The sequence below is a fragment of the Hippopotamus amphibius genome, chromosome 1, assembly GCF_030028045.1.
Source record: "Hippopotamus amphibius kiboko isolate mHipAmp2 chromosome 1, mHipAmp2.hap2, whole genome shotgun sequence".
NCBI classification, from domain to species: Eukaryota; Metazoa; Chordata; class Mammalia; order Artiodactyla; family Hippopotamidae; genus Hippopotamus; species Hippopotamus amphibius.
In genome coordinates, this window is record NC_080186.1 from 196128060 (window position 1) to 196200148 (window position 72089).

Sequence of the window (72089 nt, forward strand, 5' to 3'; positions counted from 1 at the left end):
TTTAAAAAGGATACATGCACCCCTATGTTCATGGCAGCACTAGCCACAATAGCCACAACATGAAAACAACCTAAATGCCCATTGACAGATGAATGGATAAAGAAGATGTGGTACATATATACAGTGGAATATTGCTCAGCCATAAAAATATGAAATAATGCCATTTGCAGCAACATGAATGGACCTAGAGATTACCACACTTAGTGAAGTAAGTCAGAAAGGACAAATACCATATGATATTACTTATATGTGAAATCTAAAATGTGATACAAGTGAAACTATCTACAGAAACAGACATAGATTTAGAGAAGAGACTTATCTTTGCCAAGGGGGAGGGTGAGGGATGGATTGGGAATTTGTGATTAGCAGATGCAAAATATTATATATAGAATGGATAAGCAACAAGGTCCTACTGTATAGCACAGGGAACTATATTCAGTATCCTATGATAAACCATAATGGAAAAGAATATAAAAAAGAATATATGTGTGTGTGTGTATATCTATATTTTATATATATATATTAAACTAAATCACTTTATTGTGTATGGCAGAAGTTAGCACAAGATTAAAAAAAAAGGAATAAGATTTTATCATTCTTTAACTGAGCTAGCAAGGAAAATTATGGAAATGTGTGTTTTCCAAAGAGTAAAATCAGAGCATATAAAATTTTCTTTTTAAAAGTATCTATCCATTTGTTCATCCATTATCCATCAGCCCATCTATCCAATAAATATTTGCTGAAATCTACCACGTCCCAGATACAGTTCTAGGTACAGAAATAAAATGAACCTCTGTTTGTATAGGAACATTACATTTTCTATAAATAAATGTTGATTGATTAGAGTAGACTTCTGTTCCTTTTAATGTATAGAATGCTATCTGACACACGGGGATATTGGACATTCTGGATTTGATTTATCCATATTGGGTTTACCTTCTCTTTCTTCTCTCTCTGTTACACTTTTTATCCTTTTCATCTGCCTTCTGTTTGTATACCTCTAACTTACCTCCAGTTACACTGATTTATTTTATTATTTATCAATATTTTTTTTTGCTTTAAGCAATTATATTTCTCTTGCCACACAAAATTTTCCTTTTTTCAAAATTTTTTCATTGTAATTTGAAATCATTTTATTGAAAGAGTAAATACTCCCATTAAAGTGCTTCTATTTTAAATCATGTAGGGAAGTATAATGAATACATTTTTTAAAAATTCTCCTTTTATATTTTTTTCACTATTTTTGCCTTCACTGCAGTGCATTTGCTCTATTTCCCTAGATCTCTATTTTTCAGTTGTTCATTCTCTTTATTTGTTAGTTGACTTTAATTTGTTTAAATTGCGTACTTATATATCATAATATATACTGTCTGGCATTAGAAGCTAGTATGGGCTCTTGACATCAAATATTTTTTTCACAATTTGATTTCCCTGCTAAGTCATGCTCACTTTTGCACTCCAAGCAGTGGCCAGTGGTGGGTTTTTGGGCACCTTTTGTAGGTCAGTATAAAGTTGCCTCACCTTAAGTAGGAGCAAAAAGAATGGCCTTAAAGAGAGGCTACTCTTCAGCTCAGCTGGAGGCTTCAGGGTTTGATAGGCAGGTAGAGCCTTCAATAATCCTCTTCTAATGGTAGAAAGGTGGTTAATAACTTTAAAACTTCTGGTAAGTATCTTTCCAAGCACATTAATTGGAATAGAAGGCAATAAGTCTCCTTAGAATGAGGAAGTGGATGTAGAGATTTGAGGCCTGGCAACAGAGCATATTCCTTCATAACTCTTTCATCAGCACCTTTTGAATTTCTTGGTGGGGCTGATACTTTCGTTTCCCATTGGCCACTCTTAGAAAAGTTGGAGTAAAGAGACATTTATATGCTTAGGTCACCTTCTCTGTCCTTTTTTTACTGTAGTTGCTAATTTCCAGAGTTCTTTCTCACATAAAAAAGGAAAAAACTTCAATAAAATACTGTACATTTTTAGCTATAAAAAATAAGGGTATAGAAATAGATTGGTAAAAAGCATTTGTCTAGAGGAGCACATTTCTTAACAATATTTTATTTTTAAGCATGGAGAGGGATTTTTCTCCAGTTTATATACTGGTGTCAGATAGGTATGTGTTTCAGAACACTGAACTCATGTGTCTTTGCAGTTGGCCTTTAAGGTGAGCCCATTAAGTATGAGATGAAATTCATTAACCATTTTCAGTGCCATATTTCCCTGCTGAGAATGTTCCAGCCATGGATGGCTTTATACCATATGGCATTTGATTGTTTTATTTGAGAATCAGAAGATTGTTCTACAAAGAAAACATTTAAAATAATTTATTTTGGAGCCTCTATGCCCATTAGATCCATAAGACTTAATATTGCTCCTCAGTGTACATGTACATCATTAATAAACATTAATAATATTTTTAATAGGTGACTACTAGGTATATATAAGAAAGGTATGAAAGCTAAATTTATTATTCAAAAACTATATGCTGGGACTTCCTAGATGGTGCAGTGGTTAAGCATCTGCCTGCCAATGCAGGGGACATGAGTTTGATCCCTGCCCCAGGAAGATCCCACATACCACGGAGCAGCTAAGCCCGTGTGCCACAACTACTGAGCCTGTGCTCTAGAGCCTGCGAGCCACAACTGTTGAGCCTACATGCCACAACTACTGAAGCCTGTGTGTCTAGAGCCCATGCTCCACAAGAGAAGCCACAGCAATGAGAAGCCCATGCACCACAACAAAGAGTTGCCCCCACTCCCCGCAACTAGAGAAAGCCCATGCACAGCAACAAAGACCCAATGCAGCCAAGAAAGAAAGAAAGAAAGAGAGAGAGAGAGAGAGAGAGAGAGAGAGAGAAAGAAAGAAAGAAAGAAAGAAAGAAAAGAAAAAATTTATATGCTATATCTTGCTTTATTTTGTGGAATTTGTGAGAGGAGACCTTAAAGGATAATATAAGACTTTATAAATCATGTAATTCTGATTTCAAATAAAATAATCCATGTTATTTTAAACATTGTTTTTATTCTAATAAAAAAATGCATCCATTTTTCAGTATTATTCAACGTTTTGTTGATTATCTTCTTTGGGATGCTTATTTAGCCCTCCATAATTTAGGTGTATGAAAGAAGCATCAATAACTTTTATTGATTAGGCTGAAGCGTAGTACTTGATATTTCAGCTGTAAAAAATTATTGTTAGAGAATTCCATTTTGCTTGCCATTTTTTTTGTATCTTTGCATTAATTCCTGCATAGCACTTTTTACCCATCTTAACACATTGTATGATGCTTAATGTCAGTTGATAACTTACATTGTAAATATATGGTCTCTACTTGCAGATGTGTCTACATGGAGCCAAAATATTTTAATTTAAAATCCAGAAGCTAGAGAAGATGTTAATAGATGTCCCAAATCACTGGTAGGTGAGAACCACATTCAAAATGACAGATGAAAATACTATTTAAGTGAAAAATAAAAGAGGATAGAATCAATTTATCTAGATACCCCTCTCTATATTGAAAAGTAGTTTATATTCCAACAAAGTATTAATGCCAGGATTTGTCCGTGCCTCAAGCCCTAAACTTGGTAGTCTAGTCTAGTTTGCTTGGTAAGGTAATAGTCAACTCTGAAAGTGACTTTTGTACTAAATTAAGCAGATAAGCATTGTGGCAAAATCAGTTTCCTTTTCTTTTGGATGTACAGCTAGCCAACATTTGTTAACTTCCTTTGTGGTTAGGTATGACCATTTGACTGCATTTTTGTGAATGCAATGTGAATTAAAATTTAGTACAATAGATGGATTTTACTATCTAACAAAAAAAGTCTCTTGTATTAAAGTAGGGTTACTGCTATAACAGTTAGCCCTCCCCAAAGCAATAACAATTTAATGTCACTTCAAAAACCTCCCAAGTGAATTTTTTCCCTCTTTTCCAACTTGGTCAAGTTGGACAAGTCCCTGGGGGATGATGGAGCTCCTAGTTGAAAAGCATAGGAATCTCTAAATTACCTCATGGTAAAGAACCACTGGATGATTTATAACACCTTTTTTGGACTATTATATGAATGAATAATCTGTTTTGTTTGAGACATTGTACATTTTGAGGTATTATGATAATTCAGCCTATTCAGATGACCATATCATCTTTTTGACTAAGGAGAGATACTCTTACAAATTCAACTTTCTGGTTGTTATAGTCTGCTTCTTATAATCCTAGTTTTTTACCAGCTTCTGGCCTTGTAAGAGGACTCTGTGAAACATTTTTATCTGTTTTCTGATTACTTTCCTGGTTCTTAAATGACTGTCTCACTGTATGTCTTGCCTGCACTGTATGTCTTACTGTATGTCTTATGGTAGCTGATTAGTGGTCTGCTTATACTTTGATCGCTGTGCATCTCTTGACTTTTTAGCTGGGGTCTAATTCTGAGCTCCATAGTAAATACAGATCTCTGGGACTCTCTTCTGTCTAGCCAGCTCTTATGCATGGACTCTACCTAGCCTCACAGTCTGGTTTTCCCAATTTGTCTTGGATTAAAAGTTGATGTATCTTTGTATACAAAGTCCTGTTGGAAGACTTGCAACACCAGCAGGAAAGTCTGGCTAAGTTTCTGTTAGAATGTAACTCTGGCCAAACAAAGGTGTAGAGAGGGACTCAACATAGCATTCTACTTACTATTAAGAGGGTAAGCATCAAGTCAGATTGCCTGGCTTTCAATCCAGGATTTATTACTTGCTAGTTGTAAATTATATCAATAAATTGTAAGTGACTAAGGATAGTTTCTAGACTTACTTATTACCATAACTTTGATAAATATCTGAGTTTTATTATCTATAAAATGTTGTCTTTTCCAGGAAGGATCTCCTTCTTATCTTGTTACCAGAAAATTATTTCTAGGAAACTGCTTTAGGTACTCAAGAAACTTTATTGAAAAAGTTCAATGGAAATGCAGGGTTTCCTCCAACTCAGTATTCTTAAATATATTTAATTTGAGTCGTTCTGATGATTTTTAATATTATCTCCCTTTTTAAGAGTAGTGTTTACCAGCTCCTCTAATATCTTAATCGTTAAATGTTTGGATAGAATAATGACATAGTAATGAGAAAGTAATACAAGAAGAATTGGAAATGCACTTTTCTATTTATCATTCTCAGAGTGTTACGTATTTCCTTTGGAGTGTTCCTGAATGTTTAAATAAAAGAATGTGTCTAAAACATCTTAGGAAATTGACTGGCATGTAATGGGTACCTGTTAGAAAGTAGGCTAACTTTAAGAACAAAAAAGAAAAATAAAACAAAAGCCAAACAAACACACATAAATAAACAAAAAACTCCATAAATGGTTTGAAAGTAATAGAAATGTATTCTTAATGCATGTAGCAGTGCTGGGCTTGTGAACAGGCTGGCAGAGTGGCCCTCCCTCGGGTAATCCTGCATGATTAATATTGGCATTCTGGATCACCCTAAAAATTATCTCTATTCTAGCTACTGAGAAAGACAAAAGATCATGAAAGAGCTTCCAAAGGAGGTTTTTATGGTCCAGTCCTGGAACAGGTGTGTATTACTTCTCACATTCCACTGGCTAGCAGTCACATGGCCTCAAGGGAAGCCTTGGAAATGTACTCTAACTTTTTGTAGGAAGAAGAGAAGCTCCTGGACTTTGGAGAGTAGCTAACAATCTCTACCACAAAAATCTTGTCATCTCCAGTTCACTTTCTACTGATTTCTGCTCCACAGAAAATTGATCCAGTTAATTTGCATTTACAGACCTTAGATTTGTCCCAAAGTTCACAACATGTGAATATAATAATCAAAGGTAGAATTATTTAAGCAAATTAATATGGCAAATAATAATGGTCTCCACCTGTTTAAGAACCTATCAACATATAGTTTTTTAATTATGGTAATCATAAATTATTAGAGATATTTTAAGCAAATCTTCCATTTTTATTTTTTAACTATTTCCAATCATTGTGGACAATTTAAAATTATACAATACTTTCTAAAAATTAAAAAAATCTGTTTATAATTTTGATGAGAGATTCTTCTGCTTTTTTTAAGCAGTGTTACTAAAAAATGCATGTCTAGGTGGCATTTCAATTTAGTGGAGAAAAATTAGTAAAAGTTGCTGACACAAGTGGTTAGTGATCTGTAAGAAAGGAGTTTGACCGTTAAGTCAGACACGTTCAAAAATAAAGTTTGATGGATTAAAGACTTAAGCTAAAAAAAGAAAAAACTTAGAGGAAACACTTGGAGGGAAGTTATATCTATGTTAAAATAAAAATTAAAAAAAAATGAATCTATGAAAAAATGTTTTTATAGAAAAATATACTAATAAGGTAAAGTAAAAGATAGATTGATGGACAAAGTACTGCAACTCTAGGTCAGATAAGTAGTTTATATTTATGACATACCAATCTTTAAAACTAATGAAACAAAAACAGACTATGAATTATTTGATGGAAAGAAGACAAACTCAGAAAGGCATTCAAAGAACAGCAAATACAAATGACCAATAATCATAAAATCATATACAACAATAATAGGGAAATCCATTGTAAAGTAACACATCTCTTTTTTCACTTGTGTTTCTAAAATTTAATTGTGAAAATACTTAGAGACATAGTATTTTAATACATTGTGGATAGAAATGTGAATAGGTACAGATATTTTGGAATATTATCAGACATTATTAAATCAAAAGATGCTTATGCTCTGGCTTAGAAGTCATTCTTATAAGATTCTATCCTTTGCAAATTAAGCTACTAGTATGTAATATTGCAGGAACAGACATATTTCTTATGACGTAGTTTCTCGTGCAAAGAAACTGGAAACAGTCTGAACCAGGGTAATTGAATATGATGTGCCAAGCCATAGAATACTTTTTAGTCAAAGAAATGAGTTAGAGCTGTCTCATATTTTCTCAGAAGGATTGCAATGATGTATGTTTTAGGTGTGAAAACAGGGATGCAGAGAATTGTGCATAAAATAAACTTTTTTTTGTAAAATAGCAGCAGTACATTTCTACTTAATGCATAGTCCAACATGTACATATTTACATTTTTATGCACTTACTTTGGATATTGTGGGCAGAGTGAACCTGTAAGCAGCAAGATAAGTTAGCAGCAAAGTACAAGATAAAAAATTAAATTCATGTCAAAATCTGTTGTATTAATTTTCTGCTGCTGCACAACAAATTGCTACAAACTTATGTCCTAGAATACCAGCTTTCTATTATCTCACAGATCTGTGGTTCAGTAATTTGGGTATGGGTTAGTGAGGTACTTTGCCTAACTAGAGTCTCACCAGACTGCAATCAAGTTTTTGCCTGGTGCTATGCTGCCTTCTGGTGCTTAAGGTCCTTTTTGAAGGCCGTGATGTGGCTATTGACACAATTCAGTTCCTCAAGGTTACAACACTTAGGTTTCTTTCTCTTTTTTAAGCTGGGGTCTCTCCCAGGTCCTAGCTGTTGCCCATATTTCTTTGCCATGTGGCCTCATAGGCAGGTTATAACATAGTGACAGTTTGATCCTTCTTTGGGACCAGTAGGACAGAGATTCTCTGAAGCTGCACTTTCCTTCAAAGAGTTTACCTTATTAGATTAGCCCCACCCAAATTATCTTGCTTTTCCTTCACTGGAAGTCAACTGATTAGTATCCTAATTGCAGAAGTGATATCCAATAGTATTAACTGGTGTTGCTTACAGTCTAGGGGTGAGGATTATAGAAGATGTGTATACCAGGGGGCAGGAATTGTGAGCGCTATCATCTTATTCTGCCTACTGCAACTGCCCACAACAAAAAAACAAGTTTAAATTATATGACCCAACTTTTATAGCGGTGTATATATATGCATATATAGTTTAAAAAAAATACATGGAAGCCTAGGGCCATAAAATTGATTTGAGGTAGTGAGATTTTTCTTGTTTTTCAGTTAATTGGTAATTTTCCCCTATGCTTTTTTACATAATCTGAACTTTTATCTTGCTTTACAATGAGCATGTGTTATTTGTATAATCAGAAATAAGGTAGTTATTTTTATTATTAAAGATGGAAGATAGCTCACATTTGGGTTATGCACAAGTGTTTTAGGAAGGCACCTAATGAGTATAAATTGGAATATTTGAGCAGCATCCTTTAGTAAGTTGCATAATCATATGCTTATGTTTCACTTGTTATTAATTCAGAAGAAATTAAAAGTTGAATCAAATTCAGTCCTGCTATTTAATCATAGTAGTCTTCTTCCATATCTAAAATTCTGATCCTTACTCTTCATTAATAATTAATACATTGAATGAATTCTTGGTTTGTTTTGATATTCTTTGACAGAATGGTGTTTAATGTATTATTTCTCCAAAATTGTGACCATGTAGTTATTTTTGAACAGATGGCAATTTAAACATAGGTACATATAGTATTCTGGTTATACAATTCACTATTTATTTGCATGTTGATTAAATTCTAGTTTGCAGTGTATTTAACTTTTATCACTGAAAAGACATGTATTTATAAAAGTTGGCCCTGTTAATGCATTTTAATAACATAAGTATTTTTTAGGGTGCCATGTACAAAGAATGAATTTAAAGATTAAAATAATTTTTTTCTGAGATGGAAGTGATTCATCTTCCTGAAGTAGTCAGATATATGGTTGTATTTAGGTGGAAAATTATTCGTGCTTGAGAGTATACATATATGTGTGTGGGGGTGTTCCTATAGATCAATTTTTTAAAAAATCTGATTTAATGTGTGTATTTCAGGTGAAAATTTGACTTCTTCTCTTGTATTATTTTCAACCTGCATTTAAATTTTTATTTTCTTATATGGTTATAGAAGTAAAATAACTGGAGTAATGGGAGGATTTGTGGGACATTGTTTTTTATCTACTCAATAGCCATTCTTCACTCTTTTTGTAATAGAACCACAAGTTTTGCTTTGGGGAGATATCTCCCTCATGGGAGGTCCTTTGGGGGGACTATATATCAAAATGACTAGTTATCCACCTGTCAAGGGATGCAAGAGACCAACCTGCCACCCTGGTTAGTCTTAGCAACTTTACCCTGAATATTCACTGCAGGGTAACACAAAATCTGAAGACCATTAGAACTCATTCTCCCTAAGATGACCCTTTGGGGCATTCATTGTCCACTACTTATTGCTTCTCTAGTTTATGTATTTATGATAACCCTGACTCTATCTCTTCCTTCAGTGACCCAATATCTGTAACTCCATTTTTGCCTATATTTTGTAGTTTGCTTGTTATTAATAAAGACTCTTATCTGACAGAGGAAGTTATGCAGAAGATAGTTTGGGTTCAAATAAAACATGTCAACTTGGAAATACTTGTATACTTCTGAGCCAAAAGTGATGTGGGGATTGGGACTTCCTAGGTGGCGCACTGGTCAAGAATCCACCTACCAATGCAGGGGACACAGGTTCGATCTCTGCTCCAGGAGGATCCCACATGCCACAGAGCAACTAAGCCTGTAGGCCACAACTATTGAGCCCGCTTGCCACAACTACTGAAGCCTACACACCTAGAGCCCGTGCTCTGCAACAAGAGAAGCGCACCACAATGAAGAGTAGCCCCTGCTTGCCGCAACTAGAGAAAGCCCATGTGCAGCATCAAAGACCCAGTGCAGCCAATAAATAAATAACTTTATTTTTTTTAAAATGTGATCCAGAATTGATTACATTTGTCATACTCTAAGTGTGCCCCAGTCCTAGATGAGCCTTGGTATAAAGTTTTGTTTCCCAAAGGCTTGTGCACATTAACTCATTTTAGTCATTTGTTTCATTATTAGGTGTAGGGATTACGGGATAATACTAGGACTCCTCTGGTCAAAAGATTTGCAATTAGAACTGTACGTACCCTCATTTTATTGTATTAGTGTTTTTGTTAATATTTTTTTACTGTGCTTCAAGATATTTAGTAATCGTTCAGTAGCATGGAAATCTTTAAATAAGTCCCCTAACGATGTTTCAAATACCTTGTGTTGTCTTTTACATCTCATATCGTTCCTTAGATGTAGCACTTAGTAAAAATCAGGTTGCCTCATTTTATTTTAGAATACTGGAAAGTTTAAGTTTACTTTTAGGAAAAAAAATTCAAATCTAACAGAGTATTTCAAATTTTCTCAAGATGCATGTCAGTGGACATAATTATTTCAAGCAATTATTCACACAATATACTTCAAGCAATTTTACAATCAAGTCACATACATCAGTAATATTATTTAAATAAGAATTAAGCCATGTGTACTTCCCTGGTGGCACAGTGGTTAAGAATTCGCCTGCCAGTGCAGGGGACATGGATTCAATCCTTGGTCATGGAAGATACCACATGCCACAGAGCAACTAAGCCTGTGCACCGCAACTGCTGAGCCTGTGCTTTAGAGCCTGTGAGCCATGACTATTGAGCCCACGTGCCACAGCTAGTGAAGCCTGCATGCCTAGAGCCTGAGCTCTGCAACAAGAGAAGCCACCGCAGTGAGAAGCCCACTCACCGCAATGAAGAGGAGTCCCCGCTCTCTGCAACTAGAGAAAGCCCACAGGTAACAACGAAGACCCAACGCAGCCAATAAATAAATAAATTTATTTAAGAAAAACAATTAAACCATGAAGACAAGCTCTTTTGAAAATTAAGTCCTCAGTAACTCTCTACTTAGTCATTGTTTTAGCCAGACTTTAATATAAAAAGGAATATGAACATTTCTGCTTATTGTCCAGTAAGATATAGATACTAACAATACAGTGTTAACTTTATATGTGTGAAAGAAAGATGAAACAAGTACGTGCTGTCATAGAAATTTCAGAGTAACCTATTTTTATAATACTCTATCTTTTCCATTAGTTATTTTCTTTTAGAGCTTCTCATAAGTCTTTGGATCAGTTGATTAAAGAAAGGTCTTGAAGTGGAGATTGCTGAGATCCAATTCAAACTCAGACTTTTATTGATATGCTTAATCTTGATTTAAGGTCCTATTCTAATATGTAGAACATTCCTGCATGCATCATTCTGAGAAAAATCTCAAGAATTTATCAATCAAAAAGTAATAAATAAGAAAATTTGGGTGGAAAAGGGAAAATAAATGCATATATCAATGCACTTTAAAAAATATATTTGTTTGTTTTGAAAGGCATAATAACTCCATTTTATACTCTCCATTTCCTTCACCATCCAGTTATATCTTACTTCAGAGGATAATCAAGAAGCAGGAAGTTGAAGGAAGAACAAAGGAGCATTAGCAAAAATGGTTTAACTTATTTTAAAAATACATTTAAATGTGTGTTCCTAATCTTCAGCTGTAAAATGAGCAGGAATAGTCTATGTAATGGAAATCAATAGCTAACATGTACATTTAAAAAAAAATACAAGAATACTATCATATTCAGAAAGATATTCACTCACATAGTCTTTTTCCATGAGTCTGTCCTTAAACCTCCTAGAATGGCAATATTTTTAGAAAATCAGGGCACAGAACAAGAAATGAAAAACAAATACTAAGTAAATACAGGTGATAAAAAGGTGTGTTTTGGGAACTCATGGTAATGACATCCTCATTTTGGGTAACTGACTTTTATTAGTGGGTTTAATATTTAGAAAGTTATATTATTTGGAATTCCAGGATAATAAATAATAACAATGTGACGTAACTATTCTATCTATCTTCTAAGTTATTCATAATATGCAAAATCTGGTCCAGTAATTAATGTGTAAACTAAATATTTACAGCTATATGAGAGAAAACAGCCTTTTATTTTCTCTATGCTATTCAGAAAAGAGGTGCTATTTCAGATAAGTTTAAAGCATTTTCACATGCGTACTTTACTGTTTCCTTATCCAAACTTAAAAAAGCAAAACCAGAATTATTTAAGTGAGATTTTCAGAATCATTAGATAATTTGATACCACGATTTCCAGTTTTCAAGATATAACCTGTTTATGTTAGTAATAATTTTTACTGATAAATATTTAGAATGTTCTTTTTGAATCTGACCCTTGTCTCAAAAGGGCCAAAAACTACACTAACTCAGAAAGGCAAGGTTATTTTATGTAGTTTTATATAGCTTCATGGCTTTTTAATGATATGACAAAGCATCTCTCTGCCAACCTGAACTTGCAGCAGGGAAAGGTGATTAGGGCTGCCACCAGAGAAGTCTTTCAGTCCTAAAGCCTCAGCATGGAGAATCCTCCTTTCATGCCTTGCATATCTTTCTGAAGGACACAGGTATTACACTACAGCATACATGGAAGCCACCAGTGTAAAGGGAGTAAATATTGGTTAGAACCTGGAGCAAAAATCTAATTCTGAATGAGAACAATGATAGAGAAACCTGACAAAGGAGTCCCTCATGTGGCTATATAAGGTCCTTTATTACAATATTTTAGTCCCCATCAGTGTGCAATGTGATGATCTAGATTAATCTCATATTAATCTCTTTGGGAGTATGGGTTAAACTAAATTATATAAAAGCTTTGAGAGTCCTTTAATCTTTTCTACAATTTATAACTTTAAAATTTTGCTATCTGTCACAAACTGCATAACATAGCAGTGATTAAGTGGTATGAGTTTCTCATGGGTATAGGAACAAGTATCTAGAGTAGTGCCCAATAATTATTTGTGAATTTGCATTACTTTTCACATAGTCAACACTAAGTGATATCAAGCTTATTACATGCTGTAATAATAATATCATAAATCTGTAATAACTTTATTTTTCATGAAATTTTCATTCTAATAAGAATAACTATCCCTAGTAATCCTCACAAATGTCAAGTTATCAAACTTTAAATAAAGACTTAGAGAGAATATGGCAGTGATTCATTATTTATATGCCAGTGCAGTTTTTATTTGTGGGTGTGTTTCAGGGAGAATACCAGGAGGAGTAACTCTGATGACTATCTTGGTAATTGTGTTTCCAATCTTGTTTCATATATCTCTGTGATATATGAAGCAAGATTAAAATGTAAGCTATAAAATTGAAAACCAAAAGAATATATAGAAGGAAATAAGATATGATAACCATATTGCTATCTCTCTTTGAGAAGTGTTTTTTGGAATCTTTGCATCTCTGAGAATAGGTTTTAAATTTGTTTATGATGCTTTGTAATTAGCATAATCCCCCAGAGAAGAGAATCTGTCTCAAGCAGAGTTCAAAGCAATGCTTTGATACCAGTGATTCTCTCACCCCTTGCTTTATACGCCTTTAGTGAAGAGTCACCTGGCTACTGTCATCTTGCGAAATGGAAGCACAATCTGTTTGCTTTGTCACATAAACCATCCTTGAAATTCGGTCAGGCTTCATTTTGCTGCCTCTGCCTCATTTGGGCTGAGATGTGGAGGAATATAAAACTAAAAACTTAGCTTGAGGCACAGACAGAATGGGTTTGTTTTGTAAGGGATTAGAAATTGCTTTAGGATAGATGGATTTTACACAGATAGGAAATAAATGTCCTCTGAGAAGAACCTGCTGGTAGAGGGAATGAGTGTAAAGTATAAGGAGAATGCTGGGAGAAGGGACAAGCACACAGAGAATGAAAATGACAAAGAAGTGTATATGAAATGCCATTAAAAAGGAATATTATGAAAGTGTGCTTACAAAACCAAAAAGCAAATGCACTACTAGCCATCTGAAGCAAAATATTGCTCATATATCTGGCCAGAACTGCAATAGGAAATACATTTGAGAAAGGCAGTTATTGAGTACATATACAAAACAAGGCAGTAAAAAATGTAAGGTTTGGAATCACATGCACTTTGTTACAAGTGTGAGATTGTGAGAGTAACTTAAATTTGACAGAAAAATGAATAACTGGAGTATCAATATAACAAAATATAAGCTATTTTGGAAATAGAGGGGCAGTGAAAAAATAGAACTCAGGGAAACACATATTCTTCCTGTAGCTGTTACTTTCATAGAAGAAAGTATATTATACTTAGATTTTATAGTCAATTGATTGCCTTACTGAATACAAACCGAAGTTAAATTATATTAGTATTCTTGGTCAAGGTTAGACAGTAAAAAGAACCAATGCCCTAGGTATGCTTTTAATAGTGCTGCATTTTTAGTGCTTCCTAAATGCACCCTGTAATTTCTCTTTTCCTGTGACTGTAAATATTTCTTTCCCTCCCTCCCTTTCTTTTCTTTTCCTTCCTTCCTTCCTTCCTTCCTTCCTTCCTACTTTCCCTCTTTCTTTTTCCCTTTATATTTCTTTTTCCCTTTCTTTTTCTCTTTCTTCCTTTCTTCCTCCCTTCTTCCCTTCCTTCCTCTCTCTCCCTCTCTCTTTCTTGCCATTTTCCTGTGACCAGTTTCCACACTGTGTAACATCACAATCAGTGCTGCTTTTCCATGATACTCAGCTGTCTATCCGTCTATCGTCTATCCATGTATTTATCTATCTATCGATTTTCTAATTCTGTTACTGAACTCAGGTTTAGCTGCTCACCACTCAAAAGCCAATAATCAAGAGGCAAGTGTCAGTGGAAAGGAAAGATACTTTAATCAGAAAAGCTGGCAATCTGGGGAGAAGGTGTTCCGAGACCAACTCTGAAGATTCTGCTCAGCCATGACAGTTTTTAAAGGATAAAAAGGCCAGGAGTGGGAGAGAATCTCAGTGAATCATCTAGGCAGGAATTGGGTTCTGCATCATTCTCTATTGCGTGCAGACTGCCCGACTCTCTCTGCAGATGTTACCTTGCCCACATAATCTGCCTGGGGGATTGCTAAGTGAGCTCTTGGGGGTGGAGAGCTAGTCATTATTTAACTACTTAATTCTTTAATCTTTTTTTTTTAATTCTGCAATTTTACTACTTTTAATCTAGGAGAAGAATCAACAGGTTAGGCAAGGCATGGTATGCATTCAGGAGAGCATAAGTCAGGAGTTACTTTAAATTGCCTAGCGATTTCATTCCTATAATTAGTTTTTTTCAAGGTTAGAGGGGGACAGAAATGGGCAAGCAGGAAAGGGGCAAAAGAGCTGCTCTCAATTCTGCCTATCGTTTTTCCAATTCATTTTCTAGCACAAATTTTCTAACATCTATACATACATAGATGTTTAGTATTTTGAAATTTTATCTGTTCTAGGGCAGGCTGAGAGCCTTCTAAGCTCTTTTCTGTAAACAATTTAAGGACAAGATTTCTGAAGTTTCTGGGTTACCTGAAGTTACCTTGTGAATGAGACCCTGCTCAAAGTTTCCACTTTCTTTGTAATGTTTGTCCGCAAAATGGATCAGCTTGCTTCTAGAACCATCAGATAGATATGCTGATTTCCCAGTCACACTACACTCTCTGATTTCCTGATAACAGATCTTTATCATCCACAGAAACTTGTATTGAGTGCTTTCTTTGAGTAAGAAAGTGAAAACCTGTGTGTGTGTGCATGTGTGTAATTTCTATTTTTAGTCTAACGTGATGAAATCTTGGCTACAGACTCTAATCCCCCATTTTTAGTTGTCTGAATGAGACAAGTAACTTTACACCTCTGGGGTTCTGGTTTCCTCACATGTAAAATAGAACATATAAGAAAAACTGCCTTGAATTGTTGTTTTTAATAAAATAATAAATGTTTCACACAGTACCTGACATGTAAGAACTACTCAGTGAAAGTCAGCTATTATTATAAGGTGATGATATGCATATGTAAAATTATAGAGATATATAGTAAAATTATAAAGTGGTTCATACTAAAATTTCAGAATTCCACCTGACACAGGAGTGAGGGAGATAATGAGATGGTTTGCATACATTGGAGGAAGGCTGTCTAGACAAGGTAGATGGAATTGATAACCGTAGGGGCAGAATGTGGAAGAAGTACAAGCTGGACAGTGCCACAGAAACCAATTTTAACATACTGTGATTGTAGAGGAATGAGTATGTAGAGTGCTTTGGTTTTGTAGCTTACTTGATTGCTTGAGATAAGTTTTGAGTACAATAATTGTATGTATCCTAACAATCTTGAATTTTTATTTGGGACCAGTTGGGATATCTTTTAGCATATTTAATAATGTGCTTTGCCCTGAAAGACAGGTGAAACAATGCTCCAGTTGTTGAAACAATCAGTTTTTTCTTTTCTTTAATAATTTGCAGTCTGATGCGATCTCCCCAAACAGGCTATGTTTCTTTATAATATTGACCACCACCCAAATTAAGGAAAAGGTCACATTTACGCTTTTTCTTACCATTATTTTTTTTTCGGTCTTCTTGAAACTCTCCCAAGACATGTCCTGGGGTTTTATTGAAATTTGTTATGTTGTGAAAGATGATCTTTGTCACCAGTGAGAATCAAAAACAAAATGCTGAGTGTTGGCAAAGTCTTGGATATTTATAATCTCCTCAGAGATGATAGACACTGATGAAAAAAAAAAAAATGTAAGCAACATTTTAGTAACTACTGTGAGATTTCCTGCTTCTTTAGTTTTATGAAAAAAGCTTTTTCAGAGCAATAGTTATAGCATATACCACGTACCCCTTCTCTAAACTCCAGATTTAAAAACTTGAGAAGTTTGTTTCTTTGTGGTTTGCACTTTTGTGTTAGGTTAGTTGCAAAAGCCTTAAAGTTGAAAGCAAATTGAGAAGTATTGATTCAGCCTAGGTTTAGAGACAGTATTTATTAGAAAAATAAAATCATATGATTGTATTGTACATCTCTTTTATAAAGGAGTAATTACTTTCTTTGAATCAATGCACTTTCTAAAACAGGTTTGAAATAACTCTTAATACAGACTTCACAGACCCTTTTTCTCAAAATGAAGACACACTGTTTTACACTGAATAGATTACTAATGTGTAAGTAGAGTATTTAAAATATTTTTAGCATTTTGTATTTTATCTTTAAAATGAAAGTGCTTTCTAGAATGTGTGGCAACCAGTTGCACCAATTTGCCTTCTCGGACTGGGCTTTTAGTGCTCAAACCAGACAGTCCTAAGCAAACTTGGATGGTTGGTTATCCTAAGTGTATCACACAGAAAAATAGGTAGTATATAAAAAAAATAAACATCTCCTATGTGGCCTGCATCTGTCATGTAATCACATTTCAAATTCAACCAACAGAAATTAGTTCAGATTTTTAGAAAGGATTCAATATATTCTGTTTATCTTCACAAATATATTTGTATAAAGAACAACTACTTTTGGAGTATCTATGGTCATATTCAAATGAAATATACATGCACTAAAAAACTCACCATTTAATATTAATGATAATATTCATAAAGTTCTTGCTATTTTAATTGAGATCATAACTGAACTTTAAGTCAAATTAAAAAGGAAAACAACTGTGATATGAAACTGAGCAGGTGGCGGTCACAGATAATAAAGGAAGAAAGAAGTAATAATAAAAAACAGAGAGTTAAAATCTATCCTTTTTTCTGTTTATCTCTACACTCCTATTTAATTTCTAGAGTCCATTAAATTTTAAGATAGCAATTTAGGAAACCCCAATACAATCAGATGCTAATCTAGGATAATTTGTTTCAGCAGGAATATTGATTGAACCATACAATATTTGTAGTCAAATACTTTACATTATTTATGAACATTAGCTAGTAAGTATTTTATATATTGCTTCAACTGTATTAACAGGAAAAAACAACACTAACAACAGTAAACAGATGCTTAGGAAGTTCTCTGGAAGCCATTTGGGACAAACTTTTTTTTATATATAAAGACTTTAAATCTCCCCTTGACATCAATTAAATATTCAGATTTTGCTCCTTTTCTTTGCTTTCCATCCCAGCAAGGCTTTGTATATGTATAGTTCATGTTTTCAGTCTCTACCTTCTCATATATCATATCATTCCTATGTATATACTTATTCATATTTTTAGCAATGACTTTCTTCCCAGTATGCTTAAAATATATACCAAAATGTCCATTAACATCTTAAATTTTTTACTTTGCTGTCAAGGTATCTCAAGCATAATGAGGCAATATATATTATTTTGATTCCAATCTGTGCCTCTCTTCCTCAATTCAGTAGCGTGCATCATCAAACACCTACCAACTGAACTCAAAATCCAAGAGACATACTTGATTCCTTTCCTGCTTCCTAGAATATTGTATAGTACTTAGTTGAGTTTAGCAAATAATTGTTAAATCTCTTAATAAAAATTTAATTATATTTAGAAAAACATAAAAGATATGTTGAAAACCACTCTGTATCAAGTACCTCTTCTGGGAAGGAAACTTTACACTTTTACTTTTTATCGAAGTTTAGTTGATTTACAATATTATATTAGTTTCAGGTATACAATATAATGATTCAATATTTTTATAGATTGCATTCCATATAAAGTTATTTTTACATTGGCTGTATTCCCTGTTCTGTACATTAATTCCTTGTAACTTATTTATTTTAAACCTAATAGTTTGTATCTCTTAAACCTCTTTACCTATTTTGCTCCTACCCCTAGACCCCTTTGGTAATTGTTAGTATGTTCTCTGTATCTGTAAGTCGGGTTTTTTTTTTTTTTAATATTCATTCATTTGTTTTATTTTTTAGATTCCACATATAAGTGAAAACATGCAGTATTTGTCTTTTTCTGTCTGACTTATTTAACTAAGCATAATACCCTCCATGTCCATCCATGTTGCTGCAAATGACAACATTTCATTCTTTTTTATGACTGAGGAATATTCCATATACCACATCATCTTTATCCATTTGTCCATTGATGGACACTTAGGTTGCATTCATACCCTGGCTTTTGTAAATACTGCTGCAGTGGACATTGTGGTGCATATATCTTTTGGAATTGTGTTTACATTTTCTTTGGAAAAATACCCAGGAATGGAATTTCTGGATTGTATGGTAGTTCTATTTTTAATTTTTTGAGGAAGCTCCATACTATTCTTCATAGTGGCTCTACCAATTTACATTTCCACAAACATTATATCAGGGGGCCTTTTCTCCACATCCTCTTCAACACTTTCTATTTGCTGTCTTTTTGATGATAGCCATTCTGAAAGGTATGAGGTGATAGCTCATTGTGGTTTTTGATTTTAATTTACCTGATAATTAGTGATGTTGAGCATCTTCTCATGTGCTTTTTGGCCATCTGTATGTCTTCTTGGAAAAATGCCTATTGAATTTCTCTGCCCATTTTCTAATTAGACCTTATTTTTTGATATTGAGTTCTATGAGTTCTTTATGTATTTTAGATATTAACCACTTATCATATATATCATTTGCAAATATCTTCTTCCATTGAGTAGGTAACCTTTTGTTTTGCTGATAGTTTTCTTTGCTATACTAAAGCTTTTAAGTTTGATTAGGTCCCATTTATTTTTGATTTTATTTCCCTTGCCCGAGGAAACATATCCAGAAAGTATTGCTAAGACCAGTGTCAAAAAGCATAATGTCTATAGAATACATTTTCTTCTCAAGTGCACACGGAACATTTTCCAGGATAGATCACATCTTGGGTCATAAATCAAGCCTCAGAAAATTTAACAAAATTGAAATCATATTGAGCATCTTTACTGACCACAGTGGTATGAGATTAGAAATCAATTACAGGAAAAAAATTGTAAAAAGCACAAACAAATGGAGGCTAAACAGTGCACTGCTAAATAACCAGGAGATTACTGAAGAAATAAAAGAGGAAATAAAAAAAATACATAGAAACAAATGACAATAAAAACATGATGACCCAAAACCTATGGGATACAGCAAAAGCAGTCTAAGAAGGAAGTTTATAGCATTTTCTCACCTCAAGAAACAAGAAAAATCTCAAATAAACCATATAACCTTACACCTAAAGCAACTAGAGAAAGAAGAACAAAGAAAACCCAAAGTTAGTAGAAGTAAAGAAATCGTAAAGATCAGAGCAGAAATAAATGAAATAGAAACAAAGAAAACAGTAGTAAAGATCAATAAAGCTAAAAGTTGGTTTCTTGAGAAGATAAATAAAATTGATAAACCTTTAGACAAACTCATCAAGAAAAAAAGGGAGAGGACTCAAATCAATAAAATTAGAAATGAAAATGGAGAAATTACCACTGACACTGCAGAAATACAAAGGATCAAAAGAGACTACTACAAGCAACTATATACCAATAAAATGGACAACCTGGAAGAAATGGACAAGTTCTTAGAAAGGTACAACCTTCTAAAACTGAACCAGGAAGAAACAGAAAATATAAACAGACCAATCATAAGTAATGAAATTGAAACTGTGATTAAAAATCTTCCAACAAACAGAAGTCCAGGACCAGATGGCTTCACAGGTGAATTCTATCAAACATTTAGAGAGGAACTAACACCAATCCTTCTCAATCTCTTCCAAAAAATTGCAGAGGGAGGAACACTCCCAAACTCATTCTACGAGGCCACCATTACCCTGATACGAAAACCAGACAAAGATCTCACATACACAAAAAAATTTCAGGCCAATGTCACTGATGAACATAGACACAAAATTCCTCAACAAAATACTAGCAAACAGAATCCAACAACACAATAAAAAGATCATACACTATGATCAAGTGGAATTTGTCCCAGGAATGCAAGGATTCTTCAATATATGCAAATCATTCAGTGTGATATACCATATTAACAAAGTAAAGAATAAAAACCATATGATTATCTCAATAGATGCAGAAAAAGCTTTTGACAATTCAACACTCATTTATGATAAAAAACTCTCCAGAGAGTGGACATAGAGGGAACCGACCTCAACATAATAAAGTCCATTTATCACAAACCCACAGCAAATATCATTCTCATTAGTGAAAAATGAAAGCATTTCCTCTAAGATCAGGAACAAGCCAAGGAGGTCCGCTTTCACCACTGTTAGTCAACATAGTTTTGGAAGTTCTGGCCATAGTAATCAGAGAAGAAAAAGAAATAAAAGCAATCCAAATTAGAAAAGAAGAAAAAAAAATTGTCACTGTTTGCAGATGACATGATACGATACATAGAAAATCCTAAATATGCTACCAGAAAACTACTAGAGCTAATCAGTGAACTTGGTAAAGTTGCAAGATACAAAATTAACACACAGAAAATTCTTGCATTCCTATACACTAACAATGAAAGATCAGACAGGGAAATTAAGGAAACGCTCCCATTTACCATTGCAATAAAAAGAATAAAATACTTAGGAATAAACCTACTTAAGGAGGCAAAAGACCTGTACACAGAAAACTATAAAACGCTGATGAAAGAAACCAGAGATGACACAGTTGGAGAGCTATACCATGTTCTTGGATTGGAAGAATCAATATTGTGAAAATGACTATACTACCCCAAAGCAATCTACAGATTCAGTGCAATCCCTATCAAATTACCAATGGCATTTTTCACAGAGTTAGAACAAAAACCTTTACAATTTGTATGGAAACACAATAGACCCTGAATAGCCAAAGCAATCTTGAGAAAGAAAAATGGAGCTGGAGGAATCAGGCTCCCCTACTTCAGACTATACTACAATGTACAGTAATTAAGACAGTATGGTACTGGAACAAAAACAGAAATATAGGTCAATGGTACAGGATAGGAATCCCAGAGATAAACCCATGCACCTGTGGTCATCTAATCTATGACAAAGGAGGCAAGACTATACAATGGAGAAAAAACAGCCTCTTCAGTAGGTGGTGCTGGGAAAACTGGACAGGTACATGTAAAAGAATGAAATTAGAATACTTCCTAACACTACAGAAAAATAAACTCAAAATGAATTAAAGACCTAATGTAAGATCAGACACTATAATACTCTTAGAGGAAAACATAGGCAGAACAGTCTTTGACATAAATCACAGCAAAATCTCTTTTGACCCACCTCCTAGGGTAATGAGATTAAAAACAAAATAAACAAATGGGACCTAATGAAACCTAAAAGCTTTTGCACAGCAAAGGATACCATAAACAAGACGAAAAGACAACCCTCAGAATGGGAGAAAATATTTGCAAATGAAGCAACTGACAAAGGATTAATCTCCAAAATGTACAAGTAGCTCATGCAGCTCAATATCAAAAAGCAAACAACCCAATCAAAAAATGGGCAGGAGACCTAAATAGACATTTCACCAAAGAAAACATACAGATGTTCAAGAGGCACATGAAAAGATGCTTGATATCACTAATTATTAGAGAAATGCAAGTCAAAACTACAATGCAGTATCACCTCACACTGGTTATAATGGCCATCATCAGAAAATCTACAAACAGTAAATGCTGGAGAGGGTGTGGAGAAAAGGGAATCATCTTACACTGTTGGTGTTAATGTAAACTGATACACCCACTATGTAGAACAATATGGAGGTTCCTTAACTAAACATAGAATGACCTGTGACCCAGCAATCCCACTACTGGGCATATATCCAGAGAAAACTGTAATTCAAAAAGACACATCTACCCAAACGTTCATTTACAGTAGCCAGGTCATGGAAACAACCTAAATGTCCACTGACAGACAAATGGATAAAGAAGAAGTGGTACATATATACAGTGGAATATTACTCAGCCATAAAAAGGAATGAAATTGTGTTATTTGTAGAGATGTTGATGGACCTAGGGTCTGTCATACAGAGCGAAGTAAGCCAGAAAGAGAAAAACAAATATTGTATATTAACACATATATGTAGAACCAGAAAAATAGTACAGATGAAACTATTTCCAGGGCAGTAGAGATGCAGATATAGAGAACTGATGTGTGGACACAGGGGTGTGTGGACACAGGGGGAAGGGAAGGGTGGGATGAGTTGGGAGATAAGGTTTGACATAAATATACTTCCATGTGTAAAATAGATAGCTAGTAAAAACCTGCAGTATAGCACAGAGAGCTCAGCTTGGTGCTCTGTGATGACTTAGATGGGTGGGATGGGAGGGAGGTCCAAGAGGAATGGGATATATGTATACATATAGCCGATTCACTGTTGTACAGCAGTAACTAACACAACATTGTAAAGCAATTATACTCCAATTTAAAAAAAAAGCATACTGACTATGTTTTCTTCTAGAAATTTTATGGTTTTAGGTCTTCCATTTAGGTCTTTAATCTATTTTCAGTTTATTTTTGTATATAGTGTGAGAAAATATTATAATTTTATTATTTTGTGTGAACTGTCGAGTTTTCTCAGCACCACTTATTGAAGAGACTGTCTTTTCCCCATTGTATATTCTTGCCTCCTGTGTTGTAAATTAATTGACCGTAAGTGCATGGAGTTTATTTCTGGGCTGTCTATTCTATTCCATTGTTTTATGTCTGTTTTTGTGCCTATACCATACAGTTTTAATTACTGTAGCTTTGTAGTATAGTTTTAAATCGGGGAGTGTGATACGCCCAGCTTTGTTTTGTTTTTTCCCTCAAGATTACTTTGAATATTCAGGGTCCTTTGTGGTTCTATTTAAATTTTAGGATTATTTGTTCTAGTTCCAGGGAAAAAATGTCATGGTTATTTTGATAAGGATTATAATATATCCGTAGATGTCTTTGGGTGGTATGGACATTTTTACAATGTTAGTTTTTCCAGTCCATAAACATGGGATATCTTTCCATTTATTTGGATTAGTGCCCCTATAAAAGAAGCCCAAAAGATCTCCCTTACCCTCTTCTGCCATCTGAGGATACAAGAAGTCTGAAATCTAGAAGAAGGCCCTCACCAGACTATGCTGGCATCCTAATCTCAGACTTTTAGCCTCCATAACTGTGAGAAATAAATTTCTGTTGTTTATAAGCTGCTCAGTCTGTGGTATATTGTTTTAGTACCCAGAATAGACTAAGACAAATGATTTCAAAACTACGAGTAATAGAATCATATATAATCACTGAATAGAGTGATAAGGGTGGTGGTGGCTAGTAACTTGAAAGAGGATATTGTGCTTCTTCCAAAGGTTCTATATTCTTTCCAAGCAACCAGTGCATATCGCTGTCGTAACACTTTCCATAATTATTTATCGCAATTCTCTGTTTACTTGTCTGTACTCTAGTTAGACTGTGATATTCCTGAGAGCAGACAAGGGGTCTTTTTCTAACATCAGCCTCGTTTAAGTGTGTTTTCAGAAAGAATGACTTAAAAAAAAATGTGAAGTAGGAAGGAGGCAAAAAAGTGCAAGGGATAGAGGGAGGAAAAACAATAAAGAGCATGTCCATGACAACCAAAGACTGCTCTTGAAAATTTTATGTTCATTTGTTCTAAGAGTATGTGTGTCTGTCTGTCTGTCTCTCTGTCTGTCCAGTTTTCCCTTTCCCTACCCCATCCATCTCTAAATAGGCATACCTCAGAGATATTACTGCTTTTGTTCCAGACCACCACAAGAAAGTGAATATCACAGTAAAGCAAGTCACACAAATTTTTTGATTTCTCATTGCATATAAAAGTTATATTTACATTATACTATAGTCTATTAAGTGTGCAGTAGCATTATATCTAAAAATACAATGTACATACCTTAATTAAAAAACACTTTATCGTTAAAAAATGCTAACCATCATCTGAGCCTTCAGGGAGGTGTAATATTTTTGCTGGTCTTACCTAGATGTTGATGGCTGCTGACTGAAGGTGGGATGGCTGTAGCAATTTCTTAAAATAAGAAAACAATGAAGTTTCCTGCATGGATTGACTCTTCCTTTCATGAACACTTTCTCTATAGCATTCGGTGCCGTTCGATAGCATTTTACCCACAGTAGAACTTCTTTCAAAATTGGAGTTAATCCTCTTAAACCCTACCACTGCTTTAGCAACTAAGTTTATGTAATATTCTAAATCCTTTTGTTGTTTCAACAATCTTTACAGCATCTTCACCAGGAGTAGTTTCCATCTCAAAAACCATTTTCTTTGCTCATCCATAAGAAGCAACTCCTCATCCATTAAAGTTTTATCATGAAGTTGCAGCAATTCAGTCACATCTTCAGCCTCCACTTCTAATTCTATAGTTCACTTGCTATTTCTACCACACCTACAGTGATTTCTTCTGCTGAAATCTTGAACCCCTCCAAGTCACCCGTGTGAATTAGAGTTAGGAGTTCTTCCAAATTCCTTTTTATGTTGACTTTTTGACACCTTCCCATGAATCATGAATGCTCTTCATGGCATCTAGAATGGTGAATCCTTTTCAAGTTTCCTGTTGGCTCTGCCCAGATCCATCAGAGGAATCACTGTCTGTGGCAACTATAGCCTTATGAAATGTATTTCTTAAAGAATAAGAATTGAAATTCTAAATTACTCCTTGATTCATGGGCTACAGAATGGATGTTATGTTTGCAAGCATGAAAACAACATGAATCTCCTTGTCCATCTCCATAGAGCTTTTGGGTGACCATCAGGTGTCTTGTCAATGAGAAGTAATATTTTGAAAGGGAATCATTTTTTTTTTTTTCTTTGAACAATAGGTCTCAACAGTGGGGTTAAATTATTCAGTAACGCATGTTGTAAACAGATGTGTTGTCATCCAGGCTTTGTTGTTGCATTTAGAGCACAGGCAGAGTAGATTTAGCATAATTCTTAAGGGCCACAGGATTTTCAGAATGGTAAATGAGCATTGGTTTCAATTTTAGGTTTTGGGCTACACTAGCCCCTACAAGAGAATCAGACTGTCCTTTGAAGGTTTGAAGCCAGGCATTTACTTCTCTCTAGCAATGAAAGTCCCAGATGGCATCTTCCAATATAAAGCTGATTTGTTAACCTTGAAAGTCTATTGTTTAGTGTAGCCACTTTCATTCATTACCTTAGATCTTCTAGATAACCTGATGCAGTTTTTACATCAGCACTTGCTGCTTCATCTTGCACTTTTGTGTTATGGAGGCAGCTTCTTTCCTTCAACCTTATGAACAAATCTGCTAGCTTCAAACTGCTTCTGCAGCTTCCTCACCTCTCCCAGGCTTTATAAAATTAAAGAGAGTTAGGGCGTTGCTCTGGACTAGGTTTTGGTTTAAGGAAAGATTGTGGCTGGTTTGATCTTCTATACAGACCACTAAAACTTTCTCCACATCAACAATAAGGCTGTTTCACTTTCTTATCATTTGTATGTTCTATGGAGTAACAGTTTTAATTTCTTTCAAGAACTTTTCCTTTGCATCTACAACTTGGCTAACTGGTACAAGTGGCTTAGCTTTCAGCCTATCTAGGTTTTTTGTTTGCTTGTTTGTTACAGTTCCACAACTGAGATATTTTAATGTAAATATTATAAAATACATGCAATAAAAAATACAGAATAATACATCACATAAGACGGAGAGTAAAAATCCTCCTACCCACTCTCATATCTTCCTGTGGCATAACTGCAAAAATAACAGTTTCTTTAAAATACTGAAATTTAAAGAGGGGATATTTGTATGTGTAAAACTGATTCACCTTGCTGCACAACTGAAACCAACACAACATTGTAAATAAACTATACTGCAACCAAAATTAAAAAGAAAAAGAAAAAAACACTCAAATTTATAAATATTCTAACAAGTCACAAGGCTTTGTTTCTTCTGTATTGGTTTGTTTTATGTAATGTTGAGATACATTTAAAATATTAAGCATCACTACTGTTAGAGTAGGATTGAAACTTAATTTTATGATAAAATACAGTTAACTCTGGGTTGCCAAAAGCCGATTTTCTTCACAATTTATGTTTATTTTTCCTCATTAAAATAATATTGCTTAAAACATATACTACCCATATTGATCACCAAAATTTTATCATCTTATCTTGCAAGTGTAGTACATATATAATTAAGCAGTTGGTAAACATGTAGAGATTGAGCACAAATAAGGCCCACAAGGTACTGTTGTGTAACATATCTATCAACAGATTGACTAGGCCAACTATAGCATTTGACAGCAAGGAAAAAATTAATTGGTTTCTGTTAATTGCTATGATAATACAAAAGTGGGTTCCTTTCTTTCAGCTCCAGAGACTAGAGATTCTGAATGCTTTTTATTTTCGGCAGGTGACTGGATAAGTTTCTAAGAACATGGTAGTGTTGCCCCTTTAATTAGAAATTTGGCAAAACTCAAAATTATATCACCCAGTAGTAAACTACTGAGAAGAATCAGGCAAGAAGCAACTATCTGAATACAAAAGGCTAAATTGGCTATTCTTTGAGATGCTACTTCTACATTTCCTGAACTATGTAAAGAGGTATGAAGAGGCCAATAGCTGTCAATAGAATACAATGTGCTACCTTTATCCAGTCTTTGATACATGATCTTTTTTTTAAGCACATATGACCCTATTTGAACACCAGCCATGTGTATTGCCAGGTACCCCAAGGTAGAGATTATTCCTTCTCGGTTGGCATTTAGTAAACCAACTCTTTTTCCATTGCCATCAGTGCCATATAAAATTAACCGTTTCAGTGGGGTAAAATCAAGTGCTAGCTGGTATAATACAGTAGTGCTGATGGCCACAATCTGGGATTTATTTAGGGGAAAAATAATCAAAAGAAGTGATGTTACCAATTTTACAAATTTTAAGGTAAAGAAAAAGTTCCAGTGAACTCCACACTCAGTTAAATGTTCCTATTAGCCTATGGATTTTATAATGACTAATCATCCCATTCCTAGGAAGACTAATGGCCAAACAGAGAAAAATGACTTTGTAAGATAACAAAGGACCCTTTTGTATATTTTCTCCTAACCTCTGGACCAATCATTGCAGTCCCAAAAATAAAGCCTCCAACTCCAAATCTATTGCTCCTGTCCCATAGAACGCGGTTTTGGCAAATCTTCTGGGAAAAAAGTGGGAAGTCCACAGCCAAAATGGCAAGAGCAGTAAATGCAGTGTTAATTACATGGAAACAGAGATGGATGGGATGTATTCTGATTCTAGACTCACTTTCAAGAATTTTTCAAGGATTTTCTAGACAGACACTCTGGCATTGTATGTTATCTGCCAGTATATTTCATAGAGCAGCCCTGCCCCAAAGATATCTACGAGATACTCAAGGAAAACAAAGGAAGAGAAAATGGTCAAACAAAGGAACATTAGGAAAGCAAAGTCAGTGACGAATCGCGTACTCCAGGTATATGAAGAAGAACATATATGCTATGAGAGGATGATCAGGAGCCCTCTACACAGGATGCAGAGTTCTGGCAAGCACAAGCTCTCAGTGATCTCCAGCATGCTTGTTTCATTGTGATTACTGACAAAAGCTTCCTGCATGTGCTTTTGAGACACTTTTTCTTCTTCCTCACGTGCTCCTAGTCGTCTTGGTGCCCTGCTGTAGAGTGCCATGTAAGTGGGACAGGCTGCAGGGTCCCCCACCCACTTGCACCCACGGGATAAATGGGTGCCAGCCACTTCTGCCTCCCAAGAGGTGCTTCAGGCCGATGCAGCTATCTCAGCTTTTGATATGCCTTCCTCACCAAGCTTAATCAGTTCCAGCTTTGGATTTAAAGTGAGAGATGTGCGACTTTCCCTTTCACTTGAATACTTAGAGGCATTTGTAGGGTTATTAATTGGCCTAATTTCAATATTGTGGCCCAAGGAATAGGGATACCTTGAGGAGAGGGACAGAGATGGGGGAACTGCCTGCTGGTGGAGCAACCAGAACACACACAGCATTTATTGATTAAGTTTGCCTTTTTTTGTAGGTGTGATTGGTGGTGCCCCAGAACAATTGTAATAGTGTCATCAAAGTTCACTGATCACAGATCACCATAACAAAAATAATAATAATGAAAATATTTGAAATATTATAATAACTACCAAAATGTGAGACAGAGACTTGAAGTGAGCACAGCTGTTGGAGAAATGGTGCCAGTTGACTTACTCGACATAGGGTTGCCACAAAGCTTCAATTTGTAAAAAAAATCAATATCTGCAAAATGCAATGAAGCAAAGCACAGTAAAATGATGTATGCCTGTGTCCTCATTTATTTATCTCTCTATTGTTTTTTCAACCTGATATCTTTCAGCTAAATTCTTAAAAATGAGCAGGATGTGTAAGTAATCACAGGCTCAAAATCCTTTGCTTCACATATTTATTTAAATTAAAAATACTGTTAGTAATCATTAAGTTGAAACATAATTGAAATATTTTGTAACTGAATACTAATTCATTCTTTCTGTGGTTTGACAAAGAATTGGTCTTACTCCATATTAATCTTTTTAAAAAGTTTTTTATTGAAATATAGTTGATTTACAATGTTGAGTTAGTTTCAGATGTATAGCATATTAATCTTATTTAAGTTTTTCTGAGAAATCACAGCTTATATTGTTATTTATTTGGATATTTAAATTATTCCAAAAACTGTGTGCCTTTGTTTGCTTATTCAGTGAAGATTCCATTCTATCATTTTGATTACAGTGCACTTCCTCACAAAATTTTCCTGTAGACTAAATTGCAAAGGGCATGACAAGCACCCTTTTCTATCATCATCAGCCCACCAACAAGAAACCCTACCTTAGATCCTTTTACTTGTTTGATTAACTTGTTCAATTTTCTTTTAGTTATGAAATATCAATCCTTTCTTCCTACTTCATTTTCTCTCAGGCTAATTTTTTTTTCTCTCTTTCAAGGCTTTCTTCAAAAATCAAGACAATGAATGCCTCTGGTTTCTCATATTATATTTCCTTATTATTCATTACTCAACTTTTATATTCTCAGCAATAAGGTTTTTCACCATCTCAATCTAAGTACTTTGTAAACTCCACAATGCCCTGCATGTCATAAAATCGGGTGGAACTTTTTCTCTATTATTTATTTACTACTACTGACCATTACTTTTCCTTGAAACTTATTTTGAAATCACACTCTCCCCCCTTCTCTCTGTGTCATTTCCTGGAGCTGCTTTTGATCCTCAAATCTTAAACTGCAATTTCTATTTCTCAGACCTCTCTTCTCAGCTGTCTTTTAATCTCTTTCTATTTTATACTGTCTCCTTGAAAAATCATACACCAATTCTTTTCAACTAAATATTGAAACTGATGCACAAAACTAAACTCTTTATCTTTACCCCCAAACTAATTTACCTTATAATCTACCCTGATTGCTTTATAGCACCGAGATTGTTATCCAAGTCTTACTTCAGGTTTCTTCTCCCACTCAATCTGAAAATTAAGCTTTCTTCTTTTTTAATAAGAACTTTTAAGATGTATTGCCTACAAATATTCATAATAATTCATTTGGATCCTGTAATCTCCTAAATATTTCCTCTGCCTCTAAGCTTGTATCTCACTTTCCAGTTCTCTAAAAAGCAATTCTTATTTCACCACCTTTGTTAAAAATCTTATAATGCTCCCTCTAATTCTGAACACAAAAATAATAAATTCCTCCGTCTAACAGTAAAGACCGCTTATGGTTTGACTACTTTTTCATTTTCTTCTCCCTGTGCATCCTCTATTTCATACCATGTTCAAGAAAAGAAAAACTACATGCATGCTCCTGAGTTTGTTGTCTCTAACATCTATTTTTTAAGAATGTTTTTTCCTCTTGAAATGGTATAATTTCTAATGCACTCCAATAAAGTCCAATGTAGCCCTCACACACACACACACACACACACACACACACGCAAAACCAAAGGAAAAGTCACAGTTTTTTGATTGTCTTCCCTAACTTCTTCATGAGGACTTAATAATTTCTTCCTTTGTATGCTACTAACTTTTATTCTAATTTTATTAATGTGAACATGTCACTTTGTTGCTTCCCTTAGTAGCTGATATATTTAGGTACAGGACAGTCTTATTAAGATTACTGTCTCTATATCTATCATACTAAGCTTTTGTCAAGGAATGCCAGAGGTTACCAGCAAGAGACTGGAAGCTAGGGAAGTCATATAACACATTTTTCTTCACCAGCCTCAGGAGGAACAAACCCTGAAAACACCTTAGTCTTTGTCTTCTAGCCTCCGGAACTCTGACACAATAAATTTATGTTGCTTAAGCAATTCAGTTTGTGGTACTTTGTTCATGTAGCCCTAGCAAACTAATACAAAAATCAATAGTCTTTATAAACAAAAACAATAACAAGTTATATGTATTTATGGTAAAGAGAGCCTTATTAACAATAGCAACAAATATAATTAAATAATATAGGAATAAATTTAACATGGAATGTTTAAAACATTTATGAAAAAAATTTTTAAATACTCCTGAAAAATACAAAAATAGATTGAGAAAATGGAAAGATGTTCTTGGTTTATAGATAAGTCAACTTTGTAAAGATATCATTTCTTCCTAAATTAGCTTATAAATTAACCACAGTCCTGGAAAATATATCAAATTGTTTTACTAAATATCATACAAAAAACAAGCATGAAAGAATAGATAGGAAAGCACTGAAAAAGAAAAACTATAAGTAAGAACTAGACCTATCATATATTAAACTATACTATAAAGTCTCTATAAAAGTGATATATAGAAAAAATGAATTACTGGATTTAAATTAAAAGCCCAGAAATACACCAAAATATGTGGAAATTTTGTATATCATGTAGGTGAAATCCTAACTCTTTGGAGTGAAAAAAACCTATTCTTTAATAAATTGTATGTGATCCATATCTCATGTCCCACAAAGGATAAACTGTAAATGGATTCAGGACCTAGGGTAAAAAATTAAATGATACAAGTAGAGAAATAATCATGGGTGAGTTTCTCTTTAACATTGGTGTAGGAAAATAATTTTTAGCTATCACTCAATATTCATGGACAATAAAATAAATGATTCACATATTTTACTGTGTTTAAAAATTTGCATTATGAATAACATTGAAATAAAAGTCAGAAGACAATTGAAAAGTGGGAGAAAATAATTATAATGTTAATTGCAAAGACTTCATATCTACAACATATAATAAAGTCTTAAGAACTTGAAGACATGGGAACAAAATCCAAGAAGAAAAATGGGAAAAAAGGCATGAACAGGAAATCCATATATACACAGAAAAAAGATGTACAAATGGTTCTTTTTTTTTTTATTGGAATATAATTGCTTTACACTCTTGTACCAGTTTTGAGGTACACCAAAGTCAATCAGCTGTATTTATACACATATCCCCATAGTCCCTCCCTCCCTCGACCCCCCTGCCACTCTTCCCTTCGCGGCCCTCTAAGGCATCATCCGTTGATGGAGTTGATCTCCATTTGATATACAGCAACTTCCCACTGGCTATCTATTTTACAGTTGGTACTATACATATGTCTATGCTACTCTCTCACTTCATCCCAGATTCCCCTTCACCCCCTGCCCCCACAATCCCCTGTCCTCCAGTCCATTCTCTGCATCTGCATCCTTATTCTTGTCTTGTCACTGGGTTCATCAGTACCATTTCTTTTTTTTTTTTTAGATTCCATATATATGAGTTAGCATACAATATTTGTCTTTCTCTTTCTGACTTACTTCACTCTGTATGACACTCTCTAGGTCTATCTACCTCATTACATATAGCTCCATCTCATTCCTTCTTACAGCTGAGTAATATTCCATTGTAAATATGTACCACATATTGTTTATCCATTCATCTGTTGATGGGCATTTTGGTTGCTTCCATGTCCTGGCTATTGTAAATAGTGCTGCAGTGAACATTATGGTACATGTTTCTTTTTGGATTATGGTTTTCTCTGGGTATATGCCCAGTACTGGAATTACTGGATCATATGGTAGTTCTATTTTTAGTTTTTAAAGGAACCTCCAAACTGTTTTCATAGTGGCTGTACCAACTTACCTCCCACCAACAGTGCAGGAGAGTTCCCTTTCCTCCACACCCTCTCCAACATTTGTGGTTTCTAGATTTTTTGATGATGGCCATTGTGACTGATGTGAGGTCATACCTCATTGTGGCTTTGACTTGCATTTCTCTGATGATGAGTGATGTTGAGCATCTTTTCATGTGTTTGTTGGCCATCTGTATGTCTTCTTTGGAGAAATGTCTATTTAGCTCTTCCACCCATTTGTGGATTGGGTTATTTGCTTTTTTGGTATTAAGCTTCATGAGCTGCTTGTATATTTTGGAGATTAATCCTTTGTCCCTTGCTTCATTGGCAACTATTTTTTCCCATTCTGAGGGTTGCCTTCTTGTCTTGTTTATGGTTTCTTTCACTGTGCAAAAGCTTTTAAGTTTCATGAGGTCCCATTTGTTTATTCTTGATTTTATTTCCATGATTCTAGGAGGTGGGTCCAAAAGGATCTTGCTTTGATGGATGTCATAGAGTGTTCTGCCTATGTTTTCCTCTAAGAGTTTTATAGTGTCTGGCCTTACATTGTAGGTCTTTAATCCATTTGGAGTTTCTTTTTGTGTATGGTGTTAGGAAGTGTTCTAATTTCATTCTTTTACATGTCGCTGTCCAGTGTTCCCAGCACCACTTATTGAAGAGGCTGTCTTTTTTCCATTGTGTATTCTTGCCTCCTTTGTCAAAGATAAGGTGCCCATGTGTGTTTGGGCTTACCTCTGAGTTCTCTCTTCTATTCCATTGATTTTACTTTCTATTTTTGTGCCAGTACCATAGTATCTTGATCACTATGGCCTTGTAGTATAATTTGAAGTCAGGAAGCCTGATTCCACCAACTCCATTTTTCCCTCTCAGGATTGCTTTGGCTGTTCGGGGTCTTTTGCGTATCCATACACATTGTAAGATTTCTTGTTCTTGTTCTGTGAAAAATGCCATTGGTAACTTGATCGGGATTGCGTTGAATCTGTAAATTTCTTTGGGTAGTAGTCATTTTCACAATATTGATTCTTCCAATCCAGGAACGTGGTATGTCCCTCCATCTGTTTGTGTCGTCTTTGATTTCTTTCATCAGTGTCTTAAAGTTATCTGAATACAAATTTTTTGCCTCTTTTGGCATGTTTATTCCTAGGTATTTTATTCTTTTTGTTGCAATGGTGAATGGGATAGTTTCCTTAATTTCTCTTTCTGCTCTTCTGTTGTTAGTGTATACGAATGCAAGAGATTTCTGTGCATTAATTTTGAATCCTGCTACTTTACTAAACTCATCAATGAGTGCTAGCAGTTTTCTGGTAGAGTCTTTAGGGTTTTCTATATATAATATCATGACATCTGCAAAGAGTGACAATTTTACTTCTTCTTTTCCAATTTGTATTCCTTTTGTTTCTTTTTCTTCTCTGATTGCTGTGGCTAAAACTTTCAAAACTATGTTGAATAATAATGGTGAGAGTGGACACCCTTGTCTTGTTCCTGTTCTTAGAGGGCATTCTTTCAGTTTTTCCCCATTTAGAACGATGTTGGCTTTTGTTTTCTCATATATGGCTTTTATTATGTTGAGGTAATTTCCTTCTATGCCCATTTTCTGGAGAGCTTTTATCATAGATGGGTGTTGAACTTTGTCAAAAGCTTTTTCTGCATCTATTGAGATGATCGTATGGTTTTTATCCTTCAATTTGTTGATATGATGTATCACGTTGATTGATTTGCGTATATTGAAGAATCCTTGCATCCCAGGGATAAACCCCACTTGATCATGGTGTATGATTTTTTTAATGTGCTGTTGGATTCTGTTAGCTAGTATTTTGTGGAAGATTTTTGCATCTATATTCATCAGTGATATTGGTCTGTAGTTTTCTTGTTTTGTGACATCTTTGCCTGGTTTTGGTATCAGGGTGATGGTGGCCTCGTAGAATGAGTTTGGGAGTGTTCCACCTTCTGCAATATTTTGGAAGAGTTTGAGAAGGATAGGTGTTAGCTCTTCTCTAACTGTTTGATAGAATTCGCCCGTGAACGCATCTGGTCCTGGGCTTTTGTGTGTTGGGAGATTTTTAATCACTGCCTCAATTTCCGTACTTGTGATTGGTCTGTTCATAGTTTCTATTTCTTCCTGGTTCAGTCTTGGAAGATTGAATTTTTCTAAGAATTTAGCCATTTCTTCCAGGTTATCCAATTTTTTGGCATATAGTTGCTTGTAGTAGTCTCTCATGATCTTTTGTATTTCTGTGGTGCCCGTTGTTAGTTCTCCTTTTTCATTTCTAATTCTAGTGATTTGCATCTTCTCCCTTTTTTTCCTGATAAGTTTGGCTAATGGTTTATCAACTTGGTTTATCTTCTGAAAGAACCAGCTTTTAGTTTCTTTAATTTTTGCCATTGTTTCTTTCCTTTCTTTTTCATTTATTTCTGCTCTGATCTTTATGACTTCTATCCTTCTGCTCACTTTGGGGTTTCTTTGTTCTTCTTTCTCTAGTTGTTTTAGGTGTAAGGTTAGGTTGTTTATTCAATCATTTTCTTGTTTCCTAAGGTAGGACTGTATTGCTCTAAACTTCCCTCTTAGAACTGCTTTTGCTGTGTCCCATAGGTTTTGGGTTGTTGTGTTTTTGTTTCTAGATATTTTTTGATTTCCTCTTTGATTTCTTTAATGATTTATTGGTTGTTTAATAGTGTATTATTTAGCCTCCATGTGTTTGTAGAAATGATTCTTAAAAGAAAAAATCTCAAACTTTTTCCGCTATCGGATTCATAAACACTTTAAAATGGGGCAGTTATGAGGTTATAAGGAAACAGGTATATTCATACATTGCTGATGGGAATGTGATTTGGTACATCTCTTCTGGAAGTTATTTGGTACTAGTATACAAACTATATATGCCCTTACCTAAAGAAATTATGTATGTGATCCTCCTTGCATAGAAATTATTACTAGAACCATGGCCATGTTTCACATACCTCCTACCCTCCATATATAAGTAATTAAAATCAACAAGGAAGGGGAGAAAGATTGGCCTGTAACACATAGTTACAAGGGAACCTAATTATATTACAAGTGAATAACAGAACATAGTGAAGAGGATTGGGAATTAAAGAACTAAACTATGTAATTTTGGAAAACAGTGTTTTAACTGTATATGTTAAGGCTTCAGAATTAGACAAATACCAGAGAAAGAAATATTATATACAGGATCCATTGATGATACTAAAGTTAGTGGGTGAAACTGTCATAAGAAACAGATTTTTTTGCATACTGTTGTATTTACGGACACTGGGAAATTTGTTGAAAGAATGAACAAGGCTTAAATTTAAGTATTTAGATGATATTTTTTAAATGATTATGGGGAAAATGTTTGATCAATAATATGATACTGGGCTAGTATAATTTGGCATGAAAATTTGGAAATCTTTAAGTAAAAAAATGTAAACTCACTGCTATGGAAATACTGTGAACAAAACTAATCTGTTGGTAGGTTTTTTTAGATCAACAACTTTGTGATGGATTATGAAGTGATAAATACTAGAAAATTGTGAAATCAAACTTTCAACCTCTAATTTACAATCTTTTTTTAAAAATATTTATTTATTTATTTGGTTTGTGCTGGGTCTTTGTTGTCATAGGCGGGCTTCTTAGTTGCAGCAGGCAGGTTTCTTAGTTGCAGCAGGCAGGTTCCTTAGTTTCAGCTCATGGGCTCCTTAGTTGTGGCATGCGAACTCTTAGTTGTGGCTTGTACATGGGATCTACTTCCCTGACCAGGGATTGAACCCAGGTCCCCTGCATTGGGAGCATGGAGTCCCAACCACTGCACCACCAGAGAGAGCCCTGATTTACAATCTTTTGTTTGACTGCCTTTGGGCATTTGGTTCTAGTTTTCTGGGCAGTATACTTTTGTGAGACAATATCTATCACCTCAATTGTTTAAACATTGCAAATGAAAAAAAAGGTATGCAGACAGTGGCTCTGCTTTTCATCAAAACTATCTGAAAGAAACACTCATTGGAATAAAATTAATTAATCATATCTGAGTTAAAACACATAGTAAACCTTTCTTTAGAATATATGCAGATTTATATTTAATAATTAAAAATGGAGATAATATTATTAAGTTTATTTCATCCTCTCCAGACAAGTAAAATGAAAATGATCACATGAAATTTGTGTAAAAGGGTGTATTTTATTTGTTTCCATAGGAAAATACTAATCAACGGTTTAATTCCAAAGTAAGCTCTCTTTTAGTCTAGGGCAGCTCATGTAGTATCAGTATGTTCTATCAGAAGACTTGAAGGAAAAGCCATATATAAAAGTCTGTAGATAGTAAAATATTTAACTCAATTTGCAGAAGGCAAGTCCAATACCTTGAAATCTTACTGAGTATGTAAACAGTAAAAACAATTTTTATTGAATTAAAATAAACTACAAATTCCACTACAAAGGAGTAAAAAGGAGAAAGAAGAAATAATAAAAACTGAACAAATAAATGTTAGAAAATTGACAGAAATGGCAATGGATAAATTAATCAACAGTTACAAAACAAGGCTCAATATGGCATTTTTTCTTTAATATAGCATATTTTATTTATATTTCATATAAGTTATTAGATTTACTTCATAAATTATCTCACTTCATGAAGTATCTCTTGTCAACCTTCTACCACAAAAGTAAGCTAAACTACACATTTGATGATATTACTTCTCTGGTGAAAAACTTGTAAAAGCCTTGTCTTGTCCTGAACATGCTCAGCAAAAAGTTTTCTATTTTTGGCTTAAGTCCATTGTTCAGAGACCATTCTAGCTCAGTGTGAAAGTGTGCTTTGATCAGTGACAAAATCATTAAGCCTGTTTGGTTTCTTTGAGAAGGTAGTGATAGTATCAGTGCAAGGTATGCCATCTTTTTCCTTCAGGAATGGATTTTAGCTCCTTACCAAGGGAAATGTAGCCTATTATGTTTTGGATAAAACCTATTTAACTTTCAAGCTTTCATCTCGAGGAATTCCCTGTTTGGAACTATGTTACATGTGACACCCCACACCAATGAGGCTTCATACCTTGGCTTGTGATCTCCACTCAGTGTAACGTAGCCTTATCACAAATATCCTACCCCATCTCTTTCACTTCAACTTCATCCTTCCCAGCCAACATTTTTGCCCAGCTAATTCAACTTTTTTTTTTTTAAACTTCTTATTTTATATTGGAGTATAGTTGATTAACAATGTTGTGTTAGTTTCAGGTGTACAGCAAAGTGATTCAGTTATACATATACATGTATCTATGCTTTTTCAAATTCTTTTCCTGTGTAGATTGTTACACAATATGGAGCAGATTTCTCTGTGCTATACAGTAGGTCCTTGTTGGTTATCCATTTTAAATGACACAAATGAACTTACTTACAAAACAGAAACAGACTCCCAGTCTTAGAGAACGAACTCACAGTTACCAGGGGGGAATGGTGATGGGGAGGGATAGTTAGGGAGTTTGGGATTGACATGTCAACTTATCTTTTGATAATAAGTTAGATAGAACACATATTACTTGCTACTTACTTAACAAACAGAGGGCCTACTATGTGGTAAATACTGTGCTGGACTCTGGAGATAAAGCTGTCAGAAATAGACATTTTCACCATCGTCTTAGATCTTGCAGTCTAGAAATAATGAACTTATACAAATAATTATACATTTATACTTGACATAGGTTTTATTGACAACAAAAGGTCATATAAAAAACATCCTGAAACCTTCCAGGGTATGCTAAGAGTCCCTCTTCTATGCTTACATATTTCTCTGTTTTCTCACTGTAATGTTATCTTTTCAGGAGCAGGTATAAATTACTGAACACAGCACTTCAGCCCTGGCAGGTGTTTAATAAATGTCTCTTTAACTTAAATATGTGAAGCGATCATCCATAAATCATCAGTAAATTGACTTCCTTGATATCTGATTAATAAAAATATTTATGTCTCAAAGAAATCTTTGCAGATGATACACTCATTTTCACTTAAGTGAATTTTCACTCTTCACTGAGATCTGGGTGGAAAAAAATTGCCACTTCTACCCTATGCTGTTTTCCCCCTAATTGAAGCTTTCTACTAAAGACTGGCTTATACAGTTCTCAAGATGTGGACACCTAGAGTATTTTAGGGAAAAAAAAACAAAAAAGCATGTCAGAACATAGCAATATCTGGAATGGCTTTTTAAAAAATTTATTTAAGTGTGATTTTGTTTATTGCCTGAGGCTTTAGAGACAACTCTCTGAAAGAACATGGATAAACTCTGAACATTTATTGAGGTTTCTTTACTAATTCATTAGAAGATATCACAAAATTGGCTCCACTGTAATTACAAAGTCTGTTCAGTGTTGCCACTGGCTGTCATTTGTTTACTAACACAGAAAGTAAAGGGCATTATATACATTTCTTTGAAAAATCAACCCTAACCTCCACCATGCCCAAGTTTACTAAGGCATGCAGGCAACTCAGCAAAAGAGTGGAATGAAATCAGTTCAACTTATTAACATGGTTCCAAATATGGTCAAATATTTTCCTGATATTTAATGGGCTCTTCTTTCTATCTCCACATCTGGAAGAAGTCTCAAACCAGGAGGTAAATGTTGTCCCTTAGAGTATTAAGCAGAAACTACACATAGAGTAGTTGGCACATTTCCCACAGTAATAGGACTAATTTTCTATAGTGTTTTCATTTTGTTTTAAAATTGAGCACTTAGGGCACACTGAAATTTGGTACTGCAAGCAATACAGACCCTAACATTATAGAAGATGTAAACTATTCAAGTTAGCTATAATTAAAAAAGAAATTTAAGTGTATGAAGTATTAGGTGAAAACATTATATGATAAACTTTAGTATATTCTAATTATATGTACAGGTAATATATTTAGGTACTATATTGACAGTTATTGCAGTCATTTGATTAAAAAGGGCACACAAAGCAAGTATATAATAAGCAAATATACTGAGAGAAAATCTGTTAATGATGCCAATTTTTATATAGTTGTTTAAGACATTATTTTTTAACTCACATATATGTTCATCTTCTAAAATAAGTAATGCAACTTTCAGAAAAGTTTTAGACAAATCTTGAGTTTCTAAAGTACAATGAAGATTTTATTCTGATCTGAAAAGCAGAAGTCACTTTTTAGGTTAATTTTTAACAATGTTTCCAGAAAGACCTCTTAAAATAATATATATATCCATGGAAATATGTTTATATATCTATTCGGGCACTACCTTAAGTCTCCAACTCTAGATTTCACCTAAACTCAGTACATCTCATGCAATAAGCCTGAGCCTTAGATTTTTGCTCTGTCATTTGCTTAATGAATATTTTTTCTTTATTTCTCTCTGAATCATGATATTTGGTCAATTTTCTCACTGATATTCTATTTGACAGACAGTAAAATATGAGTTCTCTTTCATTACTTCTTAAGTAAAAAGTTAATCAAAATAAATAAATAAAAAGTTAATCAAATATTAATTTAGTGCTTGTTGTGTGCTAGTCACATAGTTTTGAAAGGCCAGTCAGGGAAACCATGGAGGCACATGGTGACATCCTACCTCTCCCAGAGATCATTTTTGCAGACATATTGTGTTCTACATTGTAAACATGTGCAGGTTACATTATAGTCTTCATATCAATGTCATTCAACTGGAGTCTTTATCAAAATTTCCTCTACAAATTTTTTAAAGTACGAATTCTTGAGCATCTAGTTCAGAGTTACATAATCACAATTTCTGGGGATGAATTCTGACCATGCTTCAGTTAAGGACCACTAATTTTTATTGTGGATCCATTTATAATCACATATATATTCTTATGTATTTCTTGTGTGTATTATATGTTTTTTATAGATTGTTTTTAAACAAAAAAATTATTGGAGTATAGTTGATTTAAAATGTTGTGTTAGGACTTCCTAGATGGCACAGTGGTGGAAAATCTGCCTGCCAATGCAAGGGACACGGGTTCGAGCCCTGCCCTGGGAAGATTCCACATGCTGTGAAGCAGCTAAGCCTGTGCACCACGGCTGTTGAGCCTGTGCTCTAGAGCCCGTGAGCCACAACTACTGAGCCCATGTGCCGCAACTATTGAAGCCCATGCACCTGGGGCCTGTGCTCCACAACAGAAGAAGCCATGGCAGTGAGGAGCCCGTGCACCACAATGAAGAGTAGCCCCTGCTCGCAGCAACTAGAGGAAGCCCGTGTGCAGCAGCAAAGACCCAACACAGCCAATAAATATATAAAATAAATAAATAAATTTTAAAAAAAGTGTTAGTTTCAGGTGTACAGAAAAGTGATTCAGTTACACATATACACATATTCATTATTTTTTAGATTCTTTTCTCATATAGGTTATCCCAGAATATTGGTAGAGTTCCCTGTGCTATACAGTAGGTCCCTGTCAGTCATCTATCCTATTTATAATAATGTGTGTGTGTTCATCCCAAGCTCCTGTCTTATCTCTGCCCCCAGTGTTTCCCCTTTGGTAACCATAAGTTTGTTTTGATATTTATAAGTCTACTTCTGTTTTGCAAATAGGTTCACTTCTATCTTTTTTTTAAAAAATTAGATTCCACATATGAGTGATAACATATGATATTTGTCTTTTTCTGTCTGACTTGCTTCACTTAATATGATAATCTCTAGGTCCATCCATGTTGCTGCAAATGAAATTATTTCATTCTTTTTTATGACTAATATCCCATTGTATATATGTCCCACATCTTTATCCATTCATCCAATGGTGGACATTTAGGTTGCTTCCATGTCTGGGCTGTTGTAAATAGTGCTGCAGTGAACATTGGGGTGCATGTATCCTTTTGGATTACGGCTTTCCCTGGATATATGCCCAGGAGTGGGATTGCTAGATCATGTGTAGTTCTATTTTAAGTTTTTTGAGGAACCTCTGTACTGTTCTCCATAGTGGTTGTACCAATTTACATTCCCACCAACAGTGTAGGAAGGGTTCCCTTTTCTCCACACCTTCTCCAGCATTTGTTTGCAGATTTTTTGATGGTGGCCATTCTGACCCATGTGAGGTGATACCTCATTGTAGTTTTGATTTGCATTTCACTGAAAATTAGTGACACTGAGCATCTTTTCATGTGCTTTTTGTTCATCTGTGTGTCTTCTTTAGACAACTGTCTATAAGTTAAGTTTTAATTGTGGACTTTAATGCCACACTTTAATACACTATTTAAAGTAAATAGTGTAACGTTGTCAAATTATTTCATGTGTGTTAGAGTCCATTACACAACTAGACTGCTAGTATCTTGCAGGAGAGAGCATGGCTTATGCTGCTGAAATATCTAACCAAAATTTCAATTCTGTTTTCTCTTAATAAATTTTCTTGATTGATTGATGCACTTTTGTTAGTAATGAACTATCTTCACCTTCCAACTTCTCTGTCCAATTTCTCTCCCAAGGTGACACTTTTTATATAGAGAGAGATTAGAGCTCTAGAGCAAGAGCATACTGCCTCACTAATTAGTGGGATTCTAGGCAAAGTTTCAAAGGGAAGAGAGCAATAGCTATAGATCATCACTCTTAGAATATTTACATAGTTGATATACAGAGTATTTGGAGGTCCTGCACTGAGAAAACAAAACTAAGTTTCTACCACTGTGGTTGAAGTTTCAATATAACAGATAAATGGCTATTTTTGATACCATTGGTATAGAATAAATAAATCTAAGCTCTAAAGTGTTTTTAAGGTTTTGAAGAATTCTTTTTCCATGAATGATCAGCTGGGCAAGTCTGCCCCAGAGAAGTTTGCAGATCCTCATTCCTTTGTGGTTACTATTACAAAATCACTTTCAGGAGATAGGATTAAGATGGCGGAGCAGGAGGATGTGCGCTCACTCCATCTTGCAAGAGCACCAGAATTACAACTAACTGCTGAGCAATCATCAACAGAAAGACACTGGAACTCACCAAAAGAGACACCCCACATCCAGAGACAAAGGAGAAGCTGCAGTGAGATGGTAGGAGGGGCGCAATCACATTAAAATCAAATCCCATAAATGCTGGGTGGGTGACTCACAAACTGGAGAACAGTTATACTGCAGAAGCCTACCCACTAAAGTGAGGGTTCTGAGCCCCACATCAGGCTTCCCAACCTGGGAGTCCAGCAACAGGAGCAGTAACAGACTCTGAAAGCCAGCAGGATTTGATTGCAAGACCTCCACAGAACTGGGGGAAACAGACTCCACTCTTGGAGGGCACACAAAAAATGTGTTCACCAGGAACCAGGGGGAAGGAGCAGTGACCCCATAAGGAGACTGAAACAGACCTACCTACAGGTGTTGGGGGGTTGCCTGCAGATGTGGGGGGCAGCTGTGGCTCACCGAGGAGACAGGGGCACTGGCAGCAGGGGTTCTGGGAAGTGCTCATTGGTGTGAGCTCTCCCAGAGTCTGTCATTAGCCCCACCAAAGAGCCTGTAAGCTCCAGTGCAAGGTAGCCTCAGGCCGTTCACACCTTGTTGGTTGTTTGGCCTGAGGCTACCTTGCACTGGAGCTTACAGGCTCTTAACACAGCCCCATCCATTAGCAGAAAAGCAGATTAAAGTTTTGCTGAGCTCTGCCCACCAAACTGGATTAAAGTCTTACTGAGCTCCACCCACCCAGCCCTACCCACCATCCGTCCCTCCCATCAGGAAGCACACACGAGCCTCCTAGATAGCTTCCTCCACAAGAGGGCAGACAGCAGTATCAAGCAGTATCAGCAGTATTTCATCTTGTGGAACTGAAAACCACAGCCACAGAAAGATAGAGAAAATGAAAAAGCAGAGGACTTTGTACCAGATGAAGGGATGGGATAAAACCCCAGAAAGACAACTAAATGAAGAAGAAACAGGCACCCTTCCAGGAAAAGAATTCAGAATAATGATGGTGAAGATGATCCAGGACTTTGAAAAAAGGCTGGATGCAAAGATCAAAAAGTTTACCAAAGACCTAGAAGAATTAAAGAGCAAACAAACAGAGATATGCAACACAATAACGGAAATGAATGATACACTAGAAGGAACCAATAGCAGATTAACTGAGGCAGAAGGGCAAATAAGTGACCTGGAAGACAGAATGGTGATAAGCACTGATGCGGAAAAGAATAAGGAAAAAAGAATGAAAAGAACTGAAGACAGCCTAAGAGACCTCTGGGACAATGTTAAACTCACAAACATTCGCATTATAGGGGTCCCAGAAGGAGACAAGAGTGAGAAAGGACCCAAGAAAATACTGGAAGAGATTATAGTTGAAAAATTCCCTAACATGGGAAAGGAAATAGCCACCCAAGTCCAGGAAGCACAGAGAGTCCCAGGCAGGATAAACCCAAGGAGAAACATGCCAGGACATATAGTAGTCAAACTGACAAAAATTAAAGACAGAGAAAAGTTACTAAGAGCAACAAGGGCAAAACAACAAATAACATACAAGGGAACTCCCATAAGGGTAACAGCTGATTTCTCAGCAGAAACTCTGCAAGCCAGAAGGGAGTGGCATGATATATTTCAAGTGATGACAGGGAAGAACCTACAACCAAGAATACTCAACCCAGCAAGGATCTCATTCAGATTCGATGGAGAAATCAAAAGCTTTACAGACAAGCATCAGCTAAGAGAATTTAGCACCACCAAACCAGCCCTACAACAAATGCTAAAGGAACTTCTCTAAGCGGGAAACATAAGAGAAGTAAAGGACCTACAGAAACAACAATAAAACAATTAACAAAATGGTAATAGGAACACAGATATCGATAATTACCTTGAATGTAAATGGACTAAATGCACCAACCAGAAGACACAGACTGGCTGAATGGATACAAAAACAAGACCCATATATATGCTGTCTACAAGAGACCCACTTCAGACCTAGGGACACATACAGACAGAAAGTGAGGGGATGAAAAAAAATATTGCATGCAAATGGAAATCAAAAGAAAGCTGGAGTAGCAATACTCATATCAGATAAAATCGACTTTAAAATAAAAAATGTTACAAGAGACAAGAAAGGACACTACATAAAGATCAAGGGATCCATCCAAGAAGAGGAGATAACAATTACAAATATATATGCACCCAATATAGGAGCACCTCAATCCATAAGGCAAATACTGACAGCTATGAAAGAGGAAATGCAAGGCAGAAATAGAGATACAGGTGTAGAGAACAAACACATGGACAGCAAGTGGGGAAAGCGGGGAGGGTTGGGGGTATTAAATTAGGAGATTGGGATACCAAATTATACACTCTAAATATATGCTGTTTATTGTCTGTTAACTATCTCAATAAAAGTTCTTAAAAAAATCACTTTCAATAACAAACAATAACTCAAATATTAAGTTCAAATATTTAATAGTACATCACAGGCCAAGACTTAAGTGCTCTACATGCATTGTCATATTTAATTCTCATAGTATGTGGTCGGCACTATTATAGCTTTTATGTTATGAGTGTTCATATGTAATATTGACGTGAATTTTATGAGTAATTGTTCATAAATTATAGATTCTCTGAACTCATTCTACAAGCATTCATTGAGCCCCTTTATAAGTAATATGCAGAAATAATGATTACAAGCACTTGAGGCAGCCTGAAATATGTTCAATAATTTTATCTCATGAAAGTTGCAATACTGTGTTCATAAAAAAAAAGCAGTGTGGTGATAATATGTTGGTAAATGTGGCTCACTTCCTTTGCTTCAGTCATTTGGGAAAAAAAATGAGAACTCAGAATTGAACTCAGAACTCAAAACTGAACATAAGGATAAGTCAATATAAAAATTTACAGATGGAATGACTGGATGTGTAAATCTTCATCAAAATAATCTGAGTGGGGTGATTGGAGAAATTGGGTGGGGATTTAGGCGAAACAGTATTTGCCATGACTTATTAGTTGTTTGAAGCTGGATGCTTGGTGTATTTATATAATTTTACATAATAAAATGTTAAAAATTAGAAAAAGGTCACTGTGTAATTTAAGACTCTGATGAGTTCACAAGTGACCAAATAGTTGTTTTGTCTTAATATTGTAGTTCAATTCAGCAAGTGTATGAATTTCTTTTCCTCAACCAAGATGCATCCATGAAATTATACAATTTTTCATTTGCCTTTGCCCACCTATAATAATTGTGGCTAACGACCATCTAAATTATTCATTTTATATGGTAACAAATGATTATTCTTAAAACAGTTCCTGTGCTCTTTTAAATTGCTTTTTTTCATTCTCCAGTTGGCCCAGACCATTACTGAGTTAAATGTTTCTTAATGAAGAATATTGCCTCACTGAACTTTGCTTTGTCTGCGAATCAGAGGAATAATTTGACATTCTTAAAGTCCAGAACTGCATCTCAAAATGAGATGGCAAAATGCTAAAGTTTTGTATCTTTTCGCTAATGGCCTTTTCCTGAAATGCCTTTTCCTTTTCTTTAGAAACAATATACTCTCAGAGGATATACTAAAAATCTATAAACCTGGATACAGTACTTCTGTGTGCTGATTATTATAGGAAGTTAATTTTATCTAATAAGACATAAATAGAACTTACATAATGAAAAGAAACAAGTCATATGAAGGCAGAGGGGCAAAAAGAAGGCTTAGAATAAAGCTTCTACTTCCTTCCTTCCACTGCCACCCCCAGCACTTCCTGTCGAGGAGAAGCTACTGATCAAATTGCTTGAGTACAAGGCATTGATAGGGCTTTACTTTTTAGAAGGTGAGATCATTGTGCTAAAGCTATTGTGCTTCATCCATTCTTTTTTATTTTCTGTTTCCTCTGTGTATCATCCACTGTGATATGGATAAGGTTTGCCTAAGTTGGCTGTTGGCTGTACATATCTGATGATCTCACTTGCCCTGCTGCTTTGATTCCTGTTAAGGAGGCAGATGAAGAAAATAAAGCTAAAGTTTAAGAAACAAGAAAGTTTAGAAAAATGGTACAAATCAACTGGTTTGTAAGGCAGAAATAGAGACACAGATGTAGAGAACAAACATATGGACACCAAGTGGGGAAAGCGGGGAGGTTTGGGGGAGAATGAATTAGGAGATTGGGATTGCTATATATTTATTACTAATAAGAAAAAAATACCAAATTGTATGCTCTTAAAAAAAAAAAAGAAACAAGGAAAGTAAGGATTTCCATTAAACTGTGTACTGCATCACAGCCTTTACCAGACCCTGTTTCATGGTGTGGGTTTAGCTTATATGCAATACCCTGAAATTTTAATTTGTATATTATTTCTTTTGTATATCCATCTCTTCATGTGTAGGGGTGGGGGTTTTAAGTGAGGACCATCAGGGGTGACTGGTGAGGTGTTCCTGGTATCCTGGGTCAAAATAACAAAACTAGCAACAGAAAGCCTTAATTCTACAGACTATACATGCACATTTGGCAATGGCATTATTTTAACACTATATTATTTTTTGATTTAAAGGCTTAAGACTTGGTTTATTTTATGAAATTATTTCAGAGAGCAAATAATTATTTTTAAGCTCTTGGGCCAGACTCAATGTCTATGTAAACAGTTAGTGCAAACATACCAAATTAGAACTTGAAAGTTACAAAACCCAGAAACATTTACTTTTGTATCACCTGTGTTTGCTTGAGCTTCTGGTTGACACAGCATGTCTCTAAGATATGGAAATCCCCTCTGCTCCTTTGCTCCCTTCAGGTGCCAGGAATTGATTTTGCAGCCAGCAGGAGCATCATGTCCAGCTGTGTCCTTTCTCATTTTTGCCTTTCCCTTGACTTTGCTTTATAGTTAGTCAGAAAGCAATCACACAACCCCAACGGTGTCAAAATTGTAGTATTCTAAATGTCTCAGCTATGCACCTCCAAACTTCCGAAAACCCCCTGACTGTATTTATGATCAAGAACCCATATGTGCTTAATCAAATGCCTTCATACAGAGACACTCATTTAGCTACATTATTACATGTTGTAATAAAAAAGTAATTATTTTAATGCAAAATTTTTCACTATAGTGATAAAATATTCATGTAATTTTTAACTATGAAATGAAACTAAACATGACACAATTTATCATAACTCATGAATGTAATAAATGAGCATTCTTTGAGTACCCCACTTTTTAAAATTTATTTATTTTTTATTTATTGGCTGCATTGGGTCTTTGTTGCTGTGTGTGGGCTTTCTCTAGTTGCGGAAAGCAGGAAGTTCTCTTCATTGCAGTGCACGGGCTTCTTATTGCAGTGGCTTCTCTTGTTGCGGAGCACAGGCTAGCACAGGCTCTAGGTGCACAAGCTTCAGTAGTTATGGCACAGGGGCTTAGTTGCTCCATGGCATGTGGTATCCTCCCGGACCAGGGATTGAACCCGTGTCCCCTGCAGTGGCAGGTAGATTCTTAACCACTACGTCACCAGGGAACCCCAAGTATACCACTTTTAAATGAGAGTTTTCCCCTATACTTTGATGATACAGGTGATGGATTTAAACTTTCTTTAAAATGATATGAAGGCATAATCAAACATAAAGTTTGACTTCTAAACTTAAATTTTTTAATCCATAAACATTCTCACTTATTGTTATCCAGAACAATTGCCTGAGAAAATAGACTTGAAATAAACACTTTATCAACTTATGTGGATAACGGTACAGCCATACCTCAGATGTATTGCAGATTGGGTTCCAGACCACTGCAGTAAAGCAAATATCACTTTAAAGTCACACAAATTTTTTGGTTTCCCAGTGCATATGAAAGTTAGGTTTACACTATACTGTAGTATAGTAAGTGTGCAAGAGCATTATGTCTAAGAAAACAATGTATATACCTTAATTAAAAAATTCTTTATTGCTGAAAAATAGTCATCTAGCCTTCAATGTGTCGAAGTGCAGTAAAACAAGATATGCCTGTCCTGAAAATTCTGTGATGGACAAATGGATTAGACTGTTTAAGGTACTTTGTGCACTTGTATGGGGTGGGATGTATTCTAGGAATGGGGATACAGCAATCAGATTTCAGCTGTCTCAGATATACCAAGGCCATGGATAAATGTACTGATGGAAGGTATAAATGCAGGGCAAAGGGAGCCATGGCCGCTAATTCCAGTGCCTCAAAATATGATAGTAAGTCTTTATCTCTGAACCTACTACAGTTGCTGAGTAGGAATTTATGCTTCCTGTGTATATATCTTCTGATTTCAAATAAAACCTAAAAAAACTAGAAGTCTGCACTTTACAATTGTGATATATCCAATTCTGTAAGTGTTGGCAAAAAAAATTTTTTTTTGAAAACCTTTGTATAGACCAACCCTATAGAGGCAAAGTTAAACATATGTTTCAGAGGACTTTTGTCGGTAAATATTGTGTTGATACCAGCATTTTATTGTAAATTATTTATTTGACCAGCTCTCCACATAAAATCTTTTTAAGTTTTGCTATAGGCTACTAAGTAATTACTGATTTCTTAGCAAGCCATTTTCCGTCCTCCACAATATAGGTCCAACCTCCATGAAATCCTTGTATCGCTATTTTCCCATGTTTGCGAGGAACTCTCATCATAGCATTTCCATCTACTCTTCCATGTTTGTTTCAAGTTCATCTCAAGTGTTTTATTCTTCAAAAAGCTGATTTTCCCCCAACCCTGTAATTGGATTTTATCTTTCTCTTTTCTCGCAGCACTAGGGGATATTTATATTCTCAAATGACACTTAAGTCAGTTTGCCCAGTGGTCACAGAATTGCTTGGTATTCCAAAGAGAAAGGGCATATTCTAGGCTCAAAGCATTCCTGGCTTTGACTTGGAATGTCGGGGTGTTTTCAGTGTTATAGGTATGATGGAAAGTAAGAGAACATAATGTGTGTTGAGTACTTAAAGCTGAGCACTTGGTTTTATCACTGGGAAATATTTAAGTTGTTTTTGATTCTTCCAGTGTCCCATAGTTTTAATGAAAACAACCAGTGTGTTTAAGCTTTAAGAACTGGTATATATTGCCAGGAACCATCTGTCAGAGAAATGATACTTGATGTGTGTACCTCATATCCATTCATTTGCATGTTGCCATGCCCATGGCAGCTGGAAAACCTATTATAAGTGTAACCTTAACGCAGTAAACAAAATGATAGCTGTTAGCTGTAGTACAAAAAAAAAATATCTAATAAGCGTTGTTCTTGGTTATTTTTCCAATAGTACTAAAAACAGCTGTATGCTCGCTGTTTGTGAAAGAGCTGTTGTCTCCGAGGATCCTCTCTTATTCTATATTGTGATTGATGTTGGCTTCAACGGCTTTCATTGGATCATACTCCTTGCTTCCTGTCTAACATCCTTCCATTTACTCCACACACAGGTTCCAGAATCATCTGCTTAAAATACACATTGATCATGCTACTTCTCTACTCAAATGGCTTTTCATGAATTTTAGAGTAAATTCCACTTCCTCACCAAATGCATTTAAGAATTTCTGTAATCTACATCTAATCTAGCTCTTTATCATCATTTCTCTCCTACAGTCACTCTATGTTGGACAGATTTATTCCTCATCAAAACTATTTTGAAGCTGTATCAGCCAGGGATTAATCCAAGAGAGAGAAAAATCTCTAGATATTTTCACAAGAAAGATATTCAGTACAGGGAATTAAGTGACTGCAAAATTGATGGAAATGCTGGAGGCCAAAAATCAGATTCTAACTCAGGGTCCAGGAATAATTTCCACAATGAAGAAATGATTCACAAGGGCAGCCACTTCCTCTGAAGCTACTACAGAAGCTAATGTCAGAATCGAACCTCCATACCAGAAATGACACCTTACTTTCAGAATACTGAAAAATGGGCTATGAAACAGAGCTGCAGAGAAACTACCACCCGTATTGGGCCGAAAATGGTCTCTGCTATATTTCTGCCTTTTAGTTGTGCTTTCCATCATCACTTTGGAGAGGGAACACAAAGTCTCTGTGAGACAGTGATTGTTCTTCAGAGAGTTTCTTTCTGATATATCAGCATTTGATTGAGGTCTCAAATGTTTTATAAAGAAAACTGGAGATCGAGAGTTCAAATATCTGAAAATCTAAATTTATCTCAATGGATTTAATTTCTGTTCCTAATAACAGAACAATATAGGAAAGATCATTTGTGATCTAACCATTTTATACATGTTATCTCATAATCTTTTCGATCACTTTCCATCCATTACACTTGTAGGTAAGTATTCTTATTCCAACTTAATAGATGAAGAAAATTAATCTCTGTAAAGTAAAATGATTTTCCCAAGTTTAAGCAGAAAAAGTTAGCATTCAAAGTTAATTATGACTGCTGTCAATGCTTTTTCTTCTGTAAAATAACACTGATTTTTTTTTAATGTTTAAATTTATGCCAGTAGAAAACATTAAAAACTTATTGTAATTCTGCATTGTTTAAAACTATGGAAGGAAGGTAAATGGAAATAAACATGTTTCTGTTAAACTCCATAAAAAGGTAATTCTAAGCATGTATTATTGTGAGAGAACAATCTACATTATTTAAATGGCGGAGAGAGGATTATTTGGCAAGTATTCAAGTTACTCATAGGGGGAAAAGCAATAGTATTTCACATTGTGGACAATTATTGTTACAATGTGTACTTTTTTCCCCTTAATAATTACATGTTCCCTCTTGTCACATCTGCACAAGACAGAATAATTAACGTACATTAGCTGCATTGTGGAAGGGACATTTGGTTTTAATTAACATTAGACCATAAGAAAGGCAGTTTGCTTTATATTACCATTCATTGTTTGATGCACGCATACACATACATACACACACAATCTGCACAGAAAGGCAAGTATTTGAAATGTTAGATGTTGTCTCAATCTGGAGTTACACTAAGCCCACCTAAAAATATACAAAACGTTTTATGCAGAATAATTCCTTTCTTCTCTTTGATGTTTTAGACTATTGTGTGGCATTCTAATGTAACATGATTTAAAACCAGAAGTTGGCTGTGTAGTGATTATTCCAAGAGTGAACTGGACAATCACCAAGGCCCCTGGTGTTTATGTGGCAAGAGCAGTGATGCAGAACTCACTGGAGACTAAAATCACAATGCATATTCATTTTTAATTATAATTTAAAGAAGCAGGACTGATACCTCTGATTTGTCTAATACATTTTGGTGAAAAAGAAGTTTATCTTATAATTGAGTGAAGTGTCAATTAAACTTATTTCATAGATGGTAGGAATGCATTTAGATTGCCTGTATGATAAACTCACACAGTAACCTTATTGCTTCATCAGTAGGATATTGCACATGTGTATCAGTTAGCTTTCGCTGTGTAGCAGATGACTCCAAATCTTAGTGGTTAAGTCTTGAGTCTATGACTTGGTAGTTGGGCTGGCCTTATCTGGGCAATTGTTTTTGTCTTGGTGGAGCTCACTCATGTGTCTGAGCTCAACAGTATGGTCAGCCAGGAAGTGGTTAAGTAGAGTTACTATAGCTGGGAGGATATCTCTGGTCTCTGTTCTTTCTCATTCTTCAGCAGGCAAGCTGAAACTTATTTACATGACAACTGAGAAGGATTTCAAGAAAGAGAGGGGAAATGACTCTGGATTGGAGCCCTACACTCAGAATTGGCATGCTGTTACTTATATTACATTCTGTTGGCCAACCATGTCACACAGACAGCCCATATTCAAGATATGGAGAAAGAAACTTCACTCCTTGATAGAAATAAATGTAAAGCAACATTTAAAGAGTGTGTACATAAGGGGGACTGAGGGATTGTAGCTCTGATCACACTTAATCTGTAACCCTTGCCACCTTGAGCTATACTAATAAGAGTGGTTGTTAGGAGCTGAAGCTAGTGTCAGGTGATCTTGGTGTTAAATCCTTATTCTACCAGTTAAATATTGTTTTTGATAAGATACTTAGGCTCTTTAGTGCCTGGTTTTCTCATCTGTGAAATATGAGTAAAATCACACCTATTTTTTTGATATGCTTAAATTAAAAAATGCATGCATTATAAAAATGATGAAGAGTCAGTATTCAACACAAGATGATGACACAAAAATCAGGTGAACTCCCCTAATTTTCCTATATACCAATGTGTATTTGTTATAAGAAGAGTAAATATTTCTTAGGCTTGTTTTATTTGTGAAAATGGGAATTAAGAATAACTGCGTCATGGTATTATACATATTCACTAATAAGATAATATGTATGCATGCACCTAGAATTGTTTCTAGTAAACCAACATTCAATAAAGAGCTTCCTTCTAAAAAAAATCTTGAGGCTCCAGTCATATTAGCAGGATATGTAATGAGAACAAGGTCTAGTGACTGTGAATAGTCTGTGACATGGGCTATAACTATCTATTGTGTCACAAGGGCCTTGAGAGTTGAACATGATATACTAGCCAGGGCCACACATATGGATAACACTGGTAGGTATGTATTCTACTATTTTAAAAATGAAGAAATCAAAGTTCGTAAAGCTTGACATGCCCAAGGGCATCCAGTTAGGTCCTCTGATTCCAAAACTCATGGAATTTTCTTATATTCAGATGTGCGCGCGCACACACACACCCCTTAATTAAAGCATTTTTGTTTGAAACAGACTTTTAAACAGAACACTTAGTTTAAATTAACCTCTTAGGACCACCGATCTCTATGTCACATTGCTGATCTTTCACCTATCAGCATAGGATAAAATAAATAATTAGAATGTTTTTAAAAAAAGCATGCTTCAAGGAGGCCTTGGACATTTATAAATTAAAACATCCATCATAATATTTACAAATTCAAATAAAATGGAAACTACTATAACCCCCAAATTATAGCCCATTTGTAAAGCATTTATGAGATTTAATCCATACTTCTACATACTCATTTTAAATTACATTTTAATAATAAGCCCTGTAAGGCACTTGACTTTGTCTTATATGAAAGAGTTTGTCCTTTCTATTTTTAAAAATTATTTTTGCTTCTACTTTATTTAGTATTATAATTCACAAGACAAATAATGCATATAAAAGCATACATTTCATAGACGCCTCCAGCTCCTCTAGCCTGACCGAACAGCGTTCTGTTTTCATCCATCCCTGCATTTCCCGCCTTCTTAACAGTGAGCTCTCACATCACCATGCCCTCCTCTGCTTTTCCTATTTCCCCCTAGCAGCTTTCTGGTTCTAGCCAGAACCAAAGGGTTGTACCACCTGTAACCAGTCCCCAGGCAGCTGCCTTGACACCGATATTGTCATCACAGCCTGATGACAGTAGCAGTAAAATCCCTTCCACTGTGGAATCCAACAATCAACAACCGTGAGTTGGCCACACTGCAAATACTAAGCCATCCCAAACTGCAAATGCTACAAAGTTTAGAAGAGAAAACCAAAATGCAGGACTGCTTCTTCATCGAAATCAGCAGGTAACATCTGAGGAAAAGATGTTTCACAGATGGTGTGTTTCAAACTCAAATGACAGTGAAGCACGAGATTTACCACAGCACAACTCAGAATGTGATGACTACAAATTTCTAAATCACAGGTAAGAAATAGATCATCCTCAAAAGGAGATGTGAATGAACAGCGTGCAATCCAGGAGAAATTTTACCCACTTTGTTTCATTCAAATGCCAGAGAACATGTCCAGCGAGAAGGAAGGTTCTGAGAATGGACTTTAAAGTGAGTAGACTGCCAGCTCCTCATGTGTCATGATGTATAAATGGAAGGTTTTTGCACATTGATAGTGTCTTAGAAGGGTTTTCATCCACTCATCTTTCATGTGATCAGAGCTTCAGATTCAGGGGCTTATGCCTGCATTGCCATGAACAGAACAGGAGAAGCCACCTTTACTGTGCAGCTGGACATCCTTGCAAAAGAACGTAGAAGAACACCGATATTTATCTACAAACCACAGGGCAAAGAAGTTTTTTTTTTTTTTTTTTTTTTTTTTTTTTTTTGGCACACGGGCTTAGTTGCTTCGCGGCATGTGGGATCTTCCTGGAGCTGGGATCGAACCCATGACCTCTGCATTGGCAGGCGGATTCTTAACCACTGCGCCACCTAGGAAGCCCCAGGGCAAAGAAGTTTTTGAGGGAGACTCACTGAAACTAGAATGCCAGACCCTCACCTATGCTCTGGAAAAGAAATCATGAAATGGTACAATTCAGCACTGACTGAATAAGCTGATAGCATGATAACTGTAGATTACTTTACTGACAAAAGATATAAATACGGAAGATGCTGGGTGACACAGTGTCTACAGTTACTGAAGCTAAGTTAATGAATGACTGTATATAATACATAAAACCCTTCTAACTCCTAAGCAGTTATGTGTTCAAACAACTTTCAGTAGACATTTAGCACTTGAAAGGTTTGGATGTGAAACAAGCTTTTAACCTAGAAAGAGAGTTTCAGCTTCTGGCAGCTCAGGTTGGACTTTATGAGAGTGAAAATTTTGAATAAGTTTACCAACATTGAAAAACACGACTACACTGTTAGTAATATATTTGATTGAATTTTTGAAATAAATTCATAACTGTATAGGTTATGGCTTTAATTAGGTAATTAACTTATAACATATATACATGCACATACACATATAACAGTATGCCTGTAATTATGTGTATAATGCTGACAGGTAAATACAATACATATATATGTGTAAATGAATATATGTGTAATATTATTTATCCTTTGACTCTTGCACATTTGAGCTACTTTTGTTTGTGAAACCTGTAGAAAATCTGGGTTTATAATTGTAGAAGATTATAAATGTGGGATTTTAACGTTGTCATACACATTTAACAGTTGTGGATTATGAATTCATATCAACTTTAATAACACATCTGATGCTTTTAATAAAGCTTACTGGTACTGCTTTCTAAATACTAATCTATTTTCTCTTGTACTTACAAGGTGTAAATGATCCATAGTTTTATATCAAAACTATGAGTGGTTCATAATTTTATATCAAAAGAAAATAAAATTTGAAATATTTAAAACAAACAACAAAAAAATACATTTCCTCTTATACCAAAACAAACAGCTATTTATCTAAGTGACTTTTTTAAGGAAAAACACCCAAAAGGGAATTATGGTTTATTTTAATCTTTCCTCTGAGTCTGAGTTTTTCTTCTTTCAGCTCTATTCATAATTCTCCTACTATTTTATTTTTCATTAGATTCATTTTTTTCAAAGAAAATACTTTCTAGAGAGCTATATAAATTGTGCTAACTTTTGGAGTTAAGGAAGCTAACAGGGAACCCCAGGAGGAGAGTAAGTATAATCACACTGTCAATAAGGCACCATCTGATTCTTAGATTTGCTTACTTCTTAGAGTTATAACATCAAGATGCTACCTTTTACTTTTCTTCAAAAAATGTTATACAGTATATAGTTGATTTCTTAAAATCACTAAATATATATTTTTGTTTAATTTCTAATTCCTAATTCAGAATGATGCCTAGCAAATAGAACAACTTACATTTTAGCTGCCAGGAGAGAAAGTAAATAACATTTTAATATTTAGTGGGTCAGTCATGATGCCTTACATTTATCATCTTATTTGGCTCTTTTTTTTTTTTTTTTCATGCAATCTTTTTAATGTATGTGGATTTTATTATTTTAACACAGAATAGGGTTCCTCAGAAAGAAATCAGGATCTTCAGCTTTAAATGATGTCTTCGGAGGATACTGGGTAGGAATCAGATCTGCTGTCAGTTGTCAGTCAATAATCCAACCAGGAGTGTTGTCTGAATTTAATTCACTCTTCCTGCCGGAGCTCTTCAGTCCTTGTTCAGTTCTTCTTTCAGCTTTTCTTCACTGTAATCGTCACTTTCCAAATGCCAGAAGAATCAGTGTGTGAAACCACACGACCAACCAGATATTTAAGTGGCCAACTAATACACATCCAAGGCTTGTATAGTCAGGGACTCGAGTTCTCCAGTCCATTCTCTGTATCTGTATCCTTGTTCTTGTCACTGAGTTCATCAGTACCATTTTTAGATTCCATATATATGAGTTAGCATACAATATTTGTCCTTCTCTTTCTGACTTACTTCACTCTGTATGACAGATTGTAGTTCTATCCACCTCATTACATATAGCTCCATCTCATCCCTTTTTATAGCTGAGTAATATTCCATTGTATATATATGCCACATCTTCTTTATCCATTCATTTGTTGATGGGCATTTAGGTTGCTTCCATGTCCTGGCTATTGTAAAGAGTGCTGCAATAAACATTATGGTACAAGTTTCTTTTGGGATTATGTTTTTCTTTGGGTATATGCCCAGTAGTGGGATTCTATTTGGCTCTTTAAAAAAATCTTGCAGGGTAAAAATCATCCCCACTTTACAGATGACAAAGACTTAGAAAACTGAAGTCACTTGTTCAAGAGGATTTATCTATAACTGGCAGTGCTAGGATTGTTTCCTAGGTGGCATGATTCAAAAATTAATGATCTGATGTCTTGCAGCATTCTTTAAGATATACTTTTAAAATTATTATTTTGGTTACTTGAAATCATAACTTCAAAATATGATTACAATAGTTACAGTTAAAATTCAAAGGGCATTAAGACAGCCAGTAGATTTATGCAGACTCATTTCTAAAAATCATATTTGTAGGTAACTTATGAAGCTACCCCCAGCTTCATGAAAGGCAAGATAATCTGTTCCGTTTCTTTAGGGTACAGTGCAAAAATAATAAAAGAAAATGTGCTTTTTAAAGTGTCTCTCCCTTATTTTCTCTTGTGGATGAGATAGAATATTTTGTTTCTTAAGCTCAAGAATATGGGGTGGAGGTTAGGTGCACAAGGCCAGTGGCAGAGACAAGGAGCCCTATTCAGCTTTCCAGAGCCTTTGTGAGAATGGTTAAATACACAAAGTCTTCAAATAAAGATAAAATGAGTGAAGGTTAATATTAAAAGAAACCATCACAAAGATAAATGTTAGTTGCTAATTTTCAACTAAAAATTCAAGCTAAACCTAAATAGACATTTCTCCAGAGAAGACATACAGATGGCCAATAGGCACATAAAAAATCTTTAACATCACTAAGAATTAGAAAAATGCAAATCAAAATTACACTGAGGTACCATCTCACACTGGTCAGAATGGCCATAATTTAATAGTCTACAAATAACAAATGCTGGAGAGGGTGTGGATTAAAAAAGAAACCCTCTTACACTGTTGGTGGGAATGTAAATTGGTACAACCACTGTGGAAAACAGTATGGAGGTTCCTCAGAAAACTAAAAATAAGAGTTGCCACATGATCCTGAAATACCACCAGGGTAAAACTATAATTCGAAAAGATATATGCACCCCTATGTTCATAGCAGCACTATTCACAATATCTAAGACATGGAAATAGCCTAAATGTCCATCAACAGATGAATAGATAAAGAAGATGTATTACATATATACAATGGATTATTACTCAGCCATAAAAAAGAATGAAATAATGCCATTTGCAGCAATGTGTATGGACTTAGAGGTTGTCATACTAAGTGAAATAAGTCAGAAAGAGAAAGACAAATACTATGTGATATCACTTATTTGTAGAATCTAAAATATGACACAAATGAACTTATCTGTGAAATAGAAACAGACACATAGACATAGAGAACAGACTTGTGTTTGCCAAGGGAGAGGAGGGGAGGAGGAAGGGAGAGGAGTGTGTTGGGAGTTTGGGATTAGCAGCTGTAAACTATTACATATTACATATTACAAAGTCCTACTGTATCGTACAGGGAACTATATTCAGTATCCTGTGACAAACCATAATGGAAAAGAATAGGAAAAAAATATGCATATATGTATAACTCAGTCATTTGGCTATACAGCAGAAATTAACACTGGAAATCAACTATACCTAAAAAAAATTTTTAAATAAAAAAATAAAAATTCAAGCTAATTAAAAACTGAATTTCAAAATTAGCTTCCTAGTTGACCTATTATATAATATATTTATTATAAATACATAAAAATTGGAAAACATTTTTTGATCAGATTCTTCATTTCATAACAAAATGGCTTAAAAGTGATACCTCTTATTAAATCTTGTGCTCCTCTCAGAAATATTTAAGAAAAATGTGAGTGTGTAATGCAGATAGCGATAGATTTCTTCTCCTCAATGGAAAACAGTTGTGTCATTTTTATTTTCATGTACATTATAATTGTAAACATTGGCACATTAAAGTTCTGAGTAAATCAATAACTTATTAACAATTTATTATTAATGTGAAAACATTTACTTTTCTCAGAAATTTTAGTTCCTTATTTTCATTGAATGTTTTTGTTTATACACAATTTATTCTTGTCTGGTTAGCTTCATTTTTCCCAAGTCTTTGAAGGGATGTGGGCAAAGAAATGTTAACCAATGTAACCTCATGTTTTATTCACTGTAACTATTAATTCCTTATGTAGTTGGCCTCCAGGAGTATTATTTGAAAAACAAATCCATTAAATTTGGTTAAAAATCATGTCATATCTGTGTATATTTGACTTATATGTCACCTATTTTGTACATCGAGCAAAATATTCTTTCTATCTTTTCTTTTTGAAATGGATATGTAACTCTAAGAGTATGTTTTAGGTGGTAATTGTAGTTCACTAATTTCTTTTTTAACTTACTATGTAGATGGCAATACCTGAAAAAACCTTTTTAATGAAAATGACAAAGTCCCTTCTTTAATCACTGAGGTTGAATCCAGTCACAAGGTGCTATGAAGAATTTTGTTCTGATGCTTCCTATGTATAAATAGTTAAATGAGTTAATAAATGGGTTTTGATCTCAGAGATGTCAATTTGGGATGTGGGGTGTACAATGGTAAAAGATTGCAAGGTGAAAAATAAGCTAAAGAGTTCATATGTCCATTTGATAGCACTTAGTGTTTTATGTCTTTTAAGGTGAAAGTTGACTTATTCTGTTAACAAAGTTCACAACCCCTGAATCATCTGCCAGCCCTCTGTTATAATCTTCTCCTTGAGGATTATCATTTCCAGGACTATGATATTCTATTGGGTTTTGAGAAATTTCCTCAAATTATAATTATGACCAACTAAGTCATGGGGCATGGGAGACTAAGCAATTTTATGGCTCAGTGAACACTAAACATAAAATCTATTTTTTAAAGTTACTCTCTTGAAGCTTCTTTTAAAAAGTTTATAAAACTATGCCTACATACATCTGTTAGAAAAATGAATGGTTTTTGCCAACAATATTCTGTAAAACCTTGACCCATTTGAAAAATTCTTATATTCTTTGTTCTTGCATTACTTTCCTTCCCTCCATGCCAGTGAGAATAAACTGTTATTTTTTATTCCAGTGGAATGTTATTGGCACTTCTACTTGTGTTTATATCACTGTACTATAATCATTTTGTAATGCTCTTTTGTCACTTGTTTCTGGGTGAACTTGTTGAGAGCAAAGGCATTATGCCATCATTCTTTTTTCATGCATTCACTTCATTTACAAGATGAACTGTACCTGAAACAATAACATTTTTCAAGGAATTTTCCTGAAGTATTTTTGATCCATAATAGGGAGCTTAATTAATATTTGTTTAATGGACTGAATGCCTTTGTTTCTTTATTATTTTAATTTTTTTATTTTATATTGGAATATAGTTGATTAACAATGTTGTGTTAGTTTCAGGTGTACAGCAAAGTGATTCAGTTATATATACACATGTATCTACTTTTTTTCAAATTCTTTTCCCATTTAGGTTATTACCGAGTATTGAGCAGAGTTCCTTATGCTATACATTAAATATATATTTAAAATAGATAACCTTGTTGGTTATCAATTTTAAGTGTAGCAGTGTATACATATCAATCTTAAACTCCCAATTTATCCCTCCTCCCCACCCTTACCCCCAGTAACCATAAATTCATTCTCTAAGTCTATGAGTCTGTGAATGCCTTTGTTTCTTATTGAACAAAATATTCTGAATTAGAGAGCAGTCAACTACAATGGCTATAAGCATTAGAGACAGTTTTCCTCTAAGGGGACATTCTTCTGGCCTATCTTGCAAGATGCTATCTTTATATATTCTTTATTTCCTTGAAATCTGTGTCCTTTCAATTCTGTGGCAGACAATTATTTGCATAAATGATGTTCATTTTCTTCTTTCTTAATAGTATGAACCCATTTGGAGGGGGGCAGCTGTGTGTCTGGATAAGTTTCTGATCTCCCAACTTTTCTTGCAACTCGGGTGGCCTGTGCTACATTTTTGACATTGGGATGTAAGCAAGAATTGTTAGTTAGAGCTCAAGAAATAACTTCAAAAGAAAACAAAAGCAGCTGGTTTGGATTTTTGCTTCTTGTAGTTAAAGATATTTGAGATGAAAGCCTGAATTGTAAAGCTGCCATGTCATCCCAGAACTATTCTATATACTTATTTGGTAAGCCAGATAAATCCAGTTGGATTAAACATGTTTCTATTTCATGAAAATAAACCAGGAAAAATGTTTTAGTAAGTAGTTCATTTAGGGACTTCCCTGGTGGTGCGGTGATTAAGAATCCACCTGCCAATACAGAGGACATGGGTTTGATTCCTGGTCCAGGAAGATCCCACATGCCATGGGAGCAACCAAGCCTGTGCACCATAGCTACTGAGCCCGCACTCTAGGGCCTGTGTGCCACAACTATTGAACCCACATGCTGCAACTACTGAAATCTGCGTGCCTAGAGCCTGTGCCCCACAACAAGAGAAACCATCACACTGAGAATCCCGCACACCGCAATGAAGAGTAGCCCCTGCTCACCACAACTGAAGAAAGCCTTCACAAAGCAACAAAGACCCAACGCAGCCAAAAATAAATAAAAATAAAAATAAATCTCAAAAAAATAGTGCATTTAATAGAATTAGAAGCAAATATTTTTTACAATTTTCAAAAGAAAATCTTATTTCTAAATGATTTCAGCTTGATTCAGTAAAGATAGTGTTAATAAGAGAGAAATGTTTTCAGTTGTGTTTTTAATGATACTTGATAAGAAAAGATTGTCGCATATTTTTGAGAACATTATTCATAAGACTCAAGAGTAGCATAGGATGTGTATTAAAAATACTTAAAATGAATATATAGATATCTAATTTATTGAAATAATCCAGCATATCTAATATCAAAAGGATAAAAGTTAGTGACTTTATTTAACAGAAAAGAACCAATAAAGCACTAATTACCATCATAAAATTAAATTGTGCAAAATATTACTTACCAGTGGAGAAGCTATTCCAAAAGCAGTAGGAGACAGAAACTTATAACACATGAGGAAATTTTCAGACCATAGGAATGGAAGAGGCACCCATGGAGATACCATATTAGGTACTGTCTGAAATATGAATGGTAAGATAAATCTCTAAAACATCCAAAGGAGATGCTATACTATCATAAAAGATTCCCTGTTATGAAAATTTCACAACCTCTCTCCTTAGCCTGTTCAGCACTTAAAAATTAATAGAAGTCTATTAGTCTGTTCTAGCAGAACACTCTTCATTTTGTTTGAACCCATTGTCATATAGGAAATATCGACCATCATTCTTTGTTCTCCGAATAAACCATTTTGAAAATCATAGACAATTGTTGATCTCTTGATTATGTTTTTTCAAGATTATATAAACCTGAATTATTTTCTATAAAAAACTTTGTTATTCTACTAATTGTCAGTGTTCTCTTCAAAAAACTTTTTAAACACAAGATTAATAACAGACTATAAAACTTGAACAGAATTTTATAATTCTGGGTTTAAGAGTAACATTCTCTTACCAGCCAGTCATCAATAAGTAGTCTCTAGCTTCTGCATGGATTGTGTAATGAAGGAGTATGTATTTTTCTCAGTTCTAAGTGAATGAAATAAACTTGCTGCCTGTTGGTTTCTAGATCCTGCTTTTACTCTCTTTTTCAGTGGATAACCCTCTGCCTCTTTGAAGAGTTGTTATGCTCCCTCTGAAGAATTCTGTATATTCTTTAGTCTACATCTCTAGCAACCACAAGTATTTCTAATATAAGGATTCTTTTCAAAGTAACAGTTTATAACGGTAGCCATTTTGGAACAAATATGCATTGTCAAACTTTTTTTTTTCCCATCTCTACTACTAGAAAACTTTATGCTTACAGTTGATTGCTTAAACGCAAATATGATACTTCACATGAATCAACTTTTGTTTTTTGAGAACTCCAAATCTTTACTCTTGCCAACACACAGAAAGCATTCAATAGGCATTGCAGAAATGAATGGGTGAAGGAATGAAAAAATAAATTAGTTTTTCATGACCACATCCAGATAAAACCACATTTGCTTCTCTCCATATTCGAACTCTTTCTAAAGAGAATGTTTTAAATTACCCATTACAGAATTCTCCTTGAGAATAATTGAAATCTCTGCATTTGTATTTTGGAGGGTATACTTTGTTTTCATCAGGATTGTTTTTCTTCATCTCCAATCTTCCTTCAGCTCTTCCATTCTCTATTGTCCTCTTAGTTCACTGCCATCAGTTCAGGCATCTTTATCTCTACCTTGTAATAATCCTGTAGGAATGTAATGTGCCCAAGAACAAGAATCTAAATCCATATCTCTCTTTCTTAAGACCCTCTGTTTTTCTTGGGTCTCAAGCTCCACCAGATACCACTTGGTACCTCCTTTACAGTTTGTGAGTATTCTTCTGGACAGAATAGTCCAGAATAGTCATAAATGAAATGGGAGCTGAGGAATTAATTATGTTTTCTCTGTTGTTTCCTTCTATTACAAGCTGCAGGCAGATGAATTCTTTATGTTTCTGGTTTCTAGGAGGGTAGCTCATCATACACTTCAATTTTCAAGTTAATCTTTCATGTGTTAATTACAGTGGTCTATCTTGCCTCTGAGACTCACCATCTCTTTCTGTATTCGTTCAAAATTTTCATCATTGATATCATGCTATTGCAGATTTCTCATCAATAGCAGGAATATAGAATATAGTCCCTACAAGTTAGTCCTATATTGTGATTTTACTTCTCTTTCTCTTTCCTTTTATTTCAACTCAAATGTCTTTGGTGTTCCTTCAGACTCCTATTACTGGCATATGTCAACCTCACTTCTAGTAAATCAGTTTTATTTGGCATACTACACTTCTTCATTGCTTTATTTTTCTCTATCTTCAATCTCTTCTGACTTTGATAATTTATTTGCATTTGGTGTGTGTCTAAGTATAAATCTTCAGTTTTTCCATGTGTATATTCAGTGACTAGTCAGGTGAATTTATTTAACATTTAATTCATTTAATAATCTTAATTTAACACCAACTGCATGCAAGAGTTTTACAAAATCAGAGACATTAAAATTAAAATGACAAAATTCCTGACCTCAATTGTCTATTTGAAGATAAAAAATTTGAACAAGTGTAATATGTATACTGCTCTCTATTAAAAGAATGTTTCCCTTCCACTCTAAATCTTATTCTTATTTTGCTAACCTGCCTCAGTTTTAGTATGAACTCTTAGGACGTTCCTCTTTCAGACTGAATATGATGGTCAGCTTCTGTCGTATGACAACACCCTGTGCGTAGTATAGCTAAGTTACTTATCACAAAATATCATAAAGTCTGGCTTGCATGTCTATCACATTTATGGCCTGTGGGCTCCTGGAATACATATATGCATCTCTGTATTCCCAGTGCTTCGAACTCAATAAATTAATTTTGACTGCCCGAATGAATGATTATGCATTATGAAAAGATTGATGGATTATCTTCCTTTCCATGGTATTTTTTGTTTGCTTTTTATTAGCATGAGTTCTTCATTTACCTCATTATCATTATCATATTTTAATTCATCCATGTCAAATTTAAGAAATAACCTCTGCATTTTGTACAACAGGAATTTGTGGATTATTTATATTCACCTTCTTAGAGTTATAACAAGTTCAAACTGAATTAATCCTGAGAGATTTTGAATAACATTTTTTAATTTTCTCAAATTATGATTTAAATTAGATGCCTATATTTACAATTATATGAGCCCCACCCAATTAAGGCTTTCTCTGTTGATACTGTGGGTCTCATGACCATCATTAAAGATGAATGGAGGTCTCATATTAATATCATGATATTAATTTTTATTTTAAGAAGGACCTTCTAGCAGTTCTTATAATAAACCCATCCAATAAGCACCAAGCACTCTGTCCTGAGTTGGGGAATGTTTCCCCTATGTTTTGTATCTCAGTGATAGCATCCTTAAGTTGCGGGCTCAAACTTGTCACTATGAGTTTTTATAAATGACCCTTATAGGATGTACTTTTGTAATTTTCTGTCAATGGGATGTGCTTTTGTAATTTTCTGAGGTACCTGAGTAGAGGCTTCCAAGAAACATGAAGGGACTGTATGGTCTACTATTTGTAGTGATCAGGATTGAAAAGTTGCTAAGATGAACAAATTAGTTTCAGCTTTTTGTGAATATAAATCTAAGAAATATATTTTAATTCCCAAGATTCAATTTTCTTCCACTTGAGTGTAAGTAATGAGCAAAGTACAGTAAGTTCCCTACATTCAAACAAGTTCCATTCTGAGGGCATGTTCAGAAGTCCAACAAAGTTAGCCTAGGTACCCAACTAACACAATCGGCTATATAGTACTATACTATAATAGGTTTATAATACTTTTCACACAAATAATACATAAAAAAGAAACAAAAAATAAATAAAACATTTTAAATCTTACAGTACAGTAACCTTGAAAAGTACAGTAGTACATACAGTACAACAGCTGACATACAGGGGCTGGCATCGAGTAAACAAACAAGAAGAGTTACTGACTGGAGGAAGGAGAGGAGGTGGGAGATGGTAGAGCTGAAGGATCATCAGCAATAGGAGACAGAGGACAAGCTGCATTTTCACTCACACCTGACATTGATGGAATGTATGTTCGCATCTTTGAAAGTTCGCAACCTGAGGGTTCATATATGGGGGACTTACTGTAAATTGACGCAGATTCATCCTAAAACTCAGTTGTGCCTCAAATTAAAAAAAAAGAAAAAAGGTAAAAAGAAGATCTGCGGGTTTTTTGTTTGTTTCTGGCCTCTTTAAATATCTGTAGTTATATATCTAAATATTGTCACTTACAAAGTGAAATATCTGGATATCCTGAAGCTATGACTGAATTCACCTAGTTTCTGCCTTGCTACATTTGAAAATCAGTATCTGTGTTAAAGAATCAATAGAGAAACGTAACTCAGGCCCCTGATAGAATGATTTTTCATGAGCTCAAAGAGTTTGGAGAACTACTGGAATACCTAGAACTGTTAAACACTTGGTTTTCTTGTTGGGCACAGGGACTTTTCTCCTGCTGCTTCCAGCCCCTTGAGAAAGTCAACAGTACTTTAAGCAAGAGACTGTAAGAGAGTTAAATTACACATTAGCTTAAGAAATGCTGATGCAAATAGATTGTGTACATGTCTAATTCCTTATCCAGCTCTGAGCACAGTGTTCTGTCTCACAGGAACAAATGATCAGGTTTGAGGATAATCAAACATTTTCTGCTGCCAGAAGAAATGATCAATTCATGGGATAAAGTATCACAGAGCATGTTCCTGTTTTGAGATTTTCACAAATATAAGAGATACATTGAATTTAAACAGGTTTCCTATACTCTTTTCTTTTTTAGAATTTTATTTTATTTTATTATTTTGGCTGCGTTGGGTCTTCGTTGCTGCACACGGGCTTTATCTAGTTGTGGCGAGGAGGGACTACTCTTCATTGCCGTGCACGGGCTTCTCTGTGAGGTGGCTTCTTTTGTTGTGGAGCACGGGCTCTAGGTGCACAGGCTTTGGTCATTGCAGCATGTGTGACCTAGGGCACGCGGGCTTCAGTAGTTGTGGCACATGGGCGCAGTAGTTGTGGCTTGTGGGCTTTAGAGTGCAAGTTCAGTGGTTGTGGCGCATGGGCTTAGTTGCTCCGCAGCATGTGGGATCTTCCCAGACCCGGGGTTGAACCCATGTCCCCTGCATTGGAAGGCAGATTCTTAACCACTGCGCCTCCAGGGAAGCCCCTGCTCTTTTTTAATTAAAAATAAGCACAAATAAAATTAGGGTGTTTCAGTATGTGCCAAAAAGCTCAAAGATATTGTTGTGTGTATCCATTGATGGGGAACCAGAGCCTTGCACCAAGGCTGCACTATTGGTTCTCTTGACTTTGTTTCTTCCTTGTCTCACATCTCCTCCCATCCTGAATTAACAACTGCTTGAATCTGCCCATTGGAACTCAGGGAAGGTCATGGAACCTGAATGAAGCCTATTTCTTGTAATCAAAGAAACGGGGGACACAGAAAGGCTTTGTGCCCCAGAGCCCTACAGGGCTCTGCTTGGTATCATAACTACTAACAAGTCCTTGTTGAACATTCCCAAATCTTTTCCCTAAATATCATTTTACTTGTGCTAATTTCATTTAAATTCTTAGCTAATATGTGCAGAGAGATATATGTCTATAAAAAGACAAAATCCTTTAGGAAAAAAGGTCAATGTTTTAATTAAACTTTAACTATAAGAAATCTTTTTCTATTTTTTATTTGCTGAAAGAATACAATCACATTTTCAAGTATATCACATGGCAAGTATTAATAAGTTATGAATCCAGTAAGCAATTTATTTTGAAAATTTTTTTAAATGTCTGTCAAATTAACAGGGGTAAAAGTGATTCTCAATCTATTTTTGATTGAGTTATCTACAACTGCCAATATTGGTAACTTTTGACTTAAAAAACTAGCACATTTACTTCATTTAAAATAAACACACCCTTTCTTTATATTTCGGGGAAATGATAAACCTAGTATTTCCCATTTTAATAAGAGCCTCGAGTAATCGTGACTTAAACATTGTTTCTTTTCCCATTTTATCAGAAAGTGTAATGTATGTGACCATTGCAATGGGAAATATACCATATATCTTCTTTTGCTGTGAAAGTTTTCTAAGTTTTAGATGGAAAGTTCTTCCATCTGAAGAAAACTCCCCGTTTCCATTTTCAGACAATTTGCTGGCAGCTTGGTGTAGAGGAAAGGGCTTGGTCTCCAGAGTCAGGGAAAGACAATGGCTTGCTCTGCCATTGTGTGACTTTTGTCCTCCATAGTCATGACGTCTCTGAATCTCATTATTTCTGTTATTTGTTAAAAGGACACCAGAAGCTTTCTCTGGGATTAAAGTGAGTGACAGGTATACAAAACCTAGTCCCAGGCCCAGGACAGTGTAGACACTACCTCCTGCTGACCTAATTTGTAAGCACTGAATATGTCCTTGCTGTAGCCCATGCCTTCTGTCCTACTTGTTTTGTTAAGCTAGAAATGCTGTGGAATGCTTTCTTTACAATAAAATGTAGCTAGCATTCTTTAAACTGGCATTTTTCTTTTGGTTTGGTTTAATTTCTTTTTTATTAAGAGAAGTAGGTATTGAACAAAGGAAGAGCAAAGTAGCAGCACTGCAGATAACAAAATGAGCCTTATGTTGAAAATGCAGACCAGGGGATGAGTGGGGGATGAGCCCTCAAGTGTCAGGCTTCTAAGGGAATGGGTCTGGAATCCTTTTGTGCTGACTTTTTTGAGGAAATCATAATCTTTCACTACCTAGAGCCATAGACTGTGAGGACTATTTTATAATGAAAATATTTTAGCTATCTTATTACCCCTGCTATAACTAATAGCAAATAATGTTGAGTGATCACTCTATGCTAATTGCTCAGCTAAGGCATTATCCCATTTAATCATCACAACTTTATAAGTTAATTATATCATTACCATTGTTAAGATGCACCCAGTGTGCTTAAAAAAGTGATTGTGTTGGAATTTTAGCCCAGGATTGCCTAACAACTTAGTAACCAAATTCTTAGTCATATATTCACTTTCTTATTAAAATCAAATATCTGAATCATCTATGGGGAAAGGATATTTCTCTCTTAGGAAAGCTGTCAAATTTATCAGAAGAACCAGTTTTTGCTTAATTTTATTTATTCTTTTTGAAATGGTTTTAAAAATAAATACATGTGGGGTCCATATTTTCCTATTCCAAGGAAAAGAATGAATTTGAATGTTGTTCAGAAGGGAAAGCATAACACAGGCAATCTGTTTAACCTTAAAAAATAATTTTACTACAGATGTGGAGCTATACCTAGGTGTTGCATCAAAGAAAACTGTCCCATGTTTCTAATCAGTTCTCCCAGACAGATTTCTAACTAACAGCTGCCACTGAAGCAACTCTCTATGAGTGTAACATCATAGCTATAGCACTTTGTACCTCTTCATATTTCTAAATCTCTATAGCCTAAACTTTAAAAAAAAGCAATGTATGTTATTTTCTTTCTTTGTTGCTAAAGATCACAGCAGGATAACTGTTAGAATTTAGCTGATAGATGTGTGACCCTGTGCTCCTGGATTCTCTGAAGAACGAAGATCAAAGGGATATTGGGTTGTTGCCAAGTCCTGACATGGTGGTGAGACAGAAGCTTCTTTCCCTGTGCTAACTCTAGATTCCCTTTAGAGGCACGCTTCTTAGGGAAGTTCTAGGCCTGTGACCCCTGCCCCTCTCTGTGCCTGTGAGTCAATCTTGAAATAAATTAATCGGCCACTGTGCCAACTGAAAACAAATAAAACTACAGTGTGAGGAGGCAGATGTATGTGATCTCGCCTGGTCCTGCCATTTGTTAGCTGTGTTCCTCAGTTTCCTCACCTATAAAGTGATGATAATAGTATTGTTGATTTGCAGTTTCCTCCAGAGCTTCCTGACTGTTATCTGAAACTAGCCCCATTCACAGAGGGCAGGGAGAGATCTAAGAAATAGGCAGACTGCTCCAGATTGGTAGGTGCAAGGTTTCATAAGCAAGAGAAATTACTGAAAGACAAGTATATTTCTGTACGTGCCCATTTAGAATCTCAAACGTTTACATAGAGGCCTTAATTGGGTTTAGTCACGTACAGAGTCTAGACCATTTCATCACCACATTGTTATCTCAAGGCTGTGGCCTTGGGGCAGCTTCCGGGAATGGGCAAGGTCAGTGGAGCACACATTCTAAGGACAGGGGAGGGTGTGAGGAGCCTCCAGGTCCAGCTTGTGAGCCAGACTAGAGAGCATATGTTTTTGATGACTTTCTACAAGAAGCATCTGCATTACAGGAGTGTTGTGGGGTGAGACAGATAAGAAAGATAGCACTATTTATTGAATAGACAGTCCAAGCCAAGTATTGTGCTTTTACGTGAACAATCTCATTCCCATGAACTCCACATCTGGCAATACTATGTGATTAACATACACGCAATTAGAGTTCCAGAAAGAGGAAAGAAACCCAGGAGGGAGGAATATTTGAAGAGATAGTGGAGAAATCGTTCCAAATAGGAAAAAAATAAACAGCCCAACACAAAGGAAGCATGGATCAAAAAAGTTCAGGAACCCCAGGCAGGATAAACAGTGCAGAAATGCATACCTTGGCCCATCATAGTCATACAGCTAAAAAATAAAGGAAGAAAATTCTGTAAAGCTGGCAGAGTAAAAGAAAATCTACATTCAGAGGAACAATCATATCTGCTTCTTATCATAAACATTGCACAGGAAAACAAACAGAAAATTCCTGAAACCTTAAAGTTCACACATGAAAGAAACTCAAAAGCGATTTTAACAAATTCGGAAACAACCCTGGAATTTATATAACATTGCCAATGACAAGTTTGAAGTTGAAAGAAACTTTTCTAAATAATAACTAACAATAACAGTTTTCATCAGCATGCTACAAGACTGAATTATATTTATTATTTCTACATTGACAATGGTATTACAAAATTGTTTTCATTTGACCTGGGGATCAGAAATAATACAATCAAAATGTAAGAAACAAGTATTATAGAGGTGGTGAGATATTTGATAAAAATATTATTTTCTTCTGGATTTTGTCATCCTGCAGGATTTGTAATTTTCTGAAACATGCTATTCGTTGTGATTTATGCAGTCACTTCCAGACTTAATTTAACAGTTGTAATTATGCTTTCTTTCTCTAAGCTTCACAACCTGGATACACCTCTGATTTTCCTCTAAAACAGTATGTCATGGAGTATTTTATAAACATGTTTCCTTAGAGAAGTGGGCAGCTTATAAAAAAGAAATGGAGAAGGTTTCTGAGATTTCAGTAGAACATGTTGTTAGTATTTTAATGTTTATAGAGCTGATTAGAGGGCAGACATAGTTTTATGATCAATGAAAGTCAGTCTGAGGAATAACAGATGGCGATGGGGATGGCAGGAGGGCGTTAAGTAGCTGAGGACTGTACAGCATAGTCACACCTGAGGCTGATCTACAGGTGTGAAGGCTGTACCCCAAATCTAGGGTGAAAGAGTAAAAGTACATAATAGGGACAGCATAGGAATATGTGTGGGGAGACCCCAACACAATTATTTATTATTTGATTCCTTTTGGCAGTTTAATACTGGCAGTGGATATTGTTGCATATAAGGATTCCTTTGTGGCTTTCTCAGAAAAGAACCAATTGCAATACAAATACATGAGAACTTCCCAGAAGTTTGGTCTAGTAAGGAAAGCAGTTCGTATTAGGAAAGGTGATAAACTTCATAAACACTGCCTTTAAAATTCAGTCATTTCCCAGCTTAGGTATTTCCTTGTGGCCCTTTTTATTTCCCTTCTGGGACAGTGCAAGGTGTAATATAACAATGGGCTCAAAGTTAATATCATTCTGGACCTTAACTGACCATCAGCCGGTTTGGTCATGAGGAAAACCAGCACAACGTTATAATATAAAAATAGTGATCACAGCAAGAGAGAGAAGACTGGGGAGAAAATGAAATGATTCAGAGAAAACTCATTATAATCATATTTAAAGAAAATTGAATTTCCACAAGTTAAATTGTTTATAGAGCAGAATTTATTGTTTCATTGTCCCTGATATCATGGTGGCAAATAGTCATTCTCAATTTTTAATACATATAAAATTTAAAATTTAAAAGCAAGTACAATTCATCCCGTGCTTTGTTCCATGTACAAAACATCTTCACATCTTATATGTGCTTTAATAATTTAGTTTTTTATATTAATTGGAAAAAACTGTAGTTTTTAATAAATAGCACTAAGACTCTCAGAGGACATTTCAATCTGTGGACCTATTGATTATTCTCCTTATTAGCACTTATTCTTTCAATTGATTTTTCTTAGTCAAGGAAAATCTTGTTTGATCTGAAGGTCATATATTATTCTCAAACTCATATCTGATTTTGAGCTAAGAATTACATTCTTCTGAGCATCTTAGCAAATCTTGTATTGCATATTGAATATAACACTTACAGTATTATCTAGTTGTGTAAAATAACTAGTAGTAGAATATAAGTGAATGTGTTTATGAATAAGCCTAGAGCATTGTTGGTGAGTTTATATAACTTATACCTATATAACTCAAAACACTGTAGATGTTATAGATATTTCTAACCCTAGACATCAAAAATGAAAAAATAATGTGAAAAATAAATTCAGATTTATTTACAGATATAATGATTCATGCACTGATAATGAAGAAGCAGCGATATGACTGCTTCACATAGCCTAGTGTATAAACTAATGAGTG

General features: G+C 35.0%; 2 pseudogenes; one reads left to right on the forward strand and one right to left on the reverse strand.

The window, feature by feature from the left end:
* Nucleotides 1–26601: 26601 nt before the first annotated feature.
* LOC130844100 (phosphatidylinositol-glycan biosynthesis class W protein-like) lies at nucleotides 26602–28152 on the reverse strand (annotated as a pseudogene).
* A 20476-nt stretch (nucleotides 28153–48628) lies between these two features.
* LOC130844103 (myotilin-like) lies at nucleotides 48629–54972 on the forward strand (annotated as a pseudogene).
* Nucleotides 54973–72089: the final 17117 nt, after the last annotated feature.